Source organism: Martes martes (assembly GCF_963455335.1).
Source record: "Martes martes genome assembly, chromosome: 7".
NCBI lineage: Eukaryota > Metazoa > Chordata > Mammalia > Carnivora > Mustelidae > Martes > Martes martes.
In genome coordinates, this window is record NC_137894.1 from 30,417,746 (window position 1) to 30,488,356 (window position 70,611).

At 49.7% G+C, this 70,611-nt stretch overlaps 2 protein-coding genes across 7 annotated transcripts; both read right to left on the reverse strand.

Annotated features, from left to right (window-relative positions):
- Positions 1-8,113: 8,113 nt before the first annotated feature.
- PPCDC (phosphopantothenoylcysteine decarboxylase) lies at positions 8,114-33,410 on the reverse strand. Of its 6 annotated transcripts, none has more exons than XM_080807678.1 (7): positions 33,236-33,347; positions 29,991-30,141; positions 28,583-28,791; positions 14,320-14,415; positions 13,304-13,432; positions 9,148-9,316; positions 8,114-8,713 (listed from the first exon to the last, which is right to left on the reverse strand). In XM_080807678.1, the coding sequence occupies exons 3-7, from the start codon at positions 28,715-28,717 to the stop codon at positions 8,628-8,630; spliced, it is 615 nt and encodes a 204-aa protein (XP_080663804.1). In that variant the 5' UTR covers positions 28,718-28,791; positions 29,991-30,141; positions 33,236-33,347; the 3' UTR covers positions 8,114-8,627. The 6 variants fall into 6 exon arrangements, with proteins under 6 accessions (XP_080663804.1, XP_080663806.1, XP_080663805.1 ...); XM_080807680.1 differs by having other exon boundaries at positions 8,128-8,713; positions 33,330-33,410; XM_080807679.1 differs by having other exon boundaries at positions 8,128-8,713; positions 33,204-33,347.
- Positions 33,411-36,496: 3,086 nt separating this feature from the next.
- On the reverse strand, positions 36,497-55,298 carry SCAMP5 (secretory carrier membrane protein 5). Its single transcript, XM_080809374.1, has 7 exons — positions 55,222-55,298; positions 43,118-43,181; positions 42,231-42,359; positions 39,027-39,183; positions 37,805-37,906; positions 37,286-37,403; positions 36,497-37,020 (listed from the first exon to the last, which is right to left on the reverse strand). The coding sequence occupies exons 2-7, from the start codon at positions 43,122-43,124 to the stop codon at positions 36,826-36,828; spliced, it is 708 nt and encodes a 235-aa protein (XP_080665500.1). The 5' UTR covers positions 43,125-43,181; positions 55,222-55,298; the 3' UTR covers positions 36,497-36,825.
- Positions 55,299-70,611: the final 15,313 nt, after the last annotated feature.

Below are 70,611 nucleotides of genomic sequence, written 5' to 3' on the forward strand. Positions count from 1 at the left end.
TCTGCTAAGGAGGAAGCCTGCTTCCCTTCCTCTCTCTCTGCTTGCCTCTCTGCCTACATGTGATCTCTGTCTGTCAAATAAATAAAAATATTTTTAAAAAAAAATAAAAAAGAAAGGGGTTTTCCTTTTTCTCATGTCCCTTTCCTAGAACCACCACCAGGGATAAATAAATGGAGAAACACTGACATGAAACAGACTTGTGCCTGGCGGGTCTTAGCTGCCTCTCTGTGAGATGAGACTGTTGGCCAAGGCTATTTCTGGGTGGAAGGGAAGGGGGGCACTGGCCCGTGGGCCATCAGAAAAATGACTCTGTCCTCAAGGGGCTTGCACTTGAGGCATCAGTGGGAACGCTCGAAGCATCTTCAGGACACATTTAAAGCCATAAGTTGCACAACCCGGTAGCTGAGTTTTCACAGACTCTTCCAAGGGCCGTACCGGTAAGCCCCTGCAGCCTGCTCCAGCCGGCCTGGATCCTTCCTTCTCAAACTAAACCCCTTCGCTTTAGGCTCTGCAGGATGGGATTCCTCCTGCCTCCACCCACCACATCCAATCTCGAAGTCAGATCCAGAGTCGGGGTCAGATGGGCCAGCCAGCCCCAGGCCTCTGCACATACTCTGCACCCTGCTCCTGCCACTTTGCTAATGCCTACCCTACTCTTAGAATCCGGCTCTGGAAAGCCTCCTTATAGAGCTCCTCACTCATCAGAGCGCCCCAGCAGGCTGGGCAGGTGGTCCAGTAAGAGCCCCCTTCGCACCCCAGGATAACTTGCTCCCCCCCCTTACCCCTGCCCTGGGCTAGTCTATCTGCTCTTCTGTCTACTTCACTGAACTGGAAGTGTCTTGAGGTCAGGGCTGGGCCTTGGGCCAGGACAGTGTCTGGACACAAAGTTGGAAAGATGCATGAATGGGAGGAAGCTGGGCATGTGTCGGGGTTCAGGTACCTGGGAACTCACTATACTTTCCACTCAACTTTGCTGTGAATCTAAAAAGTAAAGTCTATATTTTTGGGTTTTTTTTTGTGTGTGTGTGTGTTTTTTTAATTTTTAAATGAATGAAGAAATGTGTCCTTTGAGGACACAACATTGGCTTGCAGAGGCCTCAGACTGCTGCACTTGTGTGAGCCACCCCAGACAGACTGGTCCTCACTAAGGGAAAGGACTGCCCTTCCTGGGTCAGCCCTGCCAGCCTGCAATCCCACGCAGGCACTACCAGACCGTGTGGTCGGTGCGGCCGGTGACCGGAGGCCAGCCCTGCCCATCCACCTGTGATGCAACATACCCAGGGGTCTGCAAAGGCCGTCTGACCTTTGCCCTGGGCTCTCCATGTCCGCTGCTAACCCACTCCTGGGAGACCAGCCAGGTTGGTGGATATAGGAGGAACCAACCGCAAGGCTCATAAACCCTCCCCCCATGCATGATCGGACCCACCCTCTGCCCCATGACCTAAGTATTCCTGCATCCCAGACGACCTCAGTCTCTCTGGGAGTCCTAGAAGGACAGAGCTGGAGCCCGTAGCCTGGAGGGGCCAGTCCTGGCTCCAGGAGACACACTAGGAGAGTCCTCAGCATTCCTGTTCACTAATGGTAGAAATGGGGCGACTCAGTGAAGACTTTTTCCCCCTCAGAAATTCCCTGTCTCGGCCACCGTCTCCCTGGAGCTCCAGGACGACCAGGGAATGCTACAGAAACCTTTGGGGCCTCCACCCTGTCCCAGCCCCCCACCACACCCTCACTCACCTGCTGTTTCTCCAGCGGGTCTCGACGTCTGGTGGTCCTCCAAGGGCTCTACGCCTGAGAGTCAGCAAGGGCTTAGAGCCGACCCATACTCTCCTGCTTCAAAGCCGTGGATCCCTGAGGAAGTCAAGCCTCAGTGTGTTCATCTGCCAATTGACGCTAACAGCCACCTTAGGGATGGCCTTGAGGATTACAGTAAAAATGGTGGCAGTCACTTCTGAGCAGTACCTCCTGCAGCTCTGCGTGGAAGGCAACCACGTGCCCTGGTTTACCCTGGTCAGCCCCTGTTGATGCCTGTGCTCCTGATGTGTTCATTGTCCCCTTTTACTCTCTCGGAAGAGCTCACTCTAGATGACAAAGTGAGCTTACCGGCCCCTCTTCCCATTTCCAACAGAGGCCCAGCCCATGCACACAGCGCCCACTTGGCTCTCCCCTCTGGGAGGCCTTATCTTGGTTTGTAGTTCCCTCTGAGCCTCAGATTCTTGATTTTAATGGGAGAGCAATGCCTATCCCGAAGGATGGTGAGAAGGACGAAATAAGGAAGGCAAAGCACACGCCAGGGGCCAGATAGAAGCATGAGTTGCCTCCAAGGGCCTTCTCTCCCCAGTTCCCGTCATGCCAATTTCCCAAGAGCAGAGCTCCAGAGCTGGACTTCTCCTCTGCCGAGAGAGTGATTTGTAGAAGTTACAGGTGACATATGAACTACCAAGCTGTGCTCTTTCCGAGAGAGCAAGAAATGATCTTCACCCCCACCCCCAAGTTCCCCCGCAGGCTCTGGGGGGCACCCCAGCCTCTCCTCCCTGGGTGCATGCCTGAGCTGGCTGCTTCCGAGCCCTCACCCACAGGGAGTAAAGGCGCCTTTGAACTCTCCCCACTTTTTCAGGAATCCAGAGGCCCGAAAGGGAGTTTGTTGGGCCTCCAATCCCTGGGGACCTGCTATCTGGGTCAGCAGGCAAAGGGTAACTGTGTAACTTCAGCAGATAAAGCCACCATGAGACCAGCCAGTTGCAACAAGGGAATAACACGGTCTCAGATCATAGCTGGATTAGCAGCACATCCTCCAAAGACCCCGAAGCCCCAGTCTCCCGTGCCTCTTGCCCTCACACCCACCCACTCCTGACATTCCTTTGCTGTTAGACCACTGGCAGCTCCGGCCCGATCCTTGCCTTGCCCCAGGTAGTACCAAACCCGCCTTGACGACTGTAGAAGATTTGGTTCCACCAGGAAGCTTCTGGTGTAAACAACCTGTCAGTCACTGGGATCTGATTCCAGGCCTCTTTGTTCTGAGGCATCTGCGTGACATTTCAGATTTTTGTGCTGCCCCAGAAACCGCAATGTATGTCTGAAGGAAGCTATGGGAGGAAAAAGGTAATGAGGCAGCTGCTAAATTGGAACTTAAAAAAACTAAAAAACAAACAAACAAACAAACAAACAAAACCAGGTATCTGGTGGTAATCGTGGTGTGTGGTAGACGGAGCGTTTCAAGGAACCCCGGCGCCGTACACGCTCACAAAGAGGGGAGTGCTGGTTCTGTGGCAACGGCCTCCACGGAGGTGGCTCCTGGGCAGAGAGAAACTGGCTGGGGGGACACTCACTGTCCCATCTGTGAGGTGGGTTAGACTAGCTAGCTCCATCACGAAGCTGGGGTGTGAGGACGGTGGGACGAGATCAAGCAAATGTAACGGGACAGGGAACACGTAACCCACGTATGTAACCCGAATAGAATGAGGGCTCCAGGTGGTTGGGTCCCGCACAGTCACACTCAGAATGCACACACGGGCCAAGGAATTTAAAAGGAACCTCAATCCTTATTCGGGTCTCTTGAAGAACTTTGACGCATGTCCAACTCACCATCCTCAGCAACATTCCTCAAACACCTCCATCTTCTTGAACACTCCCCAGCAGCTCAAAGACTGTGAAGCCAACTCCCAAACTGTACCCCAACTCCCGGGCTCTGCTGCCGCCCCCTCCACTCAGGCCTCTCTCCGCTCTTCCTTACGGAGTTCATTGAGTCTCTGCTCCGGGCTTCAATTTCTCCCCCCTTCGCCCAATACCAGAATTTACCACACAAAGGAGACACAACACAAAAAGCAAGACTCCCTGCCCCTCTCTTCCCACCTCCTCGGTTCTGTTGGCTCCCTCTGTTTTTCCTACTTCCACACCACAGAATGCCCAGGAACCATGAGGGCAGACTAAACAATCCTGAGGGAAAAAAAAATGTGGTAAGCAAAGCAAAATTCTTTTTAGTGGGTGGCACGGGGGACTGGTAATAAATCTTGCGGCAACACACACACAGTTGTCATTAAGTGCCCCCCCCAACCCAGCCCCACACCCTCCAGCCACAGGACAGTGGTTCTTACGCTTTCTAATCCTGCTGGATTTTTGTCACATCGTCACTTTTGTACCCCCTTCCTCCCCAGAACCACAGGTCTGGCCAAGGCCTTCAGCACAGCCTCACCTCCCCTGCTTAGTGTCTGGCTTCCTCTCCAGCTCCAGCGTCTCAGTCCTCCAGTCCGTCCTGGGAACCACGCAGTTGACCTCTGTCACACTCCACATTCTCCTCGCTCCCCTTCTGAACCTCCCCAGGTCCCTAGCCCCTGGAGCCCAAGCTCCTATCCAGGTGTCCCACATCAAGCACAGGGCAGCACATCGCCAGCCTTCCTGTCCTCTTGTCCCTTCACCCGTCCTCTAGGAAGCATGGGCGTGAGCTCTGCACCCTCCAACAGGCCCACTCTTCCTACTTCTCAATTCTGAGCCACACACTGAGTCTGTACCACACAGTCTCACGTTCAGTTCTCATGGTAATTTCATTGTTTTAAGGCCTTGGGTCTTCTTCCCATAAGACCATAAGCTGCTTGAAATCAGGGGTCTCAGAGGATCCTAAGGAGTACCCAGGGTCCTCTATGAGCTCATGACAGGAAAAACAGACCCATTCCTACTCCAGAGGCCTTGATGGAAATCTCCAGATGCCCCTGCCAAGCCTTTTGCATTAACTCTCTGCCAAGTCATTTTTAGGAACTTCTGGATGAAGGACAGAAGGAACCCTTTTTAAAATGTGTGTATTTACTGCCTCTGTGGTTGATAATAGACTCATCTGCCTCACAACTTAAGATGAAGTTGGTCTCCCACCTCTCTCAACCTCCCACCTTTCTCCACCATTTGCTGCCAAGCGCCAAACAATGGACTGACTGGTTTCTTGTTTATTTTTCCATAGGTGTTCGATGCACCTGCAAGCCAGTGGGAACACAGCCTCCTTTCCGCCCCTCACTTGTTTTGCACACAAGCTAGCGTGCAACAGACATTGTTCTGCGTCTCACATTTTCTGTTTAGCAATGTTGCCTTGGACGGCATCCCACAGGGCACCTAGAGGGCTTCCTCACTCTCATCTTGTGGCTGCGTGGCGTCCCTGTGTGGGGGCAACTGTAACTGATGCAACCGGTCTCCAGTTGTGAGATAGCGAGGGTGTTCCGAACCTTTTACCAGCTTGTACGATGCTGCAATAAATAGCCTTATTCAGACATAATGTCCTATATGCAAGCCTATCTGTGGGACGAATCCCTGGAAGTAGAATTGCTGGGTGAAAGAGCAAAGGACATATATGATTTTGATGGATATTTCCAGATTGTTCTCCAGTGAGGTTGTAGCAAACCTGCAGACCTGCTATTGAGGTAGCAGGTGCCTGTCCCCTCGCCCTCACCAATCTAACAGACGGAAACCTCCGCGGGGGTGCTGTCTGCTTTGCGTCACTCTACCCGTGAATGTGGTTGAGTAGCTTTTCACGTTTAAAAGCCTTGTGGGGGGTGTGCGTTTGTGTGTGTGCGTGCGGATAAACACGTGGACTTGATCTTTTTATCCTCTGCTCACTTTTCTTTTGTATTCTTGGTCTTTTGGGAATCAACGTATAGCTCTTTATATCTTAGGGGAATTAGTCCTTTGTTATATGAGCTGCGGATAATTTCCCACTTATGTTTGTCTTTTGACCTTGCCTTTGGGCTATTGCTAGGTGGAATTGTTTATTTTTCTGTAGGCAAATTTATCAGTCTTTGCTTTTATGGCTCCTAGGTTGTGTGTCTTGCTCAGAAAGGAGGACTGCCCCTCCTCCCCCCACCACACACACACTTTTTTTTTTTTTTTGTCAGTACAAGCTTGGAATGACATACCAGGCTTTGTGAGGAACAGGCCAACTCCTGCCCTCCAGGTGATCCCTGTTTACAAAGTAAATAGGCCATTGAAATTCCGTGTTATAATAAAGAAGAGGGGGCACCATGGGAACCTGGGCAAGGACCACTCAATCTAGCCTGAGCCAGCCAGGGAAGGCTTTCCAAAAGAGGCGGCACCCAGGTATATCCGAGGCATGAGCGTATCACCTGGAGTCAGCCAGGTGAAGAACAGGGGCCGGCCAGGCCAAGTGGCAGCAGGTGCAAAGGTAAGAAGCAACAGGGCTCTGTCAAGGCTGCCCAGTCCAGCAAGAAGATGGGGAGCCTTGCATGTTGGCATGTAATAGGGGTGGGGCAGGGGACGGTTCACGGAGGGCCAAGTTGAGTATGGCCCAGGAGTCAGGGCTTTACCCTGAGGCAGTGGGGAGAAATCACAGGATCACAGAAGAGCTAGACGCAGCCCAGTGTGGGGCCAGGCCCTGGCTTGGAGACTTGCGCCTCTCACCCCGCAGTAGCCACAGCAGCCCAGAGAGGCTGCAGGCTGCCGAACTAGAGTGTGAGTTTCAGACCCAAATGTTCGGTTCTGTCAAACTTGCAGAAATCGATAAAAGTAATGAGAGAAACTAGCATCTTCTCTGAGAAATACTTCTAACTTCTACGCTGACCACTTTGAGAGCTCTGACTCTTGGTGGGGCGAGCTGTGCCCCTCATTCCTCGGCCCCTAGGGCCAGGCGGGAGCAGCCTGACGCTGTTCTCTCAACTCCAGTGTCAGGGGCTCAGGGGACACCCGGGCTCTTCAGCCCCAGCCCCAGCCCATTCATCCAGACCCCAGTTCAAAATGCACAAGGGGGATACAGGATTGCCATGACAGAATGGCACACCCCAGGGATGGAGCCTCCAGCTGGCCCACGTCCACAGGGGACATCTCTCCTCAGTCCCGCTCTGAGAAGCCACAGCTGCCTGCAGACGTGCCAGCGAGAGGCCTATCAGCCTCTCTGCTCCTGCGGCCCTTGAGAACCGGCATCGTGTAGCAGGTCTGCTGGGCAGCCGTCTTCCCTAAAGTGCCCGGCACAAGGTTTTACATACAGTAAGCACTCAGTAAATGGTAGCAGTTTGTTAAACCTGGAGAGCCTCAGTACTCATTAATAGGTTGCTGAGGGAAAGAAAGAGCAAGGTGGACACGAGGGACGCTGGGAACCACTATAAGAACGACTTTGGGATTGTCTCTGGATTTCAGTTATCCAGGCCCTCCCCATCCCCCAACTTCAAGCCTGCCAAAGAGGTTGGTGTGCGATGCTACGCTTTGAAGTGGATTTTCTTTCTTGCCCTTGAATAATTTTATCCCAAAGGGTCACTTGATTAAGTCAAGATAAAGGCTCGTGGAGGTCTGGAAGTCCTGGTCCCAGCCGGCAGGCTTACTGGTGCCCCTCAAAGTTAACCTCTACTCTCAGGGGTCCAGGGGCATGCATGGAGTGCCCACACACACCCCCCCCAGGCCTGGCAGACAGGAAGCCAGCCCCAACCTCAGCTCCAAATAGGCACACAAGCCCCTCCCCGATGTAGCCACCGGGCAGCCGTGAGGTCAGAGACAGGGTGGTAGGGTTTTCTAGGGCAGAACACGTTCTCTCTGGAGTCTCCTTTCCACACTCGTGTGCCACGGGGTGGGATTGAAGGGGAGGCACAAGACACCCAGGTCCCAGTCTCAGGTGCAACAAAGCTGATGAGGACATCGGGAAACAAGGGGCCTGGGTTCCAGGGCAGGTTCCAACCCTGCCTGCGGTGTGGCTGTCATTTGCATAAAGGCCCCGTCAGCTTAGGGCTGGGGATTTTACTTCTCCCAAAATGAGAGGATCTGTTTCAGTAAATGTTGGCAAAGCTCACTAGTATGATACGTATTTGGCTTTAACTTCCCTTTAGTTGACATTTACTATGTAAGAGGCAGGGAGGTGGGTATCTTGTACACATAACCTCATTTAATCCTCTCAACTCCATGAGGGCAGGATAACCGAGATGCGGAAAGCCACAGTCAGAAAGGCTGAGCCCTGAGCCACGGTCCCACTGCTAGCACATGGCAGAGCTGGGATTTCAGCTAGAGTCTGTCGGGCTTATGAGCCCTCAACCGCCATATGAGATTGGCAGGAAGACATGCCAGTCAGTTGTCAGCCCTGACCCTTCCCCAGCCACACCAAGCAATGCCCCTGATCTCCGAGACCACAGACAGAGGTAAAGGAAGGACACAGACTCCTAAAGGTCACTCTTTATTCCCCAGTCGACAATCCCCTCGCCCCACCGATCTCACCACATGGTTTATGGAGAATCTCAGTGTCTTGCCAATCACAGGCTGCCCTGACTGCACGGTGCCCGGGCAGCCCACCAAGGAGCTGAAGCGGCTCCCAGGCACCAGGGAGAATCACGGTTTCTCCGTCATCCCTCAGTCCCCCTCCCAGAGCACAGGGACGTGGGGTACTGCATAGGGCCTGCTGTGCCAATCCCAGGGAAAGGTAAGGAGGGTTCTGGAACGCAGGCATCTCTCAGCTGGAAAGAAGTTGGGGCCTGGGCCTTTGGTCTCATTGAACCTGAGGCCAGTCAGGCCCCAGGGAGGCTCTGGAGCAGGCCCAGACCAGACCCCCCAGTAAACACAGGAGTCTTCACCGTATTATGCCAACGTCCACCTTCTTCATAAACTTGGCCTGAAAACACGCTGAGTGCAGAGGGATACACATGACAGAAGTCCTGGGTTCAGCTCTGCTGAGAGCCACCGTGCTGGAAGAGGACTTCTTTCACTTTGTCCACAATGGTGCCCACCTCGGCCATGGCCCCCAGACCTAGGGAGTAAGGTTCTGCTATGGCCTGCAGACTGAGGCAGGGGCCCAGCCCCCAGCCACCCTGCTCAATGCTCCCCTGAGTGCTCCACCTAAAGCCCAATGATTGAAGGCCAGGACCATGTCTGCAGGAGCCAGACCCATCTAATCCCTTCTGAGGCACCCCCAGGTCAGGCCCCGGGAAGAGTCGCAGTAGCCGTCCGGAACTGCACACGGGTGGTGTGCCAGGGACACCAGGCACCTGACATCTCATTTAATCCTCCCAAGTCTGAGAGGAATTATGAATTCCATTTCCCAGACAAGAAAACTGAGCCCAGAGAACAGTTCTGCCCGAGGTCACAACAGACTGAGATGCCGACCTAGATCTGACCCCGGAGCTGAGCCCTTCTGCGACCCGGGGCTACAGGGAGGGCCTATGAGCCTGGCCAGGTGCGCACCTTGGTCTCCGCACACCAACTTCTTGGCCACACAAGGTATCTCAACATAGCCGAAGGCCTTGAGCTGGCCCAGTTGCTGAGCAGTGATGGGATGCTCCCACATGATGGTGTTCATCGCCGGGCAGAAGAGCAGGGGTTTGCGGCAGTCCCAGGCTCGGATGACGCAGGTCTGTGGAGAAGGGCCAGGGTGTGGCAGGCGGGTGCCTGCTGCTCTGCCTGCCACCCCTCCCCAGCACTCCCAATCCCACCCACCGTCCTCTGGGTAACAGCCAGCCGTGGGCCGGGGATGACTGGGTGAGACTCGTCCGTGTCCCCCAATCTCATGTCTCCTCAGCCTCTCCTCCTCCCCATGCGTGCTGGCATGGGGCCTGACGCAGAGAAGGTCCTCCACCAACCCTCGCAGCAGCCCAGCCACCTCCAAGCAGACCCCCACTCCTGTGCAGAACGCTCTCTCCGAGCCAAAGCACAAGGCTTCTCCACTGTGGGACACACCTCCCAGACAGAAGCCAGCCCGGGGAGCAGTTACCCCCAAAGCAAAGGCCCAGACTACTCACTGGCTGGGGCCCATCCACCCCAACACCAGCTCTACTTCGAGGCCAACTAAAGCTGGGTAGTGAGAACACCTTCATGTGACAAAAATCCTCTCCTATGCAGTACCCCGCGCACCTCACCATGACCCTGTAAGGAAGCTGCTCCGGGTCCCGGACGGGAAAGCTGCACTCCCCAAGGTCCCATGGAGACGATCCAGGGCATGGAGCTCTGCACGCTGCCCCGTGGGATCTGCCACCATCCCACACAGCCTCACTACCTCCTGAGTTCCAGGCCACCCCACCAAGTCACACACCAGAGGAGCTGTGAGAGAGACCCGCCCGCTCAGTGGGTTGCCAAATCACATAGACCTGGGTTCGAATCCCGATTGTGCTATCTACTCTCACTTCAAGCCATGAGAACCTGGAGGAGTAATTTAAGGTCGGGAATCTTAGCCTTCTCTCTGCAAAAGCCCCCCTCACTGCATGGTTGTGAGAACAGAGGCTGGAAATGCTTAAAGCTCTTCATGTAGGGCCTGGCATCAAGGACAGGCTCCCAAGACAGTAGCTCCTATTACTACTATAGGCACAGGCTCCCTGGGCCAGGGGCTGCCTGGGGGAGAAATAAGCCCTGGGCGCCCCAGGAGGGTGCTCCCCTGTGCCCTCACTGCTCTGGTACTCCCTCCCCAGCTGTTGGCCCCTTGGGGAGACAATGGTCAGCACACCCCTTCCCTGAAGTGCAGCCCATGTGGGAAGGGGCAGGGGGAGTTCAGAAAACAATGCCATGAGCAGGACCGAGCCGATGCCTGCCCCTCTCGGTGCCCTGGCCCTCTCCTAGGGACAGGAAGGAAGTGGGACGGCCCAGAGCCTCAGGACCTGGCTGCTTGTGCAGTCCCAGATACCAGCGTCTGTTTCCCACCAAGTCCTCTCAATGTGGCAACCAGGCTGAGTGGACAGTTTCAGTCCCACTTCCTCTTGGCCCTGTGCCACCTGCCGCTTCTATAAAACGAACTTACCTAGAGGAGCCCCTCTGCGTGTGGAGTGTGGTCAGGGCTGGCTTGGGGTTTCTAAGCATCTCCAAAAGCAAAGCACACCAACAACCAGAGGACAAACCCAATACCTCCATGCCTCTCTAGCTCTTCCACCTCACCTCACAGCTCAGCCCTTCCCGGACAAACCACAGCTTGTCTGAACCTCTGGCAGCAGGAGGGATGAGAGGAGGCAACAGTTCCCAAGGTCACATATGTTTGGTCAGTGCTCTGCTCAGTCAGTACCTCAAGCTCTGCCCCTGGGCGGAGAGAAGGCCTAGATCCCGATTGAGACAAGCGCCCAGCTAGACTGGTGACCCAGGGAAGTCACTCCTCTTTCTGGTTCTGCTTGGCTATTTTTTTTTTTTTTTTTTTTTTTTTTAGTAATCTCCACACCCAATGTGGGGCTCAAACTCATGACTCTATCAGGAGCTGCACACTCCACCAGCTGAGCCAGCCAGGAAGCCCTCTGCTTGGCTATTTAGCACAAAGATGGGGTCAGGACCCGAGTAGGCCAGAGGGCTGGCTGGAGAGACATCTCACCCAGGCCAAGGGCCCAGAGGCCTGGTGCACATGTTCACACCTAGCACGCTGCTCTACTGGTACCCTGGGTTCTAGACACTGGAAAGGGGATCTGATGGAAGAGGGCAGCAGGGCGATGTTTTCAGGGATAAAAGGACAAAACATCTTTGATTGAGGACAGAGCCATTGAGCAAGGATGACAGTTTAAACTTTACGAGAGGGGCGTCTAGGTGGCTCAGTCGGTTAAGTGTCTGCCTTCAGCTCAGGTCACGATCCTATGGTCCCGGGATCGAGCTCCACATTGGGCTCCCGTTCAGGGAGGAATCTGCTTCTCCCTCACTCTCTGCCCCTCCCCTAACTCCTGTTCTCTCTCACTCACTCTCTCTCAAATACATAAAATTTTTAAAAAATAAAATAAAATAAACCATGGGATTTGTAATTCCTTGAAATATGTGTGCCTTCAAGTGAAACCTTTTGAGGCAAATGGCCTGGGGACTGGTCCTAGGAACATATAACACTGCTCAGCCAACTCAGGAAGAGGGAACCCTGAAGATTTCATGGAGCAGGGGGCAGCTTTGAAGGAAAAAGGGAAGCGCAGCTTTGAAGGAAAAAGGGAAGCAAAGCTTTGCAGGGGAAGAAAAGAGCCCTCCAAGAGCCAGTCCAGCCTGGGGCACACCTCCTAGAGGTCAGTGTACTTCATCACATCAGCCGCTGCTGACCGGCCGGTGGGAAGCTTGCAGACCTGCTGAGATGGTGCAGGGCACACACCACTCAGGCCTGCAAAGAAGAAAGTGGCCAGGAGCCTCCCTGCTCCAACGGCCTGGTCAGCCATGCATCAGCCCCACTGGGAAGCCTTTTTGAATAATACTGACCCCAGACTCGCCCTTCTCTGTACTCCCCTACCCCTGCTCCTGGCTGCAGAATCTGTGTGTCACTCTTCTTCTGGTCACCCTGGGCTCTTATTCAAATGACACTTCAATCACTAGTGGATTCTTCGAGAAGTGCCTTATGCACTCATCAATAAGCATTCAAGTAGACTAACCTCCTATCGGACCCCCCAACATTTTGACCCAGCTTCACCATTCACTTCTTTATTCTACTGAACTCTGAAAATCTCCTTGCTCTTTGACAAAGCAGAGTGACTGACGACCTCCTATATACAGTAAATATTTACTGAACACTTACTATATGCCCAGCCGTGTCCACTGTCAAAGCACCACCTGGGGTCACTGAAGACTGTACCACACACCAGAGCATACTCCCTTCTCACCTGCGTGCGTAACCAAAAGCCTTCTCCTTCCAAACTGGGAGCCCCGTGTCCTGTGTGTCCCCCCTCATGGGGCCTGGTTCATGTTAGGGAACCGCTCAATGCATGAGGGAAGTGGGGTAATAATGGAGAGGAGGGAGGAGAGAGATCACACACCTAGTTCTTCCCAGGAGGATCATATAAACAGGCCTTTTAGGACAACGGCTTCCTGGAGGTTCCTCAGGCCGATGACAATCCCCACTTTGCACAGCTGGACTTCTGTTCCTCTCCACCACCAGCCATCAGCTGGCTCCTCTCATCCAGCCTTTCTGCTCCCTTCCCCTCTAAGCTTTCCCTAACACACAGGAAAACCACATTTCTGCCTTGTGGCCAATGCTACAGGAGAGATAAGTGTGCACAAGAGATCCATGAGGAAGTAAACACTCTTATCAGATTCCCCATGTGGATATCCAGATCCTGGGGAGAAGACAGGGCCAAGTGGGACAGGCAGCAGGGCTGGGCAGGGAGACCAATGGAAGAGCACATCGAGGGTAGCCCGTGAATGAGGAACAAAGGGAGAAGAGCTGAGCACCAAGGGGCAGGTGAGAGGTAGACGACCTCAGAGAACACACACAAGCTGAGGCCATCCATCTGCCCACTGGCCGGAACACAGCTGACACCAGGTGGAGGGGAGAGAGTCCAGGGGGACAGTGTTCCGGGCAAATCAGCCAACCATAAAAAGAATTCCAAGGCAAGAACCCCATACAAAGGCAGTCTACAGCTCAGCAAACCAGCAGTGAGGCCCAGGGAGGGAGGAAGGCAGAGTCACTCACAAGCAAGTTGTCACATATGCCACTGGCCACCTTCCCCAGGGTGTTGGCATCAAGAGGAGCCACCAGCATGAGGTCGGCCCACCTCCGCAGGTCAATGTGGAGAACAGGGTCAGATCGGCACTTCCACATCTGGCAGAGGGAAGGAAACGGGGTCATTAAGCTGGCTACTCTCTCGGCGCAGAGGGAGAAAGATTGGGGGGGGGGGGTGGACAACGAGGCCAGGTAGAAACTTGAATGGGAAACCAAGGGAGACCACCTGGGCAAGCCCTGCCCAAGTCTACTGCTATTCCCTCTCACAGCTATTCTGGGGAGCACTGGCTGTGGAGCCAACAGCCTGAGAGAAACCAGGCCCGAAGAAACAAACGCCCCTTGTCTCTCCAAGCTATTCCCTTTATGGTTTGGTTTTCAAGAGAACTGACATCTGGCAGGGAACTCCTGGCCTGTCTGCTTGAGGCGGATGCTTGGGTTGTCCAAGCCAGGGGAAGGGCTCTGGGGCGGCGAGAATGAAGGGGGTGGGGTGGAGAAGACAGGCCAGCCAGAAATGTTCTAGACTGAGAATGTTTAAAAATGCCTGGCAAGGCACCCCTATGAGGCCCACACTTGATGTCTGGTGAGCCAGCGGTGCCTGGCCCTCTGCGGGAGAGCAGAGACAGAACCCTGCGGCCGTGGGAAGCAAGGCACTCTCCACAGCCCTGACACTGGGAGCCACGTGGACAAGGGTGGTGGGAACAGAGCTCCTCTGTGGTTTCATCAGCCCAGATAAGTACAAGGACACTCAACCTGAGGCCCAGGGCCAGGGCTGAACTCGGCCTGGGGTGGGAGGAGACGTCGGGCCTCCCGCAGGCCAGAAGCTAGACAGATGTTTTCCTCATCGCCTCTGCCCAGAGGGCCCTGACCACTGACGTGAGCCTGACCTGTCTGCTCTGGCCTCCGGGACCACAGGCTGTGGGGAGGACCCTCCTGCCCTGTTAGTAGAAACACGAGGGAACTCGGCCCTGGGGCCCCCAAGCACTGACCTCCCATTCATCAGCGTCGCTGTAGAGAGGGACAGGAATGTCCTGGGGACTGTAGAAATGTTTGGCTCTCTCAGTTGTGACCACTGCTACTTCCAGCTGTCACCGAGAGAAAAATGGAGGCGGGGAGGGAGAGGGAAAGGAAACTGTTACCAGAGCCACCGGCCTGGAGGCCACACGGGACCAGGCCAGGCAAGCACTGTGGAAAAGACTTCTCCCTCCTCGGCAGTGAGCCCCATGTTTGCATAGCTACTTCCGATGTCACCCAAAGGTCAGACCCAACCAGATGTGGCCGTTTCACTTCCCTATCTGAGGGGCTGCTGAGGAATGAGTCACCAACTGCCCAGTGCATATAAAACTGCAGGCTCCTGCCACTCAGCACTAGAGGCAGAGGCAGACAGGAAGGAATGCAGGGCAAAGAGGGGCCACCCACCAAAAGGCTCACAGGTCCTGAGTTCTAATCCACATGGCAACCCTGCCCTCTGCAGGCCAAGGCACTGGGCAGCTGGGGCCTGGCACATGGTCTCTGCCTCCATGCCCCAGCGAGAACACAAGGCAGAGTCCCTTCTCAGACTTCTAGGAACAAGGCCTCGTGGGCTCTAGTTGCAGACAGACTCAAGGAAAACCAAACCTGTCCACCCTACATTCGTGGGGCAAGAATGACGTTTACTTTCACACTCCTCGGTCACAAGTAATTCATAATGCAAACACGGGAATGATTAAGGCGCCTGGCAGACTAGACAGCTGTGAGAAACAGCACATCATAGTGCGGACGGCACTAACCAGTTGCCATCATTTGTAAAGTGCCGTGTTAATCCAACACGCTGGCAGAGTAAAGAGCTCCGAAGAAGTGGCTGGGAGGGGAAGGGCGCAGAAAATCACATCTCTAGGGGACATTTATCCAGGAGATGGAAGAGTCAAGGATGACAAGGACAGACTCATCAGTTGGCTGGAACAGGAATCCCGTGTGGCACATAGGCCAGATCCAGCCTGCAGACATGCTGCGTGGCCTGTATGAGGTTATAAACATTTTTGAGCCAATATATACAGATCGGGAGATTTCACAAAGAAAATCCAATTTCCTGGTTTCTCTTGAAAAACTAAAACTCCGGCACTCTGAAGCCCGCATTCCTCCTTGATAATGGCAGTGTTGCATCATGGCTACCTCTTGGGATGGGGCATGCCCATGCCAACTCCCAGTAGCCCCATCCCTCCCTATCGTCTCACTGAGGCCCCTCTCCTCATCTGTGTCCTGCCTGTCCTGCAACAATGACAGCACTCCGCACAGCACGCAAGAGCGAAGCTGGGGCTCAGAAGCAGACATCTCGGAGCAGCAAAATGTGGTACTTCAGGTCTGCTATTCCTAGCTCCACTGGAGAGCTCTCAGGTCCCCTCTCCCTCACTCTCCCTTAGAATCTACCATGCCCAGAACTTACACAAAACCTCAGTGACCTTTTTAAAGGTCATTTAAACCAAACCCCCACTGAGTACTGGAGGCCCCTCCAGGACAGCTCTGAAGAAGATGGTGGATGAAGAGGGCTGCCTTCTCTCCACAGAACCCAGGCCTGGAGATGACACAGGACCAGCACAGGCAGGGAAAGCAGAAGGAGGCAGGGCAGTCCTGAGACTCTCAAGATACAAAACAGTGATAAGGTAAGACGGGAATGGTAAGTTAGAGGTAACCAGAAGAATAGGTAACTCTCAAACCAGCAGAAAACTCAAGCTACATAATAAAGGATCAGAAAGGGAAAAAAGGAGCAGAGAGAACACATGACAAGTATGTGAGATGGCACTAAGACAGCAGAAGCTAAGTCCTAACATAATAGTTATTACAGTAATATTAATGAGTTAAATTCCCTGATCAAAATTCAGACTCTCATACTGGATTTTTTAAAACCCTCAATCATATCAAAACGTGTCTAAAAAGACACATTTAAAACAAAAGGATATACTGGGGCACCTGGCTGGTCAGTCAGTGGAGCATGTGACTCTTGATCTTGGGGGTTATGAGTTCAAGCCCCACGTTGGATGTAGAGATTACTTAAAAATAAAATGTTAAGAAAAAACGGTGGGGCACCTGGGTGGCTCAGTGGGTTAAAGCTGCTGCCTTCAGCTCAGGTCATGATCCCAGGGTCCTGGGATCGAGCCCCGCATCGGGCTCTCTGCTCAGCGGGGAGCCTGCTTCCTCCCTTCTCTCTCTGCCTGCCTCTCTGCCTGCTTGTGATCTGTCTGTCAAATAAATAAATAAAATCTTTAAAAAAAAAAAATAAATAAAAATAAAATAAAATGTTAAGAAAAAACGGTGGGGCACCTGGGTGGCTCAGTCATTAAGTGCCTGCCTTCAGCTCAGGTCATGATCCCAGGGTCCTGGGATCCAGCCCTGCATCGGGCTCCCTGTTCAGCGGGAAGCCTGCTCTTCCCTCTCCCACTCCCCGTGCTTGTGTTCCCTCTCTCACTGTGTCTGTCAAATAAATACATAAAATCTTTTAAAAGAAAGAGAAGAAATGGAATGGAATCTCCCAGAAATGAAGTCAGAGACAGGAGCCATCTCTTCTGCCTCCCTAGTGCCATTTGGTCAGGATCAGGGGACCGGAGCGTCATGTCCCTGGTATCCACTGAGTCTCTGTCTGTGGAGCCTGGGCCCACAGCACCTCTTCTGGAGGCCACACCCTCCTGCTGACATATACGGGATCTGCAATCAGCAAGCTCGAAAGAGTTCCTCACCACATTGCTAAGCCGCAAACTCCAGCCTGTACCTGCACAGCTACTTTTCTGATCCCAACTGCAGGCTGTCACACTTCCCTGGTAAATTCCGCCTTCTAGACGTGGCCCACAGAGAGTTCCTAAGATCTCAGTCCCGCTCTTAGCCAGCACCACCATCAGGAGCACTCCGCCCCCACCCCGAGACATGAACCAAATCATGAACAGAACAAAGTCAAGAGCAGAGCTCTTCCCTAAGGTCCATGGGGGTGAGGGTGAGAGATGGGAAGGAATCAAGAACAAACCCTTCCAAAATGGGATCTTTCAGGGCTTAACAGGCTGACATCACCATCAGATGGTCCAGATCCTAAGACTCTATAAGGGCCTCACCTCAACCCCGAACTAGTTTTGTTTTTTTTGTTTTTTTTTTTTAAGATTTTTATCTATTTGACAGAGAAAGAAACAGCGAGAGAGGGAACAAGCAGGAGGGAGGAGAAGCAGAGGGAGAAGGAGGCTTCCCACTGAGCAGGGAGCCTGACTCAGGGCTCAATCCTAGGACCTTGGGATCATGACCTAGGCCGAAGGCAGATGCTTAACCAATTGAGTCACCCAGGCACCCCCCAGAAGTACTTTGATGTCTAAAAAAAGAAAAAACACACACAAAAAAAAACAAAAAAAACCCCTGAAATTGTTAGGCTTTGTTCCCAGTGAGCCTGATCAAGCCCCAGTGACTACCAATCTACCAGTCTACCACTTCTTTTTAGAAGAATTTTTTTTTTTTTAAAGATTTTATTTATTTATTTGTCAGAGAGAGAGAGAGAGTGAGCACAGGCAGACAGAGTGGCAGAGGGAGAAGCAGGCTCCCCGCAGAGCAAGGAGCCCGATGTGGGACTCGATCCCAGGACGCTGGGATCATGACCTGAGCCGAAGGCAGCCGCTTAACCAACTGAGCCACCCAGGCGTCCCCAGTCTACCACTTCTAAGAGGTTTTCTAAGTGTTCGCAGACCCTGTATATGGTAATTTGCCTTTTTGATAAATGGACATTTGTCATCTCTAGCTCCCAGGCCCTCTGCTGTTTCCCACCCATCCTGCAGGCCACCAACCAGACAGAAATTTGCCCAGGAGATGAGCCACCCAACTTGGGTTCAAGTCCCTTCTATCACCATTTGTCCTGCTTTTTCAGGCTCAAAAGACGGAAACAAAATGGGACATAACCCTTGTTCCTTTCCCAAATGTATATAACAGCCCTTGGTCATAATGAGTTTCAGGGCAAGCTTCCGCTCACTCTGGGTGGCCTCTGGGCCATGCTCTTACCTCCATTTTTAGCTACATGTCCTCCTTTCCATTTAACTGTTTTCCAATCTCCTTCAACAGAGAGCTTCCCAGGTAGACACATCGGTCTCTGGACACTGCTTTCTTTTCCTCATGGGAACCGCTATCTTTCGTCTCTAAGAGCTTCCCAACTACCCTGAACAAGAATATCTCAGTTCAGGGGCACCTGGGTGGTTCAGTAGGTTAAACGTCTGCCTTTGGCTCAGGTCATGATCCCAGGATCCTGGGATCAAGCCCCACATTGGGCTCCCTGCTCAGCAGGAAGCCTGCTTCTCCCTCTCCCACTTCTCCTGCTTGTGTTCCCTCTCTTGCTGTCAAATAAATTAAAAAAAAAAAAAGAATATCCTAGTTCAGGGGCGCTGGATGGCTCAGTTGGTTAAGCAACCACCTTTGGATCAGGTCATGATCCTGCAGTCCCAGGATCGAGCCCCGAATCGGGCTCCCTTCTCAGTGGGAAGTCTGCTTCTCCCTCTGACCCTCCCCCCTCTCAAGCTCTGTCTCTCTCTCTCTCTCTCTCTCTCTCTCTCTCTCAAATAAATAAATATATAATCTTAAAAAAAAAAAGACTATCCCAGTTCAGGGGTGCCTGGGTCGCTCAGTCAGTTAAGCGTCTGCTTCGGCTCCGGTCATGATTCCGGTCCTGAAATCGAGTTCCACATCAGGCTCCCTGCTCAGTGGGGAGCCTGCTTCTCCCTCTCCCTGCTACTCCCCCTGCTTGTACATGCTCTATCAAATAAATAAAATCTTTAAAAAAAAAAAAAAAGAATATTCCAGTTTGTCCTCTATTCTGAAATCTTGAAAGCTACTTCCTGAAGATATAGTTCCCCTGCTTTCCCTAATTCCAAACTGCCTGTCAGTTCTCCAAAGGACTGTGCCTAGGGCTAGTCAGAAATATTCCCAGTTTGGTAATGGCCCTCCTCCCTCTCACCTCTGCCTGCATCCCCCTCATGGCCTGAGTCTCCCCCAGCCCCTAGAGAGTTCAAACCACAGATCCAGGTGAGCCTCCCACCTGGGGCCCCTGCTTGAACTCTTCCCTCTGAGCTTTTCCCCTCAGACTCTTAAGTCCATCCTTCTCTGGCTACCCTCCCAGGTTACACAGTCATTGTCAGGGAGCTTCCTGGGGCCAGTGTCTTTACCTCAAGAGTAATGTGAAGAGTATGTGATGAGCCAATCCTTCCTGATGTCCGTCCCCTGACCCCACTGAAGCACCTACCTCTTCTTGGCAATGACTTGACCCTCGTGCTGTCCAGCAGGCCCAAGCCCGTTTTTCTGGTTTTAGAGGGATGTCACTTGATCTAATTCATCAGCCCTATGGGCTTTGTTCTTTCATTTTCATTCACTCTGCCAAATGTCCTGGGAGCCAAGGACTAGGCCCTAGGTTTGCACACACTTTAAAAAAAATTTAAAAAAAAAAAAAAGGAGTGCTCGCTTTGGCAGCACATACACTTAAAAAGAAAAAAAAAAAGGTCATGTTATATTACCTTCTGAAATACTAAATAATTCAGACTACTTATTCATTATCCTGACCCTTCCCCTAGCAAATGCCAAGGTGCCCTGTCAGGGCAGAAAACTCTAAGGGCAGGAGCCTGCCTTGGCTTTCTTATACCCCTCATGGGTCCTGATAGAAACCGGGCTGGGATTAAAACAAGCTCCCACACACTGGAGAGTTCCTGAAAGGTAGCTCTGTGCTTGGTCCCCCGGTGAGACCTCTGCCAAGAGTTTTTAATATCTAATATTTAAAACCTGAACTTCTTTGTGTGACATGACCAAGGCTTGGCCAGACCTTATCATATAAGCTGTCTACATTTGGCCTGGCATTTATAGACGATCCTTCCAGCAACCAGTTGGCAAGTCTCATTTCCTTTTCTCTGCTAAAGGTACAGTAGCAATCCCATCTGCGGTTCCTGGAGAGTCAGGGAGGGGGAAATGGAAACAGATTTGGGAGTGATACCTCCGCATCTACTGTCAGGCCTAGTCTGGCCCAGGCTGCTTCTGGGGCAGACAACCAAAGGGACTTGGGGAGAAGCACTTTCATAGCCATCAGATGAGACAAAGCCCATGGCCTGAACTTCCCCCTCCCACCCTATCTGTGGCCTCTAACTACTATCACCAGGACCCAGTAGCACCCCTGCCCAAGTTTGACAACCAAAAACGTCCCTGAACATAGTCCAATGTCCCCTGGGACACAAAACTGCCCGAGGTGAGAACCAGTTCTCTACAGGACTATCCACCAGAACTCTGCAGTGACAGAAACATGTCACATATGTGCCGCTCAGTACAGCAGCCACTTGCCACATGTGGCTACTGAACACCTGAGGTATGGCTAAGGGACTGAGGGACTGAAGTTTTGGTTTAATTTAATTTTAATAATTTAAATTTAAATGTGGCTAATGACTACTGTGTTAGCACAGTTCTAGCATATATAAGGAAAGGAGAGACACAGCTAGAACCTCCATCTGAGTGGCCCAAAAAGAGCAGGTGTTTCTAGTAGGGCAGGAGATGACAGCATCACAGGGGGCTTCCTCTTTCAAAGAGGAAGCACCTGCCATGCTCTGCACTGCCACAGGGCAAGGAACCTGGAGCTCTGGTGACTCAGGCCTCTGGGCTAGCATACACAGCAGAGGCCTCTGACACTCAGCTGACCAGTGTAGACCGTGGCTGTGCCCAGATCTTGGGAACCAGCCCAGACACTGGCACGAACCTGAGCTTGGGGTGGTGGGTATACTCTAGGAAAAAGGACTCTTGGTGCCCAGGGGAGTCAGCACATAGGATGGGGAGCTGTGGAGGAAGAGGCCTCATTAACGAATTCCTGAGGGGTTCTGGTTGACTGAGTGGGTGTTCCAGCTCATAATGTTTTTTAAATTTTATTTCTTTGTTTGAGAGAGAGAGACAGCACAAGGGGGGCACAGGGGGGAGTGGCAGAGGGAAGGGGAGAAGCAGACATCCTGCTGAGCAGGGAGCCCCACACAGGACTCAATCCCAGGACCCTGAGACCATGACCTCAGCCGAAGGCAGATGCTTAACTGACTAAGGCATCCAGATGCCCGATGTCTTGACTTGTCAAACATTTACTGAGCCTACATATACGTGGGGATCACAGCTGGTAAGATACGAGCGCTCCTCTCAGCAAGGACTCAGTCTGACAAGTAGGTGCGGTATATATGACCTTGACCGTGAAGCAAGGTGGACCAGGTAAGAGTCCACAGTGTCCTGGGAATTCTCATCCTCACAGCCATGGTGAGCTTGAGCACAGAATGCCTATGCTCCAGATCCCAGCTCCTCAAGGTCACTTCCTGACAGGAGTCAAGAAACCTGGCCCCAAGCACCCGTTCTGCCAGCTCACTGGCTAGGGGAGGGAGGGTGGCAGGTCTTGGGCAAATCCCTCTTCCTCTTTGGCCCTGGTTTCCTCGTCTGAGCCATGAGACATTTAAACCACAAGGCCTTCAAGGGGCCCATCCAGCTCACTATGCCGTCCCAGCCCTCTTGCCCTTTCCCACCAGGCTCTGTGGGGAAAACCATTCTCCATCAGCCTCCCAGTGGGCCTCCTGGGGGAGCTAGTGTTCTGGTCTCAACAGTCCTTCCTGCCATTCAAGCAGGACCGAGCTGCCAATCCCTCTGTGCCCTTCCCCAGCTAGAGAAAATTCTCAAGAATGGAACTCGAAAGGCAGAATACAGAGCCCACTCCCTGGAGGGGCTGGCCAGGGACCGGAGGGGCTGGCCAAACCAGCAGAAACCCAAGTAAAGGGGCGCCTGGGTGGCTCAGTGGGTTAAAGCCTCTGCCTTCAGCTCAGGTCATGATCTCAGGGTCCTGGGATCGAGCCCCGCATTGGGCTCTCTGCTCAGCAGGGGGCCTGCTTCCTCCTCTCTGCCTACTTGTGATCTCTGTCAAGTAAATAAATTAAGAAAAAAAAAGGAAAGAAAGAAACCCAAGTAAATGCCTCAGAGCAGCACTGCTAAACAGATCAGTTTCCACAAAAGGACCACAGGGCAGGCAGGTAGCCCCTGCCCAGAAAGAGAGGAAAACCTCAAACCAGGCCTTGTTTCTCCTGCTTCCTTTTCTCAGTGAGCATTAAAAAAAAGAAAAAAAAAAAAGGCATAAAGTTCCAAAGAATGTTCCATAATTTTCCCACCAAGAGTCCCACTGACTTTAAAAATAAATATACACAGAGGTTAAAAAATGAAGATTGAACAGAATGATACAAAATCCAAGTCTCCCTTCTCACCCTCCTTTCCCACGCAAAGGTGACTACCTCCAGAGGAAAATGTGCAGGCAGGAACTCAGATATGTGAACATATAAAAGGAACCATTCAATATGCTAGCGGTCAGCATACTTTTTTCTAAAGGACCAGACACTATTTTCAGTTTTGACACAACTACTCGACTCTGTAGTAGCGAGACCGCAGTCCTAGGCAATACTTAGATAAACATGGGGCCGTGTTCCAGCAAAAACATTATGGACACTGAAATTTGAATTTCACATAATTTTATGTGTCTCCAAACACTGTTTTTAATTTTTCAACCACTTAAAAATGTAAAAAGCATTCTTAGCTCACAGACCATACAAAAGCAGGTAACGAGACCAGAGTTGGCCTATGGGCCCCGGTTTGCCAACTCCTGTCCCGGGCCCATTTCATCTCTACCTTGAGGACTGTACCGCATCAACACCAAGATCCAGCCCTTCTGAATCGCTGCCTTAATCCTTCACAAGGCTGGACCCAAACTGCACCAGAGTGCTCTTCATCCTCGGACATTTTATTTCCAGTTTTGGTTTTGTTTTGAAACGCCAAGCAATGCTATCATGAACATCCCCATACACACGGTGAATCCCTGTGCCCTACAGGAGTCAAACCTGTGGGTGAATCAAGGGCTAGGAACACTTTCTCTCTCTCCAGACATTGCCAAATAGTCCTCCAGAGAAGCTGAATTTACTTCACACTGCACATGAGTGGGCCCTTCTTTCCCTCACCCTTGACCGCGGTGAATATCCTGGCAGGCATCCTAGAAATTAACCTTTGGGGCGCGTCAGTGGCTCGGTTGGTTAAGTGTCTGTCTTCAGCTCAGGTCATGATCTCAAGGTCCTGGGATCGACCACCCCACCACCACCTGCTCATCAGGGAATCTGCTTCTCCTTCTCCCTCTGTTCCTCCCCCTGCTCCTGCTCTCTCTCCCTATCTCTAACAAATAAACAAAATCTTTTAAAAAAAGAAAGAAGGAAAGAAAGAAGAAAGAAACTTAACCTTGTCCTGCCAGCTCCCCAGATGGGAGACTCTCTCCACCTTTAGAAATCCCCACTGGCTGTACCCCTGCCGACCCCAGCCGGGGCAAAAGCTGGCAAGGTGTCTTCTCCCCCAAAGTGAGAGGTTTCCCAGACGGAACTGCCTCCAGTGCCATGACAACTGTGGAACTGCAAACGCCCTGACGCTCCTGCATCCCAGGATCTTCTCTCAGGATGCCTTCAGGATCTATTCCTTTTGGCCTCGCATCTAGGATCTTCAACCCCTAGTGCCAGAATAGGTCTTGGAGAAGGGTTATTTTAGTGCCCTCCCCACCCCACCCCCACTTCCCTGCAGGGATAAGACGACCAAGGCCATAAAGACGACCTGAGCCACCCAGAATCCCCGCATGAGAAATCCTCTATGCTCGGATGCCTCTCTTGAGGTACAGCGGGCCCCCACTAGCAAACTCCCCCCACTTCAGAAAGCTTTCCAGGATTCTTGGCAATGGCCACTCTGCCCACCTGCTGGCATGTGAGTCCCGAGGACACATCCACCCCTCTCCTGCACCCCTCCACAGTCTTCCCGGCCTGGCTCCAGCCAGCGGCTGTCCTGGGATGCCTGGACACACCGGTGAGTGAGGAACAGAGGCCTACCTTGGGACATTGCGAGTCTGGTTCCAGACCACTGCAATGAAACATATATCACAATAAAACTAGCCAAGTAAGTTCTTCGGTTTCCCAGCACATATAAAAGTCATACCGTACCATACTGCACCATACTGTAGTCTCTCACATGTGCAAGAGCATTCTGTCTGAAGAAAGCAGCGTACCTAGAGGGGTGCCGACAACACCAACCCCATACCGGACTCTCCACCGTGTTCGTGCCCGAGCAGTGCCCTCCCTCCAGACGGCATGTTTCAGGCCCTGTGGTGGGTAACGTCTGCCTCACCAGAATGCAGGAACGTTTGTTCTGACCTTCCCTGAAGGGGTGCACAGACGGCGCCACACTAGAGAAGGACTGGTTGACCCCCCCATGCCCTTCACTCCATAAAAGCTGTAGACTGAGGTCCCGACTTGGTAGAGAAGAGCCGCACGGCGCCTGCACCGCCAACCAGTCATCCAGCCAGCCCGCCTGCCCTCCCGCTCCTCAGCAAGCTCCCCTGAATAACTCCCTGTAACGGTATGGAGCGGCTCACTTTTCAGTCTCAAAGTGCCTTCTCAGGCTGGAGAACTCCTCACTCTCCCTCCCCCACTTCTGACCATACCTTAATAATTAAAAGTGGTTTACTATGGGGCGCCTCAGTGCTGCAGTCGGTTAAACATCCCACTCTGGGTCGCAATCTCGGATCTCAGAGTTCTGAGATCCAGCCCCCAGGTCCTGAGATTCTCTCTACCTCTGCCCCTCCCCCACCTCCCTAAAATAAACAAAAATAAAAAAAAATAGTTTATTGCTAAAAAAAAAAAAGGGTAACCATCATCTGAACCTTCAGCATGTTGTAATCACTGATCACAGATCGCCATAACAAATAATCAAATAGTTTGAAATATTAGGAGAATAACCAAAAAATGACACAAAGAGAGCAAATGCTGTTGGAAAAATGGCACTAAGAGACTTGCTTGACGCAGGGTTGGCACAAATCTTCGATCTGTAAGAAACCTCAGTATCTGTAGAGCACGGTAAGATGAGGTACACCTGCAGTTATGGGCCAGATCTGTGGCATCACCCAGCTCCCCCGGGCCCAGCCTTCAGCTGCGCATCTGTGGGTCCAAATCTAGAAATGCCTCGGGAGCTCAGAAAAGCTCTGAGCATGTGATTCCATGATGGAGGCAAGCAGCTGAGAAGGACTGTTCCAAGGGGCAAAGACTGCTCCTGCGGGTGACCCAGAAAAAGAGGGCAATGGGGAGATCAGTAACATCAGGGAATGTGGGGAGGCCACGGCATCGGGCCAAGCAAGGACCCCCCTCTGGTTGCCAACACCTCACAAGGACTCTACCAAGCAAACCCAGGCTCCTTGGAGAACCATTCTACCTGCGGGATGAGCCAGCCAAGAAGTGAGAAGGCAGCGGGCCCCTCCACAGGAGCAGATGGACTGTGGCTCCCACAGCTCTCCCAACATGGGCTGTCTCGCCAACCCCAACAACCCCTTCCCCTCCCCAAGTGGCTGGCCCAAAGGACATGATAAGGGGAAAGGAGAGGGTGAAGGACAGGAAACAAACACTGGCCAGTGTTTCTGTGTGCCAGGAGCTGTGCCTAGCTACTGGCACAGGATGACAAACTTTGTGTCCCCTCCCCAAGCCTGGACAAGAGCCTGAAGGGATGGGTGGCAGTAATCATCTTTATTTTAATGAGAAAAGCAGGCTCCAAGTCCTCCCTCCTATGTCAGTGCCCTTCTTGCTGCCTGACTTTCAGCTTGACTCCAGCCAGAGAGGGAGAGCCAAGTTCCTGTTCCAGACAAGGCCTGTCCCCTCTCAGAAGGCCAGGGCCTGAGGTGGGCTGGAGAGCCTCCTCACACCCCAGTAAATGCTGGCTGCACCGGAGGCAGGAAATGGGGGAGTTGCCATTTCCCCCAGCTCTGAGGCTGCCCATCTGTTTCCTGGGATAGGACGCCCTGCCCCCACCCGACCCCAGTCCGGAAATTCACTTGCTCTGGGGCTATGGGAAAAGGGAACTGCATGGCTCCCTCCCTCCCAAGGGGGCAGAGGCTGTCACTGCTGCAACAAGCCCTTCCAGGCCTCCAGGCCTCCTGCTCTCATGGGTCTAGGGAGCCAGCTCCTACCAACAGTTCTGGGCCTGCGGGGGAGAAGAACCAGGCCACAGGGGGTGCTGCCCAGCAGCACGAAACTCACCTCCTTCCCCCCTTCTGGCCTGGTGGCATCCCTGGCTGCCTGCTTCATTGCTTGTGGCATATGAGGGGTAGGGTGAAGGGCTGACTTTCTCACTAGAAGTTTGGGGAAAGTAAGAGGGGGGAAAAAAAAACATTGCTCACTCCTGCCTTCAGCACCCACATGGTCATCTGCAAGGGAGCACTGCCCCCTGCTGGACACACTGGGTACAAGCACCTGCGCAACCACATAAGGTGGTGCACAGATAACAAGGAAAATTGCAGCCTGGGCCTCAGCAGTGCACTCCAGGAAAGTAATGTGCAACAGCACGAGCAATGTCAAAGCCAACCTAAGATTCCCCACACCCTGTTCAGGATTCTCTCCCAGACCAAACTCTATTCAGGCTCCTCTGCACCATTTTTTTGACTAGGCTCATCCTGGGGCCTGATCCTTAAGAGCAAGATTCCTGTTAAGCAGGTTTGGCCAGAATCCCCCACTCTCACAATCTGATCAGCCTGGGTATCTCATGGGGCTCCTCAACCCTCAACAACCCCCACGTGATGACGGGTCACCTTGGCCTGCCTGCACCAAGAATCCTGTCAGGACAGTTAGCCAGAACCCTCCTTACTCCTGATACTTCCTCTTAGTAACTTTCCATCCACTGCTCTCCACCTGCTCCTTGCCTATAAACCCCCACTTTTCCCTGTTGTATTTGGAATCAAGCCCAGTTCTCTGCTGAGGTCTCTTTCCCTTATTGTGATAGTTTTTCTGAATAAATCCTGTTTTAACCACCTTACGGCCCATCTCAGGTTTTTCTTTAATACATCAAATGAGGGTGACTGGGTGGCGAGGTGGGTTAAGCCTCTGCCGTTGGCTCAGGTCATGATCTCAGCATCCTGGGAGTCTTGGGATTGAGCCCTAATTCGGCCTCTCTGCTCAGCAGAGAGCCTGCTTCTCTTTCTCACTCTCTCTCACAAATACATAAAATCTTTAAAAAAAAAAATCAAATGAGTTGGGTTTTTTTTTTAAGTATTTTATTTATTTAAGTAAATTCTATGTGCAATGTGGGGCTCAAACTCACAACCTGGAGCTCAAGAGTCGCATGCTCTACCGAGACAGTCAGGTGCCCTTCATCAAATGAGTTTTAAAAGGATGGGAACAATGCCACATGGGCTGAAGCAAGCCAGGAAGGTTTTCCTGTAAAGTGTGCAGAATTTAGAGGCAGAGGAATAGGACAACAGCACAGCCTGGCAGGGGCCAGGCTAAAGCAAGGGCCATTAGAGTGGAGTGTAGGCAGTGGGAGTTCAACAGACCTTGGAGACCAGACAAGGAAACGAGGTCAGTACCTGCTGGCTTTCACATTGTTTAAAGCCTTGAACTTTTCCCAAAGAAAAATCTGCCCCAGGACCTCAATATATAAAAATATATATAGGGGCACCTGGGTGGCTCAGTGGGTTGGGCCTCTGCCTTCAGCTCAGGTCAGAATCCCAGTGTCCTGGGATCGAGCCCCGCATCGGGCTCTTCTCAGCGGGGAGCCTGCTTCCCCCTCTCTCTCTGCCTGCCGCTCTGCCTGCTCATGATCTCTGTCAAATAAATAAAAATCTTTTAAAAAAATATATATATACATATAAATATATAAAACTGATCAAAATGGAGGTTTCCCTCACCCCCAATACACTGTGGTGCCTCCTAGCATCTGTGAACACCTGAAGGAGCAGTCTGAAACTAGAGCTGCAGGCAACAGGGTACCCCTGACATTCCAGTGCATCTAGGCAGACAGGACAGCCACCGTATCTAACAAGGAGGGAGAACAGAGCCACAGTGTTCAAGATGAAGTGGGGGTGGGGCACCCAAGGCAACAAGGGGACACTGCAAATGTGTTCCATGTCTCCAGCCAGCCTCTTCCCACACCAGCATCTCAGGGAACCAGGGTCAGCATATGGGAACCCAAACCCTTCATTCAGCAAAGTGTTCCTTTCCCAGTCTCCCCTCACACTGTCCACACCCTCTCATCTAGCTCCCAGTTATACTGGACGGTCTCCTGCCTCCCCTACTACACACTAACATACATGGAGGGCTTCCAAAAACACCATCATTAACAAAAAAAACCCGTGCACTGCATAAAAATGGCCTGGCCCCAAGAGCAGAAGCTCTCCACCATCAGACTGCCATACTGGCTAATAAGCATACTCACGCCAGGAATGTCCAAAAGCCTAGACACCAGAAGAGGCAATTTCAGGGCTGCAACGCTCCCAGTGACACCCACGAGAACACGGAACTGTTTCTTCACCAAGGGTGCAGCAGCTGGACACAAGGCACTGGATTCCATGTGGGGTCTAACGGCTTCGAATCCCAGGAGCCTGCCAGGACGGGCTTCCACAAGGCTCTGTCAGGACTTAAAATCTAAAAGCAGAGTAAGGGGCACCCACTTCACTCATACGTTCAACCAAACTGTCTTGAGGACCCTGGGCCAGATGCTGGGGTTACTGAGGGGTGAGCAGCCCCAGGGGCTGGGAGCACACGATTTGATGAGGTCAGGTACCGTGTAATTCAGCCCAGTGTTGTGAGGAAGGTCTTTACTGGGGGCTGTGGCTGCCCAGGATTAACCGTCTGAGGAAGTCAGAGACCCGAACAAGGACAGCTTGGGTCCTGAAGGATCAGTACATTTCCCAGAGAAAGAAGGAAATAACCATGCAAGAAGGAAAAATCTCACAAAAGTGAAGAGGCCTAAGGAGGGTGGAAAGTTTGGGGAACAAGGAACGGCTTAGGAGTGAGGCTAAAGTTTGATGGGAGGTAGGGGGTGGCAGGAGGTAAGGTTGCAATCAGGTCAAGGGCAGTGTGAAGGATGGTGAAGGCCAAGGTGAGTTTTCATTTTAGAAAGGTAGTGCTGGTGCCAAGTGTGGAGGGGGCTCTAAGGTGGAGATGGGAGGATGGATGCTGGACTGACTGAAGGGAGTAGCACAATGGCACGGGTTCAGGGACCTGAGAGGTGGGAAACCCGAAGCAACAGGAAGACTCGGATGAGCCGGGGAGTGGAGACATTTGCCTCTTTGTCCCCATCCCTGGAGATCAAACTGGACACCACTCTACAAATCTAAGCCCAGGACGAAACAAGCATAAAGGGGGTGTTGGCCACTCCAGTGGGACCAGCTGCTTGTTTTTTTTTTTCCCTCTGGCCCTCAGATGTTGCTAGGAGTGAGTGCCCCAGATAATACAGCTGATGGACACACCAAAACCTACACTCTGCAAGCTGGGCCAGCAAAACGTGCCCACTCCATCAGCAACAATCACTGAGGGCCAATGACATCTAGCACTGGGCAAAGGAATTGTTAAAGACACACCACTGCCTTTGGGAAATCTGTAGATGAGCTGAGAAGACAGGAGTCACACCCGAAATCACTTGAACACAGGCTTTTCTCTGGGATGCACCTGCCTGGTAATAGTGATTCCATTTTTTCCGTGTTTCCTTGCCTCTCCCTCTTCACTTCCCCACCACCACCACTGCCACCAGCAAGCTCCCTGAATGTGTGACCAGGTCTAATCACCAACAGCCAGGCACCTGGTAGGTACTGAACCACTGCTGGAGGAATAATGAACTGTACCTTCTGAAGCAGGGTAGGCGTGGGGCACAGGACACTGGCACAGAAGCCCAGCTGGTACATCAGGAGCCCTGGACCCCGTCCATCGTTGTGCTCCTGAGCTGGTGTGTGACCTTGGCCCACGGTACTTCCCTCCCTGGACCTGTCTCTTCATCTGAAAAATACAGAGGTAAGACCAGGTGATCTCTGAAGCTCCTTCCAGTAGAAACTTCTGAGTCAATGTATGAAAGACAGAGGTAAGGGCTCTCTGTACAAGAGTCCTGCGAGATGACTCAAAATGGGCAGAATCAGCAGTAGGAGGGGAAACCAAGGCAAACGTCAAGGAGGAAGTTATCTCAATCACCCAGTGGCTACCTCTGCACACCCACAGGGGCTTCCTCTTCACTCCAGAGGCTCCTTGGTTCCTGAGGGCCTCTTTGCCCAGTATCTGCCTTCAAGCCTCAGGCACACACCTACATGAGCCCTTGCCCACAAAGATCTCCCAAAGGCCCAGACCCAGGGATTAATCAGCAGGAGTTAAGCACAGACCAGTTCCCTAGAGCAAGACTCCCCCGAAGTTCCATTTGCTAGCTCTGTTTTAGTCTCTGCTCTAAATCAGGGCCTCAGCCAGGGCCTTGCTTGCCCAAACCAGAAACAAGTCTACTCCAGGGCTTGGGGAGCCTGTTTCAGCACATGGCAAGGTCTAGAGGGCCTATCAGCCAGCCCCTTCCCAGATCAGCATGCTGATGAGCACCCTCAGTAGGCGATGGAGGCATTCTTGACTCTCTGGGGAAGCCTACCTGCTGAAGCTCAAACCCCGACCCCGTCCCACCCCAGCTATCTGGTGCCAGGACAGGGAGACTCCTGCCAAACCAGAGGCTGAACTTCATCTCTGCAGCCCATAAACCTCCTCTACATCAAGCTGGTATCATTCCTAAGAAACAGGTTACTGAAAGCCATCAGTTAAATTGAGGGAACAGGGTGCCTGGGTGGCTCAGTTGGTTCAGCGGCCAATTCTTGATTTCAGCTCAGGGCATGATCTCAGGGTCCTGGGACTGAGCCCTCAGTAGGGGCTCCACACTCAGCAGGGAGTCTGCCTGAGGATTCTCTCTCTTCCTCTCCCTCTACTCCTCCCCGTTTATACTCTAATAAATCAATCTTAAAAAAAAAAAATTATGGCATCAAGCCATGTTGGGAATTTCAATTACTTCCCCACACACTAGGTGGTATAGCCCAAGATTTACAACTTAGCCTGCTGAGCAAGACTTGCTAAGGACCAATAAGGACCAAAGCCTACCTACCTTCAGAGAAAAGTGTATGTGGGTTGGGTGTTGGGAGTAGGGGAAGAAGTACTTGAGTACCAGAAAGTGGATAATTTAACCAAAGCAAGGTCAAATTGGTTCAACCTAACAGTCTTGTGAAGTGTGATAGCTAGCAGTCTTTATGTTCATTCTCAAAAAAGATCAAATCCCAAACCAGTAAGTCTGTTACTCTAGCCAGTTCCTGTTAGAACCACCTACTTGCACAGCCAAGGTAGCTGTAGACAATGCCTGACTTTTCTGGGCTTTGCTAGACTCCTAGGAACTCCTGAGCACAAAGAGTTATCACAGAGAGGTTATAAGGGCTGAAGGCTATGATTACTGAGCCTCAAGCTCCCAGGACATCAGTCATGCTGGTAAGCCACAACCAGAAAAATGGCAGGTTCTCTATCCCTTAGAAAGACAGGACCAGACAGTGGTACCTGGGTGGCTCAGAAGGTTAAGTGTGGGACTCTTGGTTTCACTTCAGGTCACGATCCCAGGGTCATGAGATCGAGCCCCACGTCGAGCCCTGCATCAGGCTACACGCAGAGCGTGAAGTCTCCTTAAGATTCTCTCTATGCCCCCTCCCCCTGCTGCTCATGCACACTGTCTTGCTCTCTTTCTCAAAAAAAAAAAAAAAAAAAAAAAAGGCAGAGCCAGAGCTTACTTATGGCAAGCTTGTGATGTGTAAGTCTCCTCTGCTGAGTTTAATTAGGGCAGGCAGAGTTAAGTAAAGGTTTCAGGAATACCTGCCAGTCACAACAGGGGAATATGTGGAGCCTCACAGAACTACAGCTAAAAAACAGCCAGACAGTACAAACACTGCCCAACACAGGGACAGTGAGGGTCTGAGGCCTAGAACAAAGCAGAACCAAACATGGAAGACTGGGGGAACAGGGATCCCGGATCCATTAAGAGATTATAATCGTCAACTTAATGTCAAAACCCCTCACTCCTGGCCCCAGGCTTTTGCTCTGGCCCTATCTCCCAACAGTCAACGCACTCTACTCTGCCCCCCTAATAGTGAGCAACTTCTAGTTCCCCAAAATGTCACACTGCTCCCCCATCCAAAGATATTAAAAGGCCACAGAGCACTTTAAATCCCTGTCCCCAAGGTAAGGCAACGAACTCAGGAGAGCTCAAGCCCTTGGAATTCTGCTAAAACTGCTCTTCTCTGTCACTAGAGGCAGGCCTGTTTGACTGCAGCTTCTGTAATTCCATTTAGGCACTCCTCAAGTCCACATGTTGAGGACATATACATATACTATAGGGTATATGATATATTTTTATTATATATAGTATATATTATATATTTCTGTATCACATTTATATATGTTGTATATAACATATTATATAGTAATATATTGTTATATTGCTATATATCATATATTAACTAAGTATCATAATCACACACACAGCCTACTAGCAAGCTAGTTACAGCCACTGCCAGAGATGTGGGGGGAAAACCCTGCTCCCAAGACATTCGCCAGTTCCCCAACTATAGCAATCTCTCCTGCTTATCATCTGGTACAGGGCTTTAAAGGACAGTAGGAAGTTTTTCTTTGGCAAAACTAAGCCTCATTCTAATTTTAAAAACCATCAGCACTTTCAGGCGGACCTAGGGAATATAATTCCAACATACCAAGGCTTTCCTTTTTCTATTTTACCAATTTTAAAAATAAGGGGAACTGATGGGGCCACCTTTTAAACTAGTTTAAACGGCACTGAACAGAACACAGGTACAAATCCCCCACTCCAAACTCGAGCCAGGAAGAGGTCCCGAATGCGCCGGCATGTAGGTAAGTACAGTCCCAAAGGCTCGACACTCCCCACACAGACACAGCCGCCAACCCACAGTGGCGAGCTGAGCTTCACGGGCAGAGATAGGAAACTGAGGTCATACACCCCCGCGGACCCACGGCCTCCACACACATACACGCGCGCGCGGGCCAAAGGAAGGTCACGCACAAACAGTCGCGGACCGACAGTCAGCGAAGTTCCCAGCGTCTCCCTACCGCCGGGCGGAAAGGACACAGCCTCCGAGTGCCCTTAGAGTCCTCACCCACGCCTGACGCGTCTCGGGCGGCCCCAAACATCGCGATATCTCAGCTGCCCTTCCCACTGTTTCCGCCTACCGCGTAGTTTCGCGAGGGCGCCCGATTGCCTACGTGTCGCGCAGCCTTCTGGGAGCTGTAGTCTATTTCTCTGCCTCTGGTCGTTGTAGTCCAGTCGAGAGAATCCTGCCGCGAACATCCGGTTGCTGTTCTTAGCAGTGCTGGTGCCCTCTTCTGGGTCTGGCCTAATTGCCTGACCTCCTCACCCCACACCCTCATCCCACACAGACACACTGCTCATCATTGGGGCACTTTATACTGAACATTTGTGGAACCTCTCCTGTTTTAAATGCACAGAATACGGAGCTAAATCAGTGTCCCTGCTGTTCAGACAAGCAGGGGGACAGGAAATCACAGAATAAGATCCTCCATGAACAATCAGAAGGACCAAAAAACTAGAGGCAGGGAAGCCCTCTCAGAGGAGTCAACCAAGGTGAATCTTGAAGTATGGCCATAAGCTTAGCTGAAGTGTCTCCAAATGGAGGGCACAGCATTGGCAAAGGAAAAGCAGCAGGAGAAAGCACACTGGGTGCACCTCACTGCCTTCTCCATTATCCAGCATCAAGACCCCCAACAAGCTCTGTGTGCTGAGGCTGCTCAATCCGCTGCCATTCTCCATCTGTGAGAGCTGAGGAGGCGGCCCTCTGTGTTCTGCCCTTGCCCTTGTCTGCATCTGGACCAAACCACCTCTCCCCTATTAATCCAGCCTTCTACTTCCTCCTCAGGCAACTCAGAACTCCTTCCAACAGGCAGGAGGCCTTTGTGGCAATTTCAAGGCCTACTCAAGGCTGCCTCAGAATCACACAGAAGTGTGTGACTTTTGGCCCCCGGGAATGACAGGCCACAGACCCATTTGACCCACCCTACCTCCATGCCCCACAGCCCACAGTGAGGCTCCACACAGGCCCACATGAAGACACATGACGCAGCAGGACACACAGGGCCAAATGTTCCCCTTTATTATGGTTCACTCAATTACCATAGACAGACAGCTCAGGCAGGTCAACTGCCAGGTGGACAATGGTCTGTGTCTCCCAGAAACGAGGAGGAGCAGTAGGCACCAGCAAAATGCAAAAGCAGGTCACTGGCTGGCCAGACCTGAGGAATCCCAGAAGTGACCTGGGCCTTCCTCCATCACACCCCCAAGACAGACCATCCAGCGGAGATGAATTCATGCCCAGCCCCCAATTATCATACTGGTTCCCTCCCTAGGAAAGTGCATAGTTGCCTAGAGATGCAGCATCCCAGGGCCTGGACAAGCTGGGTCACACACAGGTAGCAGGCCTTCCCAAGAGCAGAGCCAGGGCATGGCCATATAGGTCTGGGCCAGGAAAGAAGAGAGGCAAGGAGGACAGGAAATTGACTGCAGGTGGCATCCAACAGGAATGAGCACTACCACAGACCTCCTGGAGCTACCAGATACACTAAGAGAAAGGGGGCCAGAGGTCTAGGGTAGGGGAAAGGAAAAGGGAAGAAAACCTAAACCTAGAGTCTCTTTTTAGGTATAGAGGCTGGGACAACTGCTTTCTGGAGAGAAAATGGTAGAGCAGAGAGTCAATCATACTCTGGCCCAAGCATCAGGGACCATTAGGAAGAGAACTTTTCAGAAGACTTGGCTCCCCTTTTAGGAAAAATGAAAGTGCCTGGAGCTCAAAGCTCAGGATGGCACTTGGAAGCACAGGTGTTGGGTTCCCAGCTGGAGCCAACCCAGAGTGACCAAGCTGGGCAGGCCAAAATTTTCAGGCCAAATAGCCCAGACAGGAGAAGGGTGGATGGAAAACAGGCAGCTGCTCTTTGGGTAAAAAAGTGCACTCCCTCTAGGCCTCAGAAAGAGCTAGGACCTCTACCAGCAACATTTTCACAATGCTTGGAACAGAACAGCCCCAAGTAGCCCCAGATAGCCTTAAATCACTACCCTGCAAGGGAAAGCGGGTTCTGACGGGGTGAGAAAGGTCCAAACACCAAGTCTAATAGGCAGAAGGGGGTAGGTGATCTTGATTTGGAAAAAAAAAAAAAAAAAAAGAGGGCGTCCCCTCCCACCCCGCCTAATCTGAAACCCCATTCCAGCCACTGTGCTCAGGGATAGGACTGAGCATGCGCTTCTTCCTGGGCCCTGAGTTCAAGTGTCCAGAACTGCTCTGTGACCAAAAGCAAGCTGGGGTGGGAGGAGGCAGGCTCTCCTCTCCCTGGGTCCTGCCTGCCTTCTCCTCCAATCTTCCCTCCAGGCCCAGCCCTCTGAGCCCGCCCCTCTACCAGACCCAAGCAGAACAGCTATTTGCTCCCAGAAATCCAATGGTCATTCAGAGATACCTCGTACCTGCCCAGTGGGCTTGGGCCAGTCAGAACTCACTCAGGGACCAAAAATTATTTACATACCCTCTGCTCCAGCTGTACCTTTACACCTGAAAATTACTTGGATACCACCCAGCTCTTCAGAGAAGGCAATGGAATTGGCCCTCACAGATGACAGATGCCACCTAGCATGGGATGGGGGTAGGCTAGCAGCTGGGGACATGGGAAGGGACACAGGCAGAGGGGCTCAAGGGGGCTCTGGGAAGAGGAGGGGAAGCAGGGCAGAGAAGAGAGGAGCCCCCCACCCCTTGCAGGCCAAGCTCTGAGATGACCCAGCATTTCCACTCCCTGGGAGTGAGGTACCCAGGTGGGCTGTGCATCTCCAGCCGTGTGCCCTCCCACATCACGCCTAAGGCTCACTCCTGTCTTTTTTCCTTGATCTGGGAATGGGCTCAGTCTCAGGAGCATATACCACTGGGACACCTAGCCTTGGGAAAGACAAAGAAAAGCCACATGGGGATGGGAGAGACCCTGGGCAAGAAAAAGAAGCCACAGGGAATCTGACACCAGGAGGAGGGAAGGGAGGGGGAGGAGACCAGATCCGCAGGAGCAAAGGAAGATCCCTGGCCTGTCCCCACCCTACTACCTACCCACCCCCATAAGTGCTAAATACTGTTGCTTCCCAGTGAGACCAAAAGTGGAAACAGTTTTAGCTCACAACCCTGGGGAGGGGGCCAGGCTTTCTGCTATGCCTCCCCCTGGTCCATAAGGGGTCCCCAGGGCAAGGTCAGAGGGGGCAGCCTGGTGGAGGGTGGGGGCTGGTTTAGTTCTAAACGTACATCTAGCACCACAACAACAGAGACCTCCACTGCATACTACTTCACAAGGGGACATGGACATAGCTACCACCGCACGGGACAGCTCCACGTGCAGCCCACAGCTCTCAGAGTACTGAGAACAGAATCCAAAGGAGCAGGGAAAGGGGGAGACATATACATATATATATATATATATATAACTCTGATTCTTTGTACAAAGTTGGGGAGGAGAAAAGGGAGGGGGGAACCCTGCTTGGTCACCACAACCGACAATGTGGCTTGAGTCCCCGTCCCACAGACCCCCAGCCCTGCCCTCCTGGTTGGCTTGGCTGGCTCACATCTCATTGGAGTACGTGTAGTTGGGGGTGGCGGAATACTGAGTCTGCGGCTGATTCATGGCACCCTGGGCCGCCCCCATGGCTGCATTCTGGGCCGCCTGCTGCACGTGTGGGTTCTTCCATGCCCCTGTGGTCCACTCCTCCTGAGCTTTGCTGAAACTCCCCCCACTGCCCCGGTAGAATTTATGAACCTGTAGGAGGAGGAGCACAAGGAAGGATTAATCAAAGGGAAGGGGCAGCCCATCCAGGAAAAACCTGGAAGCCAGAGACAAGTCCCTGTAAGAGCCAATCCTCCCTCCCACACCCGTCCTGTGTACGAGGAGCAAAGTCCACCGAGCCATTCTAGAGTGAGTCCCTTGGAAGACCTCCAGGTCCTCCTGTAATTTGGAGGAGGGTTTGTCCCAGATCACAGCCCCTTTCCGAAGCCGCCCTCTCAACCCTGAGGTGACCACGTACCATGCTGAGGGCAATGAAGGAAAACACAGCCACAACCGTGAACATGATGGTGGGAATGAGCATCACCACTGCTGAGCCAACATTTGTTCCGAAGAAGGAGATGGTAGCGATCCAGCCACTGCAGGAAGAGGCCAGCTGTGGGGCTGCCGGCATGTGAGGGGTAACCGGGAGCCCCACCACCACAGCCAGGAGCTATCTCGTTGTCACGGGGAGGGGCCGTATCATCAGATGCTAAGAGACCAGCCACAGGGCCTGTGGCAGTGTTTCAAAAGAATCTTTCCCATGGCTCAGGAGACAAACTCCTCAGACATAAGGCTTCCTTCCCTTGGGTTCTCCCATGATGCCTAATACCCCTGGGAACTCCCAAAAACCACTCCTCTGCTGCTGTGCCTGTGTCTACTATACTACACTGAATCCTCTCGCAGGCCAAGCAGCTAACACACAGGCATAAACAAAGGACACACGCAAGGTGCCACCCATGCCAGCCCTGGGGCCATCCCAGCCATCCCAATCTCTTACCAGACGCCCCAGCCTGGGATGCCCACGGCTTGGATGATGCTGATGACCAGCTGGGCCATGAAGGTGAAGAAGAACGCCATGAAGCTGAAGGAGCTGTCAGTCCTGCGGCAGAGAAGATGACTCTCATCACCTGGGCAGAGGGCGAAGCCTTCCCCTGTCTTCAAGAGCCCCCAGAACTTCCAAGTTTAAATGAGTACGCAATGGACAGAAGACACTTAAAGGCCTTGAGAGCCAAAAATGGAACAGTGTTTACATGAATCTTTGCGAGTTTCCATGTGTTAGTCTTGTGTGAGCAACATTACATAGGGAGAGATCTCCTCATAAATGGACCACTCATATGGACGGTACATGGATAGATGGCCCCACTGGCATAGAAGTAGATGGGTCAATTAGGGCAAGAATAAATGACCCTGTTGTCAAGGTGATAGACAGCCTTACTGGCACCAATATATCTAGGTCCACCGGTACATGGATGGATAAGCTCAGAGACAGGAAGCCCCATTGGTATAAGAATAGAACCCCACCAGCTCCAAACAGTAGCCTAATTGGCATACAGATGGATTGGCAAAGATATCTGAGGCCCCGTTAGCACTGAGATGGATTCTCCATTGGCACCAAGACAGATAGCCTTGTTGGTACCTGGATGAACACAGTCCCATTGGCACGAAGATTGAAAATCCCTTTTATACAAGGTAGAAACCCATTGGCACCAAGACAGTTAGCCCCACTTGTACATGGATGAATGGTCCCTTTAGCACAGAGTTGGATGACATCATTAGCACATAGTGTCCGTAGTACATGGATGACTAGTTTCGTTAGCACATGGATAGATGTCCACTTGGTACCAAATCAGCTAGCCCCACAGATGCCAAGATAGGCAGCTCCAGGGACACAGGTGGCCCCATTGGCAAATCTGACATACAGCTGCCTGGGGAAGTCAAAGCTAAGAGAGGCCTAACTTCTATGTGATGCCCACCCAAGGAAGTGAGAAAGGAAGTGAGGAATGAGGAAAGAGGGAACCAAGGCTTTGACTCCCAGCTCCCTCATCCCCAGCACTGAATTCTCAGGAAGCCCACATCCTACTGGGCAGTCTGAGCTGAGGGTGAACAAGTGAAAGTGAGTTTGGGGGGGCTGTCAAACAAAAGTGAGAAAATATACAGAGAAGAAACAGGGGAGACAGGCAAACTAAGGTTAGGAGCTGGGGTCAGTACCAACCACTTACTTGAAGGCCTTGTAAATGGGCCGAAACCAGCAGACGTAGGAGCAGGGTGTGAAGAGGATGAGCCAGAGAAAGGCGAGGCCAAAGTTGGTGGCTCCCCCGCCTCCGATCAGCCACGCGAGACAGCCCACCAGGTTCACGGCCAGCGTGACGCTGTTCACTGCAGACCCAGGAGCACATGCATGCACACAGACAAACACCAGACATACACACAGACACCCCGGCACATGCAGAGACACGTGAGCACCCAGACATGGACACACACACACACCCATAATTCAACAGACCCACAATCAAATACGTGGAAACAGCATAATGCACAGAGAGGGAGATACACACAAACATACATGAAAACCATATTTACAGAGATTCGTACCCACAACCCACATCAGTGAATACACACGCACACACATACACACACACACACACAGATACATGAGACACACATACATACACACACAGAAAGAGTACAGATTGTAAGAAAGAAAGCTGGGAGCTTAGACCAATTCCCCTCCCCAAACCCATTCCTAGGGAGCTGAGAAATCCAAAGAACAGAGTCTCCAGAGCAGGAACCCAGAACCTCAGTCCAACAAGCCCCACTGAAGAGCCCCAAAGACTCCAGGTGGTAGAAATGTTCTTCTCCTTATAAGAATGGCCTCAGCCCCTGGCCCTCCCAGACTCACAGCAATCACCAAGCCCAAGGCACAGGAAACCTTAACATCTTCTCTTGCAAAGGGCACAAAAAGTGGAAAGTTAAAGGCCTTGTAGAAACATCTCTTCAAGCCATTTTACCATTTTCCCTGCTCTTAAACGGGGCAGGCAGCAGTGGCTGGGATCTTAGTCTTTATCTAATTCATCTCTCAGACCATGCCACCTCCTCCACAGAGCCTCCCTTAATTACTGCAGCCTTATTCATGTCCCATCCCTCTGACCTCTTGCAGACCTGGGCTGCTCTCATGCACAGTTCCCCAAATACAAATTCCAGCCCATCAACCACACCAGAAGCTCCCCAGGGGCAGAACCCAGGCTTCCACCCCTCTGTGCCCACATACTCTAGTTGAACTCAGAATCACAGGATCACCGAGTCACAGTCCGCAGAAACCTCAAAGACCTGTGCTGGCACTACCACACACCCAGGGCTTCGGATATCAGGATGCTCCCTTCCTCAAACATTAGGCTGAGTCCCTTTAAGGCTCCACAAAGACCTGCTGAATAAACAAAGGCTGGGGGGGCCTCCATCTTGGCCTCCAACAACCAGGCATCCGGTAGTGGCTTCTGAATAGAGCCCTTAAGCATCTCAAGGGTCATCTGCATTTCCTTGGGAGCAAAGCACCCGGCAGGTGCCTAGTGAGGACTTAGGAAGATATTTATAGCCCTTAAATCCAGCTCCTGGATGAGATCTTCTCAGGCGCAGAGTTCCCAGATCCCAGGGCCAAGTGGGGTGCTCCCCAAGTCTGGCGAGACAATGCTGTCACCTGTGTAGGTACACACGCCTCAGGGTCCCTCACGACAAGGGTGAGCATTTCTTCTTCTGCACTTCAGCTGCATTTCCTCCATCTCTGTTCATTGCACCCCAATTTCCCAGAACTCCGGAACTCCCGGAACTGATTTTATTTGCTCTTTACATAGAACAGACATTAACCTGTTTCTATATTGGTTAACACCTCTCTTCCCAGTCCCATCCTTCTCTCTCTAGCTCACTGGTTCTAGTTCCTCTATTGTAATTACTGTATCCCCTGTTTGGAACAGACATCCATTAACGTGGCCACTCAGCTTTTTCCATCTCTATTTCTCTCCCTGTCCCGCTTAAATTCCATAGTTCATTACATGTTTCCTAATGCTCTCCCCTGCCTTATCTTTTGGTCACCCTCCCCCCTGACGAACACAACTCCCATCTGTACCAGAGCTGAACGTTGCTAGGAAAGGAGCCTACAGAGAAGCCTGGTGGGACTATAAATTCACGTCAGCCAACCTCAAATGAACTCTGTTCATGGCCCAGAAATCTTAGGGGTCATGTGTCTTTGGATAGGGTCCTCACCTTCTGTCCACAAAGGTGCTCTCATTCTAATCCCACTTTCCTCAAAGTTCCCATCCCCACTTCTACATCACATTTGATGGGAAAAAATAGAAGCCATCAGAGGAGACCTCTTCATTCTCTTCCCAACATCTACAGACCTACCTCCACCTGCCCCCATCTCTTCCTTCCCTCACGTTACACAGAGAAAGATGCCTTCTCCACTAAAGGCCAAGCCAGGACTTGAAACATAGTCTATCTCCGCACTCCTTCTACCACCCCATGAAGAACCTGCAAAGATAGCATTCTTTACCTCTTCTGGGCACAAGCAATCACTTCCTCAGGTTGGCAGCTAAGTGCGAGCTGACTCAAGGCAACATCACATGTGACAGACCTTGACTGTGGTCACACTGCAGGTCTAAGCTTCCCTGAGGCCAGTACCCAGCACGGGAAAGTCAGCCTGCCTTCCCTGTACACGCCTAGAGGTACCTTTGACTAGCCTGGGCACAGCCAAGTGCCATCCCTCTAAGATGACAGTTTCCCACCAACCTGCCACCAACCATCAGCAACGAGGACTTTGACACTTTGGACCTCAACACTGTAGAACATTAGAACTCTACATTCTTAGAAAAGTATAGACCACACAACGCAGAGCTCCTTGGAACCACAGTGATCACTAAGCCAACACCCTCTTTCTATAAGTGAGGAACCTGCTACTTGGGGGGGTAGGACAACCAGCCCAGTTGAATCCTGTATCTCCCAACTCCCAGTTAATGCTATTTTCTCTGAGCAGTTTTCCAAAAAAAGCAAGACAAATGTGGCTTCAAGACAAGGATTCCTCTCCACATCCAGAACCCGAGGTCCTGGCAGCCACCACTGGCTCCCTGGAAAACCACCCCGGTGGGAAAGGGAATGGAGAAAAAGAAAAGAGAAATGATCCTGTGGACAGAGACCCTCATCCAGATGCTCTGTGAATGGGAAGTGGAGGGTGGGGGGATGAGGGAAACTGGGGTCCATATAGGGGTTGGCCCACGCAAGGAGGCTGCTGGGAGATGGCCCATGCAGATACTGCAAGTGAGGCTTACGGACAGTGGGGCCTGCAGCACCCCACCCCACCTGGTGCCCAGCACCCTCCAGCCTCCCTCCCTCCTCCCCCCGCCCTCCACAGCCCACCCCCATCCCACAGCACTCACACATCCAGAGGTAGTAGAGGCGCTTGGTCATGCTGAGATGCTGAGGAGGAATGTCTGCCTCAAAGTCTTGGTAGAAACATGGCTTCAGGGGGATGAATTTGGGCAATGGTGGGAAGTTGTTCACTTTTTCTGTGGGTGAAGCATATGGCACAGCATCACCTTGAATGGTCCCCTCCCCGATAACCCAATATGAGCCTCCTGCACTAGTTTCAGCGGTCCCCCACCCCTGGCCCCTGAGGTCCCAGGCTACACTGCTAACCCCTCCCAGCCATCCCTGCTTCCTCTGCTAGGAGGTTCCCAAAGTAACCAAAGGCCCTGAGCCAGTACTGCTGTCTCTCAGAAGGAAAACAATAAATGCTGTCCAGATCCAGGCAGATGAAGCAGGATGTGAGAGCCTGGAGAAGGGGTTCCCATGTCCATTCCAATATCCATGTTCTCGTTTTATCCAGGGGGGTGGGCGGGGCTTGAGCCAGATCGTCTCTAAAGGTCCCTCCAGCTCACGCATTCTGTACCTGAGCCTTTGGAAGCCAACAATTCAGAAATCTGAAGGAAAGGACCTCAGAGTATTAAAGAGCAGTGATGACAGAGGGGACAGGGACTGAGCCACCTCTGCTGCTTATCAGTCAGATGGCTGGCAGGACCAGAGCCTCAGGGTTTTCAGTCTCGGGTTCCCACGGTCAGAGAGCTAGACATTGTCAGGCTGATGGTGTTGGACAGACACGCCTCAGAGGGGAGAGACATGCCTCAGAGGGGAGCCAGGGAGAGCCCAGGGATGGGAGGACAGAAAGAACGTGACCTCCAAAAACTAAAGGGGATAAGGAGACGAGGAAGGGGGCCACCCACCCTATGCTCACTTGCATGTCCTGTCTACATGACCCTGTCCTTACCTGCCATGATGGCAAGGATGGCACCAGCCGGCCCAGGGGCCTGCCCACGCCTCTTTGTCTTGACCTGGAAGGAAAGAAAAACCAGAGCAGGATGAGGCCCTACATCACCCAGACCCTGTCTCAGCCCCTGCAGGGCTGGAAGCTCCCTGGGGCAGAACGGGGGCTCTCACGTCCCACAGGAGCCCAGCAGGGGCAGCTCCACCAGATACCTCCTTCCAGGCACTCCTGCCCTTGCCTCAAGGCATTGGGTTTATCTTCAGAAAACCCTATCCAAGGGTAGGAAAGGAACCTGGGAAGGGACCCCATGAGGCAAAGGCAAGTGACAGAGAAGGCCTGAGGAGACTAGAGACCTCTGAAAGAGAATTTTACTCCTTGACCCTGAACATGACACACCTGGCAAGAGTCACAGGCTGGCCTCCCCTCTCTCCAGCCTTTGCCTTCAGTCATTTGTTGGGGATGGGTAGTGTGGCCGGCACTGGGAAGGCAGCGAAATTAAGACAGATGGGGTTTCTGCCCTCTGCAGGAGATAATCAATAACCTGTGTGATGCAGCCTCTAAAAGGGAAGGATGGCTACCAAGAAAATATGCATAACATAGAGCAAGGCATTAAAAATCAAGGCGGGGGGGGGGGGGGCAAAAAAAAAAAAATTGAAGTCAAGATAGTGTTAACCTTGAGGAAGGGAGCATAAGCTGAGGTACTGGGACTGGTCTGTCCCTGGGTCTGGAAGAAGGTTACACAGTGTCAATTTGGTGCAAATTCATCCAGTATGAGATTACAATTTGTGCACTTTCTTGTGTGTTATACTTCAATTAAAAATTTGCTTTAGGGATGCCTGGGTGGCTCAGTTGGTTGAGCGGCTGCCTTCAGCTCAGGTCATGATCCCAGGGTCCTGGGATAGAGTCCCACATTGGGCTCCTTGCTCAGCGGGGAGCCTGCTTCTCCCTCTGCCTCTGCCTGCCTCTCTGTCTGCCTGTGCTCACTCTCTCTGACAAATAAATAAATAAAATCTTTAAAAAAAAAATTTTTTTTGCTTTAAAGGGCACCTGCGTGGCTCACCTGCTCTCTCTCTTTCTCTCCCTTACACCACAAAATAAATAAAATCTTTGTTTTTTTAAAGTTAGCATTTAAAAAAATAAATAAATAAATAAAACCTCCTAGAGCTCCAGTCAAATTTCCCTGGATCCAACTAAAGAAACAGGCAGTTGTAATCTTTTATGGCCCCTTTGTGATATGAAATCAAATACAGATTAAAAAACAACAACAACACTGGGGCACCTGGGTGGCTCAGTCGGTTGAACGACTGTGTTCAGCTCAGGTCGTGATTCTGGAGTTCGGGGATGATTCCCACATCAGGCTCCCTTCTCAGCAGGGGGTGTGGGGGGTGCTTCTCCCTCTGACCTTCCCCCTCTCATGCTCACTCTCTAAATAAAATCTTAAAAAAAAAAGAAAAAACCAACAACAACTACCACAAAAGGGAAAAAGGCAGGGTAGAAACCTGCATGAAATGATCCCCTGGCACAGCTGCATTAATTGTAGCATTGTTTGTAACACCAAAAGACTGGAAAGAATCTACACAGCAATAGGGGATAAGGAAATAAACAGTACACTCAGACAATGGGCTGTTCTGCCGTTTTTTTTAAATGCTCTGCAGCTCTTTAAAAGAACATACTGCTATGAAAAGATCGCCACAATTACTAGTCATTGAAAAAAACGACATAGATATAGAATAGTCTAGACAATGGGAAACAAAAGACACAAAACAGCCAAAACAATATGCTTTCATAATGAAAAAAAAAAAAGGAGGGGAGAAGAGAATAAAAATTTTTTCCTTTTGACCCAACAATTCTACTTCTGCTTTTTTACCCACAAATAAGAAACAATAAATACATGTCATTCAACATGACACTATTTTGCAATAGGAAAATGTTGGAAGTGACCTAAATGCAATTGTTTGAATAAACTATGGTATATCATTCAGTGGAGTACTATATTATGGAGGGCATGTATTGCATAGAGCACTGGGTGCGGTGCATAAAAAATGAAGTTTGGGGGCGCCTGGGTGGCTCAGTGGGTTAAAGCCTCTGCCTTCAGCTCAGGTCATGGTCCCAGGGTCCTGGGATGGAGCCCCACATCCTGCTCTCTGCTCAGCAGGGGGCCTGCTTCCCCGGCTCTCTACCTGTCTCTCTACCGACTTGTGATCTCTTTCTGTCAAATAAATAAATAAAATCTTTAAAAAAAATAAATTTTGAAACACTGAAAAAAATTTTAATTTAATTTAAAAAAAGAATGAAGAGGATCTCTATTAATTGTTGTGGAATGATTAAATGAAAAAAAAAAGCAAAGCACAGACAAGTATATATAGTATGCTACTTTTTACGTAAAAGGGGGGGATAAGAACATACATACAAATTTGCTTATTTTTGCAAAACAAACACAGGAAAAGTAAACCACGCACTATAAAAATGGTCACCTACAGAATGGAAGGGCTAGGATGACTAGTGAGATTTCATTGGGTAAAGATTTACACATACTTTTTGTATATATAATCTCTTTCATACTCAAGAACTTACACCAGAAAGAAAAGCAAACCCTAAAATTGAAATAAACAAAAGCAAATGACGCTAACTGTACAGGAAATTGATAACACGACCACACAGAAAAAAGAACTGGCCAAGTAACTTGGTCAGAGCACTCCGTGTTCTCTTAAAAGGATATATCTCCAGGATAAAAATAACTGGAAAGAAAGCTTCAGTATAAGCAGGTTTATATAGTGTGGTGATGCTGAAACTCTGTCATGTGTCCCATAGGAGAGGACATACGAGTGTACGGGTTGTTGCAGGACCTGGGTTCTCACGGTTAAAATACGGAGAGAGAATATGCAATGTGGGACAGTAAGAGGCCTGTGCTACTGGATTTGAAATGAGGAATCAGTATGAACTCATGGCTTAAAAAACATATGGCTGGTCTCAAGCCAGGACAAGGAAATACCACGATAGCCTAGAATATCATGAGGTACCAGAGACAAGCAGGTATTCAACAAATGGACACAGGTCAAAAGGACACAATTTTAGGGGCACTTGGGTGGCTCAGTGGGTTAAGCCTCTGCCTTCGGCTCAGGTCATGATCTCAGGGTCCTGGGATCGAGCTCAGCGGGGAGCCTGCTTCCCCCCTACCCCACCGCCTGCTGCTCTGTCTGCTTGTGATCTCTCTAGGTCAAATAAATAAATAAATAAAAAGATTTAAAAAAAAAAAAAAAAAAGGACACAAGTTTAAAAGAGCTACCAGCACCCAAATCTGAGACAATCAAGAGTCTCAAAAATAAGAATGACAGTGACATATGACATCCTGAACGTTAAACAATAAGCCATGATACACCAAAATGCTCTCAGGAATTTTCATCTGATGGTGGGGATCACAGGTGATTTTAATCTTTTCCTTTATTCCCCTATGTATTCCAAATTCTCTACAACGAATATACACAACTTTCTTAATAAGATGAATAATAAGTGCTATTTTAGATGTAAAAGTCACGGACCCCTGGGTGGCTCAGTCATTAAAGCCTCTGCCTTCGCCTCAAGTCATGATCCCAGGGTCCTGGAATCGGAGCCCCACATTGGGCTCCCTGCTCGGCGGGAGACCTGCTTTTCCCTCTGTCACTCCCCTGCTTGTGTTCCTTCTCTCGCTGTGCCTCTCTCTGTCAAATAAATAAATAAAAATCTTTAGAAAAAATAAAATATAAAAGTCAAAAATAAGTACCACCACTTTGTGAAAAAAAATAATAATCCATGAGTCCAAAGGGACACTCTTATTTTTTAAAAAGAGAGGGAAGAGCTCTTCTTCGTAGAAGAAGATAGCCATAAATATAGAAGTGGCAGAATTAGAAGATCTCCCAGTGCCACAATCACTATAATTGCTGATTTGAACGACAGCTGTCAAAACCACTGGACCAAAGACTGGGGGGAGGACAGTCACAGTCTCCAAGTACCAGCCCAAAGATGATGTGCTACTTACAAAGGGGAATTGGCACTTTTAGCGTGAAGAAGACTGGCAGATACAACCGAGTGATCAAACTTAATGTCACCAATAACAGGACAGACAGACATTACGGCCTCCCAGTATGATGCACCAATAAGGACACAACATCGCCTACCTAGTATTCCTGCCCCAAAATGTTTAACTTGAATCCAATCATGAGAAATAAGCAGACAAATGCAAGTTGTGGAGCATTCTAAAAACTAAACTGGCCTGGGAGTGCTTGGGGGCTCAGTCAATTAAGCCTCCAACTCTTGATTTCAGCTGGAGTCATGCTCTCAGGGTCCTGTGAGAAGGCTCTGTGACAGGCTCCCCACTCAGCAGGGCGTCTGCCTGTCTTCCTCTCCCTGTCCCTCCCCCTGCTCATGTGTGCACCTGCTCTAAAACAAATAAATAAATCTATAAATAAATAAAATGAGTGCCTATTAAAATATAATAATAATTTTTAAAAAATAAATAAAATATAATAATAAAAACTAATAAAAATTAGTTTTTTTATTAGTTTTTATTAGGCCTGGACTGTTAAAAAATGCCATCATCTAGAGGCACCTAGCAGGCTCAGTTGGTGGAGCAACTCTTGATTTTGGGATTGTGAGTTCGAGCCCCACATTGGGGATAGAGACGACTTAAAAATAAATCTTAAAATATAAATAAATAAATCTTTAAAATATATATATATGTATATTTTAAAGATATATATATAAGCAAATAAATAAAATCTTTTTAAAAATGCCAACATCCTAAACTATTTTTAAAAGTACAAAATAAAATAAGGGATTATCTAAACCAATGGAGACTAGAGATGTATGGCAACCAGAGCCAATGTGTAAGCCTTCACTGGATTATTCATGGGGGAAACACCACAAGGGTCATCACTAGGATAACAAAGGAAACTAGATAATACGATTGTGTAGATGTTACATCTCTTGGGTGTGATAATGGAATTGAGGTTTCATAGGAGAATGCCCTTGTTCTTAGAAAATGTGTTCAAGGGCTTAGGAGTAATGTGTCTTATGTCTACAACTTGCTTCAAATAGCTCAGAAAATTAAAAATGATGGATGGATAGATACAGAATCAAAGCAAATGTGGCAAATGTGAACAAGGTAGGAATCCGGGTGAAGCAATATAAATGTCCCTTCAACTTTAGTTTGGGGTAAAAGTTTTCCAAATACAAAGCTGGAGCAGAATATGAATAATGTCAGTAATGGATTACAACACAATAAAAATGAAAAGAACGCAGTCCATGGAGACACACAAAAGAAAAGGAAGGAGAGGGAATGTTCTTCTAATAAATATAAACAAAATGACAATTTTTAAAAGTCACTATCTGATATAGGCTGGGGTCATCGATGGCTGTGCTAAAAACACGGTGGGGGGGGTGGGGGGGGCTGGGGAGGAGAAGCATCTCTCCTTTCATCGCCCCTCCCATTACTTATCAATCACAATAGAGGAAAGGTACTTCTACAAAAGAGAGCAACTGGCAGAACAAGTGAGCCAACTTAGCATTTGTGACACTGGGACAAAAGGGCATGTTGCCTCTGGATGTGATACACCTAGAAGCACACAAGATCATGGATATAGTATTATTGCCCAAATGTTTAATTTGAAATTAGGAAAAAAGCAATCTGACAAAACCAGACTGTGGGAAATTCTTTAAGACAAATATTAATGTCAGAAAGGACAAAAATTGGTAGGGGAGCATCTAAATTAAAGGAGACTAAAGACACATGAGAGATCCCATAGTGGATCCTAGGTTTTTAAATCACAGCTCTCAAGAACATTTTTAGGAGATACATGCTAGGGGCACCTGGGTGGCTCAGTGGGTTAAAGCCTCTGCCTTCAGCTCAGGTCATGATCCCAGAGTCCTGGGATAAGCCCCGCATCGGGCTCTCTGCTCAGCAGGGAGCCTGCTTCCCCCTCTCTCTGCCTGCCTCTCTGCCTATTTGTGATCTCTCTCTCTGTCAAATAAATAAATAAAATAAAATAAAATAAAATAAAGGAGATACATGCTGAAGTATTTAAAGGTCAGCGTCTTGTCTACAACTTACTTTCAAAGGGTCCTGCAAAAAAATTAGATAGTTCAATAGATGACAGATAAAGCAAATGTTGCAAAATATTAGCAATTGGCGGGATGCCTGGGCGGCTCAGTTGGTTGGGCATCTGCCTTCGGCTCAGATCATGATCCCGGGGTCCTGGAATCAGGGCCCACATCGGACTCCCTGCTCAGCAGGGAGCCTGCTTCTCCCTCTGCCTGACGCTCCCCCTGCTTGTGCTCTTTATCTCTCTGACAAATAAATAAATAAAATCTTAAAAAAACATATTAGCAATGAGTGAATCTAGGTGAAATATCCTAGTACAGATGTTCTTTGCATTGTTCTTTTTTTAAGATTTTATTTATTTATTTGACAGACAGAGAGCAAGCACAAGCAAGAGGGAGCAGCAGAGGGAGAGGGAGAAGCAGGCTCCCCACTGAGAAGGGGGTCCAATGTGGGGCTCAAACCTGGGGCCCTGGGATCATGACCTGAGCCAAAGGCAGATGCTCAACCAACTGAGCCACCCAGGCACCCCTTTGCACTGTTCTTTAAATTTCTCTGTAGCTTTGAAATTTTCCAAAATAAAAAGTGGGGGGGGAAATATATTTTTATTTGGTAATAGATACTCAGATTGTCTAATAGGATACTTAAGAAACAGTAATTGTGGGGGCACCTGGGTGGCTCAGTGGGTTAAGCCTCTGCCTTCGGCTCAGGTCATGATCTCGGGGTCATGGGATCGAGCCCCACATTGGGCTCTCTGCTCTGCGGAGAGCCTGCTTCCTCCTCTCTCTCTCTGCCTGCCTCTCTGCCTACTCATGATCTCTATCAAGTGAATAAATAATAAAAATCTAAAAAAAAAAAAAAAGAAAAAAAGAAACAGTAATTGTGGCTCCCCAAGGGATATGGAGCAGGAGGAAGGAATAATTTTTACTTTGTATCTTTGTACCAACTAATCCAAGACACCATCAATTTTAAGATAAATCATTATTTTACTTACAAAAAGAAAGAAAATACACTGCCAACTTGTAATTGTTCAGATGCCGAAAATGTTTAAGATACAGATGTTAAAATGTTTTCAGAAATATCAAAATGGTGATCTTAGAACTCATGAAACTTGGAACATCTTTCTGAATTAAAAATCATGTAAATGTATTACCTGTTCAAAAATACAAAAACAAACAAACAGAAACAAAAAAACAGGCTGAAGAGGATGAGCTGGCAAAGGATGAGAAGGAGCAGCCAATGAGGCAGGAGGAAAACCTGGAGAGCGTGAAGTCTCCAAAGCCAGGCGTGGACAGAGGACAAATGAAGCTCACGGTGAAGGAAGGGAAGCAAAGTCAGAAATAGTGTTGAAAGGTAGAAGGGGCTGGGTCATCTTAGTCTTGAAGGCCCTGGGCAGAATTTGGGCTTTATCCTCAAGAGTCTTACAAGCCACTGAAATATTCCATTCCTCTTCTTCTTCTTTTTTTTTTTTTTTAATATATAGCCTCATGAGGCACTTGGGTGCTTCAGTGGGTTAAGCATCCAATTCTTGATTTTGGCTCAGGTCATGATCTCGGGGTTGTGTGACCTCAAGCCCCAAGTTGGGCTCTAAATTGGGTGTGGAGCCTGCTTAAAATTCTCTCTCTCCGGGCCGCCTGGGTGGCTCAGTGGGTTAAGCCTCTGCCTTCAGCTCAGGTCATGATCCCAGGGTCCTGGGATGGAGCCCTGTGTCCTTGTCCCTTGTAGGGCTCTCTGCTCAGTGGGGAGCCTGCTTCACCCCCTTGCCTGCCTCTCTGCCTATTTGTGATCTGTGTCAAATAAATAAATAAAATCTTAAAAAAAAAAAAAGATTCTCTCTCTCCCTCTGCCTCTCCCCCTTCTAAGACAATAAAAACAAACAAAAAAAGAGAAAGAGTGCCTTGTATGTTAACTGTAATTTAAGTAAAAACTAAATATATATATATATCCTCATATATAGTTTTTATAGTTTTTTCATAAAATGAAAATGTGTTGCTTTTTAGCTTTATATAAAAATATTTACAAGGTTTAAAAAAAGTACATAAAGTTGAAAATAAAAGTTCTGCTAAATGACCTTCTCAGAGGCCACCTCTTTAACAGATTGACCTCTAGGTTTTGTTTTTAATGTATATATTAGCATATATGACAAAAGCGAGATCATTTTTTTTTAAAGATTTATTTATTTATTTATTTATTTGAGAAAGACAGAGAGAGCATAAGCAGGGGGAGCGGCAGAGGGAGAGGGAGAAGCAGACTCCCCACCAAGCAGGGAACCCGATGTAGCACTCGATCCCACGACGCAGGGACCTGAGCCGAAGGCAGATGCTTAAAACTGACTGAGCCACCCAGGTGCCCCCAAAACAAGATCATTTTATACATGCTCTTTTATAACCTGTTTTTTTCCACTCAACAATGTCTCTCGAAAATTTTTCATGTCAGTGATTCAGATTATCTCTATATTTTTAATGACTGATTAACTGGATCAACACATCGTGGCCATGAAGCAGTCAGGTGTGTCACGGGCTGATCGGGCAATTCGAAGGTCACAGCTTCAGGAAGTGGTGGGGTAAAGGCCAGCTGCCAAGAAACGAAAACAGGAGGGAGAGGAAGAAGGGACCAGTCTAGCAGACGCCTCTTTCAAAAAAATTGGCTTAAATTTTAATCCACACACACACACAGAGTATCAGTGACAACACTGAGAGACCTTGTACCGAAGGATGAATAGTAGTCATCTCTGGATAATGAGATTATAAGTTATTTGTTTCCTTTCCTTTTTTCTTTATTTTCTAAAATTTCTACAATGGTCTCATACCACTTTTGCGTTAAGACAAAGCAATAGGTTTAAAACACCAGCAGGTGGAGGAGGACATAGGGTTAGAAAAGTTTATCGAGATAGAATATTTGAATATATATATTTAGAAGCAGGAGGAAGGCGTTACAGAAAACTGTGGAGAGTGAAGATACAATAGGGGGAAAACAGCTGATGGACACCGAGACCCCAGGAGATAGGAAGGGCCAGCATCCATACCACAGAGCAGGCACATTAGACTAGAGCCCTCCTTCCACTGGGATTCGAGAAATCAAATTCAAGAAATGGGGAAACATGGGTGCAATTCCACCTCCCATACACCCACCCAACCCCCTTCCCTGGGGGCTTTGGGAGAGTAGGCCAGCTTGGGATACTTCTCCCACAAAATGGAATGGGGAGCTGATGGGAAGAGGGGAAGGGTTTCTACAAGTGATAGAGAAATCAGCTGGGGCTAGAGACTGGGCATAGAACCAGACTGCCCTAGTATGTGATAGCCCCCAGAAACTTCTGCATTCTGAGTATAGAATCCAAAAATGAGGAGGAGTCTGTTGCTGGAGTAGGACACACAGGCAAAATGATGTGGTTGTTGAGGGCACGAGCCAGAGAATGGTTAAAGTCCTGGACCATGAGGTCCAGGAAGGACATGGAAAGTGTCACACTCATGGGACAGAGGAAATGGAGGTACCAGAGAACTAGAGGTCTCCCTGAGGTCACAAAGCATATAAAACAGAAGCTGGACTGTGCTCAGAGGATACTGGAGTTTAAGAGTTTAGAGGTAGTAACATGCCAAGTAGCTGGGAGAAAGGGTGGTAGAGGGAGGCAATGGAGTCAAAGACTGGTCCAGCACTAACACCCTACATGAAAATAAGGAGGGGGTGCAGATAATAACTTAGATTGTGTAAGACTCAAAGGAGGAGACTCTAACCCTGCTCCAGCCTGACCCCCATCTTGCTCCCATTCTGTTTCCATGTGTCCATGGCTCTAAAGTCAGTGTAGGAAAGTCTGGATGACTCAGTGCAAGAGAAGCCAGAGTACAGAGCAAGGCTGCTAAGAGGGAAGTTCCCTACTCTTGCTCTACCTCTGGTCCCCTTATCCCAACCCAAGCTGCACATCCCCAGCCCTGAAGTCCCAGAACTATGAATCATCCTCAGAAAACAGCACTCTCCTGGCATTGCTATCACTGTCCTATGATGACTCTTCATGACCACAGCTGATCCTGAGCCTGGCATTCAAGGCCTTGTGTCAATCAACTACAAACATCCCAAACCACTACCTTTGCTTCTCTACCACAGGCTGATCTGCTTCCCCCACAACCCACTTTCATGCAGGAGATCATGTCTAGCTACCCCCTCGATTTCCAGTGCCTCTAGACCCTGTTAACTCTATTTTCTCACATCCCACCTCTTCTGGGAAGCCTTTCCAGATAACCCTACCACACATCCCACCGCTTAAATTCTGAACCAGTTGTTGGGCAGCAAGTGTGCACTCATTCTCATCCAATCTTCTCCTCACTCCCTGATGGATGAGACTTCCAGGAGGGACCCAGCACACACCCAGGGGACAGAGCACAGTCAACCTCTGTTCTTCCTTAGACTTGAAAACCCTCCCAAAGGGATGGGAGTGGAACACCTGCTGCCCTTTCCAGTCAGGCTAAGCCCACCACTTCTGTCAACCCTGTGTGTATGCTACTTCCTCCGGGCAGCCTTCAGAGATTCCAGGCTATCAGCAGGGAAGGAAGGGCAGCCTGTAGAGGAAATGCTAAAGGGAGGAGGCAGGGACTGGGAGGGAGGCAGAGGAAGGAGAGAGAAAAGGAAAACGGAGAACTGGGAGGGACACTCTATAAACTAGATCAAGCAGCTTCCTCAAGGGAGGACAGTACTTAGTTCTATTATTTCGTCCCCAGAGAAAGGTGCTGGCAAAGAGCGGCCCAAGAGGGGAATCTACTTGTTCAGAGGCAGCTAGTCAGCCAGGGAAAGAGTTAAAGAAACAGCCCCAGACCCCAGGGCCCCTATCCAGAGCTTTCCTCCCAGGACCCCACTAACTCTCCACAGAGTTTGCTACACCTAAGACACTCTTTCCGTGACACATTCACCAGAGACATCCTCTCTCAGCTCTAGGGACTTTGCCTTCAGGCTCACCAAGTAAGCCCAGGTCAGATCTAAGCTAGCAAGATTTGTGTAGCCCCAAGCAAAATCTCCCAGCAGTCCCTGCGCCTGTACAAGTAGAACAGGAAAAGCACAGGCTGCAAAATTCTCCAGACTTCCCCTACCCCATGGGCACAGTCACATGGCTGGGGTCACAGGCGGGCATCCCCAACAGCTGTGTTTAATTCCCTCCTCTTTGCCCATACCACTCGCAGGGAATGCCCTCTCTTGCCTCTACCCCATCCAAATCTCCCCTCCCCCAGCAAGTCTATTCACTGGCTCTTGCCTCGGTTTCTCCTTTTCTCTGTAGGAAAGTCTGCCAGGCCCTAGCTGATTTCCCCATCCCGCAGTTGGGGCATTACCGGTCTGAACCGCCAAAGATGGTGAATTCTCAGTAGGAGTCTCTACTTGATTTCCCCAACCCCCAGGCCAGGAGCTACCCGAAGCGGAGACAGGAATGGATTCCCAAACACTTCACCCCCATCCTCATAGTCAACTCCTGCCAATATCGGAATGAGCTACATCCGGCACTCCCAACTCACCACCCCAAAACCCTAGTGGAGCCTAGGCTCCGTCAAGCCACTACGCCCATCCCCCGCCGACTAAAGGTCGGCAAACCAAAGGAAGCGACGGGGGACACAGCCTGGGTCCACTTACAGTCACCTCTTGTGAGGAAGGACCCAAAGGAGGCCACTGTCACCCCGCCACCAGTCGCGTGCGCCATCCCCTGGAAGAGGAGGAGGCTGGTTTCCAGGGAACACCAGGTGGGGCTGGGGCGAAGGAGGGCCCAAGGCCCAGGCTCCAGAATCCAGGGGTCTGACGTCACCCGAGACCCGGGTTCCCTCTGCGGGAGCCGGGAATGGGGACGGTGGGGGTTGGGGGCCTAGGGGCACCTGCGACGATCTTCTCCTGCCCCAAACAGGGAAGGTCACCTCGACTCCCCACCTCTCCAGCAGCTTGGCCTGCCCCTGCATGCAAAGGTGAAGCGTAGGGGGCACAAAGCTGGAGAGTAGGTGACCACATCTCGCCCTGCGCCCAGCTTCCCTGGAAAGCCCCTCTCCCGGCCTTCAGACCCGGGACTCACCTGCCGCTGCCGCTCGGTTGCGGAGAGGCCGCCGCGCTGCGCTGCGATGCGCTTCACCCAACGATGCGGCGCGGAGCCTGCCGCGAGCCGCTCCGGGGCTGGGGGCGGGGAGCGCGCGCGCGCTCCTCTGGCCGACTCCTCACGCGCCCGCGCCCGCGCCACCCGCGCCCGCAGCAGCAGCCGCTCTCGCGAGACTCCCGCGCCACCTCTAGGGCCGCTCCTCCTACTCTCGCGAGAAGCAAGGCCTTGGCCACCCCCCTCACCTTGCAGGAACTGTCCGAGGTGCTAAGTTCCCGGGCACGCCCGGATCAGGTGGTTGGTGGGCACGGACAGGACAAGAGTGCACAGAGAACTAGAACGTGGAGAAAGAGACCCAGAGATGGAAGCCAGGTACCAGTAGCCAGAGCCTCAGCTTCCAAATCTGTAAACTGGGGAGAATAACTTCCATGCCGATCCTAGGGACTGCTGGGACCATACCAGAAAGGAGGAGAGAAAGAGCTTTGTGAGCAGGGTACCTGATAAAGGTCCTTAAGACCCACAGGCCCGAACTGACAGATAGAGGATGCAGGATGGAATATCATAGATGAAACAGAGGCAGGATGTAGGAGAATGGACACATAGATCCATGGAAAGATGGACATAGAAAGATGAGAGGAAAGCCACAAACAATGAACACAGAGACATAGAAACATGGAGAGACAGAGAAACATGGAGAGACGCGGAGTGATCATGATTTGGAAAGAAAAAAAGACATGGGAAGATAGGTGAGACAGAGAAAACATGATGAAGTGAGAAAGAGACCAGAAATAGTGACAGGCAAGCTACACAAAGGAATAGAAAGACAAGTTTAGAGAGACACAGAAAAAGGAATGAAAGAGACTGTGATTGGCAGAGATGAACATGTAAAGAGAGTAGAGACCAGGGTAAATATTTAAAAACCCAGAACTAATGACAGTTAAGAGACCCACTTGGGGAGATGGGGCTGGGAGTGAAAGACAAGCTTTTATTGTGAACAGTGTTTACGTTGCAAACCTCCTATGGGATCTCGACAGCCAAGGCCACCCTCTGTCCTCCCAGCCAATGGCTCCTGCCCTTCACAGTGCCCTCCACTCACACCATCCTGCGCCTGGAAGGGGGCCTCCATGGGTGGGAGACACTGAGGGGATTCTTTGCCCAGAATAAGGGCCCATTGTCTGGCTCTAGCCTGCTGGGAGTGGGACCACACTCCCACAGCTGGGATGGAAAGAGGGTGGGAGGGAAGAAAGGCGGACAAGAAATAGCGAGGGAGAGGGAAGAGAAGGGAGGGAGTTTAAGGGGCTATGGAGGGTTGAGTAGGAAGCACAGTCTGGCTACCAGGCCAATCAGGAGGGGAGAATCATGTGCTACAGGGCAGGACACTGGGTTCTGCTGTTAGTCCTGTCCCTGGTTCATTCACATAGTCACTGTTCTCTGTCCCTGCTATAATACAAGCTTTAGCTGATTTACAGAGCTATGGGGAGGACTCAATAAGATGAGGAATGGGAACCTGAGGACATTGTCAAACATGGCTCCTGGGGTGCCTGGGTGGCTCAGTGGGTTAAAGCCTTTGCCTTCGGCTCAGGTCATGATCTCAGGGTCCTGCGATTGAGCCCCGCATCAGCTCTCTGCTCAGCAGGGAGCCTGCTTCCCCCTCTCTCTCTGCCTGCCTCTCTGCCTACTTGTGATCTCTCTCTCTCTGTGTCAAATAAATAAATAGAATCTTAAAAAAAAAAAAAAACATGGCTCCTAACAGGAGAGATGTGGGGAGTCCATGTGAGCCTAGGGAAAGATATAGGGGTTTACATAAGCCTTTAGGAGAGGGGCCTGAGGTCCACATTGAAGTTTACAGGTTATCTGTCTGGGATCCACACAGAATTCATAGGAGATATCTTGTGGTTCATGTGGGTCCTACCGGAGAAATGTCTGGGTTCCCATCTGATGACCTCAAAGGATTTTTTCCTAGTCAGGAGAATCAGAAGGACCTCTTAGTTGTCCAACAAATAAGACAGGAAAATATCCAGGTCCAAAGTCATAAGCCCATCTTTGTCCCAATGGATTACATCTTCAGAGTGTGGGTAAATACAAAGGAACAATGTTGTCATGATGACAATCATTTAAACAAACTTTTAGTCAACAAACATGCTGATCACCTACAATGAGAAAGAGCACAATGCAGTGGTTAAGAATATGGACCTAGAAAGCAGACTGCCTGCCTTTCCCCAGCTTGGTGGTTTGATCAAGGTACTCGTTCTTACTGAACCTTAGTTTTCCACATATATAAAACAAGGGTGGTGAGAACAGGACCTGTATCTAGGTTTTCTGTGACAATGAAATGCATTAACACATGTAGACACATGTAACACAAGGACTGTTACACAGTTAGTAACTGTTTGTTTATACTGTGTGCTGGGAACATGTGGGGAACATGTCTTTCTTGTGGTTGAGGGCAGCCAAATCATGCAAATCATTTAAAGCTTCTTCTCACATGTGGCAAATGTCTCATGCCACTCACCAAAGCATGTCATATGGCTAATGCATGAGAGACAGAAGACATGCTCTCTCTAGAGGATGCAAGGCATAACAAACAGTGGGGATGTCAATTGCAGGGAGGGAGTAAGTAACTGGGAGCAAGAATCCAGTCACTCATAGGGCCAGCTCCAGGCCACTTGTCTTCTCTTGCCTCACTATGGTTGAACAAGGCATGTCCACCAAAGGGTGTCTGGGATAGTATCTATGTTATAGGCCAGTAAGCAACTGAAAATAAAAGAGGATTTGTCTAGCATTTGCTAAACCCTTAATATGTCTGAGTGAGATGCTAAGCCTCATGACTATTCCGTGAAGTTGTGCTATTATCCCCAATTTGTGTATGAGGAAAGTGAGGCTTAAAGAGGTGAAGTGATCTGACCAACGAGATAAAATGGATTTCTAAGAAATGGAAGAACTAGTATTTTTTAGGTTGGTTTTCCCCCAGAAACAGATAGTGGGATAAGGATGTGAGTACAAATAACCTTTTTGAGAGATGATCCCCAAGAAGCACTGGTAGAGTTGTGGAGGAAGGAGAAACAAAGAAATGAATGGAAACCAATTCAGGATGCAATAATGAGCAGGTTACCATCATGGGCAATGTTTGGGTGGGGGGTGGTTGGCGGGCATCTTTATGGGGGACCTCTGGGACACGGTGCAGAGTGCAACACAGCTGTCCCACCAAACAAGTGAGGAAACTAAGGGTTGAGAGCTGCTCCTGGCATTTTCAGACTTTCCAGTGTGCCTTCTAAGTAGAAAGCCCTTGGGCAGAAAATCCCAGGGGCTTGCAGTAAGAAGTCATCAGAAATGGTTAAGGTAGAAGGGAGAGAGCACAATGTAGTAGCATCTACTACAACCAAGATCTAAACCCAAGTTCATCAGGCTCTCAAGTCACATCATGCTGCCTCCAAGGTAAACCAGTAGTCCTGTGGAAGATTGCAATATGGAATCTCCTTTCTTAAGAAAGACCCTCCTGCCCCACCCCACCCCCATCTCACTCCATGCTCCTGGTCTTGTGAGATGTCAGGTCCCTACACTAAGCATATATGTCTGATCCCATGGCACTGTGTATACAATGACCCACCTTCTTACCTGCAGAACCACGGCAATGTCAGAGCAGCTCATTCAGTCCACTAACTAGTCAGGTGGTCGACCCTGCAACTCATTCATCCTAGGCCTCCCCATACAGTTCCTCTCCCCTCCACAACTTCTCCCTACCACCCAGTCCCTGTGTATGTCTTCTCTCCCCAACCAGACTGGAAACTCCACCAAGGAAACCCACAGAATGGGAGAAAGTATCGACAAACCGCATATCTGATAGAAGACTTGCAGGTAGAATATATGAAGAATTCACAAAGCTCAATAATACAATGAAAAATAACTCACTTTTTAAATGGGCAAAGGAGGAACACCTGGGTGGCTCAGTTGGTTAAGCAACTGCCTCCGGCTCTGGTCATGATCCTGAGGTCCTGGGATCCAGTCCGCATCGGGCTCCCTGCTCAGCAGGGAACCTGCTTCTCCCTCTGCCTGCTCTGCCTGCAGCTCTCCCTGCTTCTGCTCTCTCTCTCTGACAAATAAATAAGTAAAATCTTTTTTTAATTAATTAATTAATTAATGAAAATGGGCAAAGGAACTGAATAGAAATTTCTCCAAAGAAGGGGTGCCTGGTTGGCTCAGTCGGTAAAGCATACAACTCTTGATCTTGGGGTGGTGAGTTAAAGCCCCACATTGGGCCTAGAGTTTACCTGGAAAGAAGGAAGGAAGGAAGGAAAATTTCTCCTAAAAAGATATACAGATGGCTGATAATCACATGAAAACATGCTCACCATCATTAGTCATCAGAGAAATGCAAATCAAATCCACAATTAAACACCATTACACAAGCACTAGAATGGTTATAGTCAAGAAGACAGATACTAAGTATTGACAGGAAAAACTGGAACCCTCATACTCTGCTGGTAGGATTGTAAAATAGTGTAGCCACTTTGGAAAACAGCCTGGCAGTTCTTCAAAAAGTTAAACATAGAGTTACTGTTTGACCTAGCAAGGTCCAAACCCAAGAGAAATAAAAACATAGGTTCACCAAAGAGCAAATTTATTCCCACTTTATTTGTAGTAGCTAAAAACTGGAAATAGCCATCAATAATAGAAAGGATAAACACATTATTATATATTCATACAATGTAATATGACTCAAGGAGTAAAATGAATGAGCAATGACTACATCCAACAATATGGGTGAATCTAAAATATATTAAGCAAAATAGGCCAGACCAAACAAAACCAAAAAACACTCCATACTACATGATTTCACTTATATGAAGTTTAACAACAGGAAAATTAATGTGATACAAACGAGGATAGGGGTTGCTGACTGTGGGGGCGGGCACGGGAGGGTGGGTAGACTCAGTTCAAAGAGACAGAATAAAACATTTCTGGGGTCTCAGAAATATTCTAGATCTTGTTTTGGGTGATAGTTACAAGTTATATAAAATTATCAAAACGTATTAAACTGAAAACTTCAGATCTGTGTCCTCTATTGTTTACAAATTATAACTCAGTATTGTTAGCTTAAAAAGATGGGGATCACTGGAACAGCCTGAGTCTGGGAAACAAATATGATTCCCAACCCCCACCTCTTGCCTGTGTAACAAGCTCTAGTCGACGGCCACTCCACATTGCTTCCTTTCTATCAGCAGTGCCTCCAATAAACCACTTGGGGGCAGCCACGCCTGCAGTGACTAATACCAGCAAGTGCTAGTATTCCACCAACTAGGCTGTTCCGACGGCTGCTGGAAGAGCTGGGCGCTGCCCTGTAGCCTGTCGGCCTATGCAGCTCAAGTCCTCATCGCCACCACCCCTTATAGCCTAGCCAGCGGCTCCAAACATGCAACACCCACCGCTTACTTGTCGAGTCAGAACAGAAGTATCCATCCAAACCTGCTCCCACTAACTGCAGGCACAGTACACCCTGGGCCCCTCAACTTCCCATCTTCTGTTCCTACTGTTCCTATCAACAGCTGGATATTGCTCATGGTATTCCTTTGGCTAGCTGATTCCCACTCATACTTCGAGTGCCCACAGGAGTCTCAGATCCTCTGGCCAGGTCCATGGACCAGATGCCTCAACCCCTTCCTTTCCTGCCACACTGTGTTGTGCTGTGTTGTTAACTAGGTATTGGACTCCCCATCAGACTGAGTTCGGGGCCGGCCAAGGGTGATGGAGCAGGCCCACATCTGTGTTGCACACCATCACCCCACTGCCAGTCACAGGGACAAGGAACCTTGGTTGAATAGTGTGTTTGGTGAATGTTAAACAACCAGCTCTTCACAAGAAAAATGTATGTATATGTACATGTATATGTATATGTATATATATATATACTTATTGCAAGAGTTACTGATAGAAAGGATGTGTAACACACAATGTATACATAATAAAATACACAATACAGTTTATTATCAATTCCTTATAGCCAACTGATTCTCATTTCATCAGTTTTTCCTTTACACTTGCCTCCATAGCCTACAGTTACAACTGATGAATGAGCGTAGACAAATAAAAAATAAATAACAATAAATCAAGTTCTGTATCTGTAGTGTTTGCTAATTTCTGTGATGAAAGTACTTCTATTGTGGCTGATTTCAAGCTACCAATATGATGTTCCTGAATACTGTGTCAGGTAAAGATGTCCCACAGCACACCGTTACACAGTATTACCACCGCACAGACACAAGAAGCCTAAATTAATTCAAGAGCATGAATAGTAAAATGTCCTAAAGTTACTAGAATGTGGTAACTTTTGAATGATGAGTTGAATATTTATTACTTTTCTTTTCTTGTAATGCAGCTACTTAATTATAAGCTGATATAATTGAACTTTTTTTTAAAAGATTTTATTTATTTATTTGACAGAGAGATCACAAGTAGGCAGAGCAGCAGGCAGAGAGAGAGGGAGAGAGAGAAAGGGAAGCAGGCTCCCCGCTGAGCAGAGAGCCCAATGCAGGGCTCCATCCCAGGACCCTGAGATCATGACCTGAGCCGAAGGCAGAGGCTTAACCCACTGAGCCACCCAGGCACCATGTATGATATTTTTTGTTGTTGTTAAATATTTTATTTATGTATTGAGAGGGAGAGAGAATGCAAATGGGGGGAGAGGCAGAGGGCGAGGGAGACAGGATCTCAACAGACTCTACACTGAGCACGGAGCCCAGCGCAGAACTGGATCTCACGGCCTTGAGATCATGACCTGAGCTAAAATCAAGAGTCCAGGCACCCCTAATTAAACTGTTTTTTAAAGATTTTATTTATTTATTTGAGAAAGAGACAGTGAGAGAGAGCATGAGAGGGGAGAAGGTCAGAGGGAGAAGGAGACTCCCCATGGAGCAGGGAGCCGGATGCAGGACTCAATCCCAGGATTCCGGGATCATGACCTGAGCTGAAGGCAGTCACTTAACCAACTGAGCCACCCAGGCACCCATGATATAATTCAACTTTTTTTTTTAATCTTTTTTATTTTTTATTTTTTTTTAAGATTTTATTTATTTATTTGACAGACAGAGACCACAAGTAGGCAGAGGCAGGCAGAGAGAGAGGAGGAAGCAGGCTCCCCGCTGAGCAGAGAGCCCAATGTGGGGCTTGATCCCAGGACCCTGGGACCATGACCTGAGCCGAAGGCAGAGGCTTTAACCCACTGAGCCACCCAGGTGCCCCTATAATTCAACTTTTAATAGTGGTTGTAGTTTAACAACCAGACTACAAAATGAAAAACTTAACATTTGGCTCTCATGGGCTAGTATGAGCTGCTTCTAGCATTAGTATTATGCCTTTCACTTTTGACTTCAAGGATCTAGATGCTTTATTCTTTTTCTTTTTCTTTTTTTTTTTTTTGGATTTTATTTATTTATTTGACAGAGAGAGGCACAGCGAGAGTGGGAACACAAGCAGGGGGAGTGGGAGGGAGAGAAGCAAGCTTCCTGCTGAGCAGGGAGCTGGATGTGGGCTCCCTTGATCCCAGGACACTGGGATCATGACCTGAGCCAAAGGCAGATGCTTAACGACTGAGCCACCCAGGTGCCCTATTCTTTTGTTTTTATATGCAACTTACTGTGAAAATAAAAACATGGTTATGCGTAACCATAAAAAAATAAATTTCTGGACCAATTAAAACAATAAGTTGTTAATATCATACATGACTGTCCCAGGGCACCTGGATGGCTCTGTTGGTTAAGTGTCCACTCTTGATTTTGGCTCAGGTCATGATCTCAAGGCCGTAAGATCCAGTTCTGCACTGGGCTCCGTGCTCAGTGTAGAGTCTGTTGAGATCCTGTCTCCCTTGCCCTCTGCCTCTCCCCCCATTTGCACTCTCTCTCCCTCTCAATACATAAATAAAATATTTAACAACAACAAAAAATATCATACATGGTGCCTGGGTGGCTCAGTGGGTTAAACCTCTGCCTTCGGCTCAGGTCATGATCTCAGGGTCTGGGATCGAACCCTGCATCAGGCTCTCTGCTCAGCGGGGAGCCTGCTTCCCTTTCTCTCTCCCTCTCTCTCTGCCTGCTGCTTTGCCTACTTGTGATCTCTCTCTGTCAAATAAATAAAATCTTTAAAAAATAAAATAATAAAATGAAAAGTATCATACATGACTGTCTCTAGAACATTTTTGGTTATCACCAAACTTAGAGACTTACCGCCCTGGCCTTGTCTTCCAGCAGCACATGGGCCACTGTGATGCTGGGCTCCTCTGCATACTTCAACTCTTCCCTGGGTCCTTGCCTCTTCCCAACCCTCATCTCTCTCTGGAACTGCTGATGATCAGCTCCAAGACCCCCAGTTCCGTAGCAGGAAGGTTGGTTTAGCCTCCATCTTTTTTTTTTTTTTTTTTTTAAGATTCTATTTATTTGACAGAGAGAGAGACAGGGAGGGAACACACGCAGGGGGAGCGGGAGAGAGAGAACCAGGCTCCTTGCCGAGCAGAAGTCTGATGTGGGGCTCATCCCAGGACCCTAGGATCATGATCTGAGCCGAAGGCAGATGCTTAACCAACTGAGCTACCCAGACGCCCCAGCCATGACATTTTAAGGTGACTTATTACCCAGTAGTAGGGACCTGAAACAGGCTGACAACATTTTAAAACATGAAACTGTCAAGTATAACCATGAAATGTTTTAGCTTGTTTTCTTGAAAACACTTGTACTTCAGGGCAGATTCTGGAAGGTGTGCACCCTCCACCCACAGGGAAGATATGTGGACACAAAAGACAACTCCTGGGGCACCGTGGTGGCTCGGTTGGTTGGGTGTCTGCCTCCGGCTCAGATCATGATCCCAGGATCCTGGGATCTTGGCCCCCATCTGGCTCCCTGCTCAGCGGAGAGTCGGCTTCTCCCTCTGCCCGCTGCTTCCCCTGCTTGTGCTCTCTCTCTCTCTTTCGCTCTGTCAAATAAATAAAATCTAAAAAATTTAAAAAAGAAGAAGAAGGGGTGCCTGGGTGGCTCAGTGGGTTAAGCTGCTGCCTTCGGCTCGGGTCATGGTCTCAGGGTCCTGGGATCGAGCCCCGCATCGCATCGGGCTCCTTGCTCAGCGGGGAGCCTGCTTCTCTCTCTGCCTCTGCCTGCCTCTCTGCCTGCTTGTGCTCTCTGTCTCTCCCTCTGTCAAATAAATAAATAAAATCTTAAAAAAAAAAAAAAAAGAAGAAGAAGAAGAAGAAAAGACAACAACTTCAGAGATCTGCCTGTCTCCATGACTTCTCCTGGAGGCGGGAATGATGAGGCTTGGTGACATCCACTCTTAACTCTATTATCTCTTCCAAGGCAGGTTCCCCAGCAAACACACATAATTTCTAGGCAGAGAGAGTTCTCCCAGAAATTCTGCAAACAACATACGTTCTTTCCCTTGTTGAAATATATACAATTTATCTTCCGGGACAGTACGTACTGGGCACCTTGTTACTTACTTTGGAACAATAGATGGCAGGCAGACTTGATTAACTTCATCTTTTGCTGGAGAGAAGGAAGGACATAATTAATTAGCTGGTAGTAACAGGGAATCCTCACGACTTTAAAGAGGATTTGACCAAGTAACAACCTTGAACTGGAAGGAGCCCCAATTCATCCAGCTTGATTTGGGGGCTCTGCTCTGGACTGGCAGGGAAAGGGATAGGGTGGCAGGGGTGTCATGTGAAAAGTCATGTTTCTATTCTCACCACCATAGAGAGGCATGGAAGGGGCAACTGCCAGGAAGAGAGGTGACCCAGGGAACACAGAACTGTTTCCTGGCTTCTTCCCAGTGCTCCAGACCCTATGCCTCTACAGCAACAAAATGACACACTTCTCCATAAGCCTGACTCTGACAGGATGCGATGGGAGAAGGGCTCTCTATATATGCAGCATTCGGGAAGGCTGATACAGCCATTCCCCACTGAAATGAAGCCAAAAGTGTTAAATCACAGACAAGCAAAATAAAACCACTGGGCCTGCATTCCTGCCTGTCCACAAACAGCTGGGGCCCAACAGCTCTGGCTGCCTCGTGGAGGTTAATATTCTGTTCCACCTTTTTTTTTTTTTTTTTACCCCACCCTCTGTTTGCCCACAAGCTTGACTGTTGGGTAGCTAAGTGGGCAAGGACAAGCTTGTCTCTGAAATGTGGGAGTGGTGATCCCATGGCGGTACTGGGGGGATAACCTGAGACGGTTCCAGGAGGTAAGCACTTACATCGTCATTTCCATTTAACAGGAGAGGAAACTCAGGCACAGAGAAGTTCCAAGGCTTGACCAAGGGCACAGTTAGCAAGGGGCAGAGCTAGGATGCAAACTCAGGCCATGGGCTCCAGAGTCCATATTCTTTTTTTTTTTTTAAGATTTTATTTATTTATTTGACAGAGAGACAGAGCAGGGGAACACAAGCTGGGGGAGTGAGAGAGGGAGAAGCAGGCTCCCCGCTGAGCAGGAAGCCCAATGCGGGGCTCGAACCCAGGACCCTGGGATCATGCCCTGAGCCGTAGGCAGATGCTTAACAACTGAGCCACCCAGGCACCCCCAGAGTCCATATTCTTAATCACCCTACTAGCTGCTTCTGGGTGTTGGATGGGCAAGCATTTTCTAACTTGTCAAAAAACTCAGTGCACCCCTAAAGGATAGTTTTAATTCTGGGAAGGCATAAACTAAGCACCCTAGCTCTGCCCCAAGTCAGAGCTGGAGAAGGAAGAGCAGCCCTGGTGCCCCTCATCCCAGGCAAGCCCTGGCAGAGCAGACGTCTACCCTGGAGTTCCAGGACATTTGTTCCGGATGACTACAGAGACCCATAGCTGATGGCTTTCACCCTGCTGCCTCTCCCTCCTCTAGGGGGTCTAGTTCCAGGATTAAGAACACATTTGGGGGGCACCTGGGTGGCTCATTTGCTTGAGCATCCAACTCTTGACTCAGCTCAGGTCATGATCTCAGAGTTGTGAGATGGAGCCCTACATCAGGCTCGTGCTGAGCATTGAACCTGCTTAAGATTCTCTTTTTCTCCCTCTGCATCTTCCATGCTTCCACGCTCTCTCTCTTAAAGGGGGAAAAAAAAAATGAATAGATGCTGGAGCCAGGCTATCTGACTTTGGATCTGGCTCTACCTTACTTACGAAATGGGTAGCAGCTCCTAAATAGTGTTTGTATGAGATGAGCTAGTACATGATGAGTGTAATGCCTGGCACACAGTAAATGCTCAGTAAATCTCAGCTGTAATTGGTAAATATTCCCTCACCTTATCAGCTCTATACTTTCCTCCCCCTCTCCCCCCCACCAAGGTTCTCAAACATCCTGTTTCTTTGGTTTTAGGTCAATCTCCACCATTAGATTTAGAAGTATAACCTTATCTTCTCAGGGAAAAGCTGATTCAAAGGTGGAAGCAATCGTGTGGAATTTCAGGCATCACAACAGGCTCTTGGGAAGTGTTTTGGGGCCCAGCACCCTCCTGGGAACTCTAACTGCGCCCAGGTGAGTACACTTGTCATTCCTTTACTTCCTCTTGGGACTCAGGTGACTTGGCCTGATGCTAGGAAAGCAATCGAATCTCAGGCAAGGCTGCTGGCTCTCTGGGTCTATACCGCAAACTCCTATTTTTCCATCTCTGAGGCCAGAGCCAGCAAAGGAGAACAAAGCAGCCTGAAGGCAGAGGCTTGGCGGGTGTTAGGACTCCTGGGTCCTGTCCTGGCTGGCCCATGGGCAAAAGCAATAACTGGAGCTGAGACATGGTGAGGAGACTGGGCTGGGGTGGGGACAGAGCTGAGGAGCTAGAATCAGACCCAGTCCCTAGGGCCTGGGACTCAGTCTGTGAGAAGAGGCCTGGGCAGGGACTTCTCCATGGCTGAGCTCTTGGTCTCTCCCAGACCAAGTTCCCCCTCCAGGCTTCATTGCCTAGCAGTGTTAAATTTACAAGAAGCCCTGATAGCTATAGTACCCCTCAGCCTTCAAGAAAGCCCTGTAGAGGCACCTGGGTGGCTCCGAGAGTTAAGCCTCTGCCTTGGCTCAGGTCATGATCTCAGGGTCCTGGGATCGAACCGGCATTGCATCGGGCTCTCTGCTCAGCGGGGAGCCTTCCCCCTCTCTCTCTGCCTGCCTCCCTGTCTACTTGTGATCTTTCTCTCTCTGTGTGTCAAACAAATAAATAAATAAAGTATTTTTTTTTAAAGATTTTATTTATTTATTTGACAGACAGAGATCACAAATAGGCAGAGAGGCAGGCAGAGAGGGAGGGAGGAAGCAGGCTCCCAGCTGAGCAGAGAGCCCGATGCAGGGCTCGATCCCAGGACCTGGGATCATGACCCGAGCTGGAGGCAGAGGCTTTAACCCACTGAGCCACCCAGGCGCCCCTAAAGTATTTTTAAAAAAGAGAGCCCTGTAAAGTGGTGAGTGAGCTTATGCCCAATGACCAAGGACTTGAAAACAATCTTGGAAAAGTTGTCACACTTGGGGCGCCTGGGTGGCTCAGATGGTTAAGTGTCTGCCTTCGGCTCAGGTTATGATCCTGGGGTCCTGGGATAGAGCCCGCATCGGGCTCCCTGCTCAGCGGGAAGCCTGCTTCTCCCTCTCCTCCTGATGCTTGTGTTCCCTCTCTTGCTGTGTCTCTCTCTGTCATATAAATAAATAAAATCTTTTAAAAAAGAAAAATAGTAAACACCAATGCTTTAAAAAAGAAAAGTTGTCACTCATGCAACTGTTTAGCAAACATTTATTGGTGCTCCTGGGTAGCTCAGTGGGTTAAGCATCTGACTCCAGGTTTCAGCTCGGGTCATGATCTCAGGGTCTTGAAATAGAGCTCTGCTTTGGGCCCTGTGCTCAGAGCAGAGTTGCCTTGGGATTCTCCCTCTCTGCCCCTCCCCTCTCCCCCAACCTCACACCCTAGCATACACTCTCTCTCAAATAAATAAATAATCTTAAAAAAAATTTATTAAGAGCTTTCCATACACCAGGAAATACATTTGGCTTTCCTGATTCAAAGGCTTTCCACATATTTGCTTCAATATGTTGATTCCCGATTGTCTCTCCTCCTAAGTTTGCCTCCCAAATACGCCCCTTCTGCTGTGGCTTTGCAATATCTACAGTTTTTTGACACTGCTCCTTCAAGAAGTAGAACCTAACTCCTCTTCAGAAGAACCTGGGCTACAAAATGTACTGTGGCTTCCTGCTCGTTTTTTTTGTTTTTGTTTTTGTTTTCGTTTTTTTGGTCTCTCTCTTTCTCATCACTTGCTCTGGGGAAGTCCACTGTTACGAACACATCTATGGAAAGATCCAGTGTGATAAGGAACTGAGGCCTGAAACCAACATGTGAGACCAATATGCAAGTAAGCAGGGGAGCAGATCTGCCAGACCCAGCCAACATCTTGCCTGCACCCTCAGGAAAGACCCTGACCTAGAACCACCCTTCGAAGCTGCTCTTGGGTCTGTAGCCCTCACCTAGAACCACCCTTCGAAGCTGCTCTTGGGTCTGTAGCCCTCAGAAACCTGCTGAGTTTTTGTTTTTATTTTTGTTTTTTGTTCCAACCTGCTGAGTTTTGGGGATAATTTTTTCTTTTTTTAAAAAAGATTTTATTTATTTATTTATTTGACAGACAAGAGACCACAAGTAGGCAGAGAGGCAGGCAGAGAGAGAGAGGAGGAAGCAGGCTCCCCACTGAGCAGAGAGCCCGATGCGGGCTCATCCCAGGACCCTGGGATCATGACCTGAGCTGAAGGCAGAGGCCCAACCCACTGAGCCACCACAGGTGCCCCTGGGGATAATTTTATATGCAGCAATAGATAAGCAATATATCTTCTCCATTGTAGAAACATCCGCTCTCCCCAAAGTCAACTCAGAGCTTTATTTTTTTTTAAGATTTTATTTATTTATTTGACAGAGATCACAAGTAGGCAGAGAGGCAGGCGGGTGGGGGGTGGGGGGGGAACAGGTCCCCCGCTGAGCAAAGAGCCTGATGTGGGGCTCCATCCCAGGACCCTGAGATCATGACCTGAGCCGAAGGCAGAGGCTTAACCCAATGAGCCACCCACGCGCCCCAACTCATACCTTTAATAGGCAGCTCAGATCATTTGAGTTTCCTTTTCTCTTATACTTACTCAGCTGAGGTAGTAAAGTGAGTCAGAGCACCTGCATTCAAACAGGTGTGATCGCTGCTTTCTAGCTGTGATGACTGGGCAAGTTACCTAACCTCTCTGTGCCTCAGTTTCCAAATGATGAAAAGGAAAATTATGAAAATTGAATTGGGGAATATATCTGTTAAGAGTACCTGACCCAGGGAAGCCTGGGTGGCTCAGTGGGTTAAAGCCTCTGCCTTCAGCTCAGGTCATGATCCCAGGATCCTGGGATCAAGCCCCACATCAGGCTATCTGCTCAGTGGGGAGCCTGCTTCCCCCCCTCTCTCTGCCTACCTCTCTGCCTACTTGTAATCTATCTGTCAAATAATAATAATAAATAAATCTTTAAAATTAAATCTTTAAAATTTTTTTAAAAAAAAGTACCTGACCCAATGCTGGGCACTGTATAGTGAGCTCCCTCGGGCCCCCTTCTAAATTTCTAATTCCTGACTCCTTTGGATGCTCCCAAGTCCTTGCCCAGAGGGGCTAGGACTAGGAGCAGCTTCTTCAGGATCATGTCCTCATGCTTGCTCTTCCTGACATTGGAGACAGAGGAGGAGGAGACCAGCTCTGTGCCTGGGGATTTCTCCCAGTTTGGGGGTGAGAAGAGACTTGTCCACAGAGGCAGGGTGCACTGCTGCTGGAAAGGTCCTCTTGCAGAGCAGGGAGCTGTCGCTGCAGCGGCTAAGCCCGGGCTCCAGTCTAGCCACCTAACCACCTCCTCTGAGGGTGAAAGGAGTTCAAGCGGCCACTAAGTAGTCCCTAATATATCAGGAAAACTGCTCTTGCTAAGGCTTTGCCCATTTTCCTTTCTCTCACCAGCTTTCTTTCCCCCTCACCTCCCTTTAAAATTTTTTAAAATTTATTTAAATCTTCAATCATATGTGAAAAATACTAGCCAACATTTCCCGAGAATCTACCAGCCAAGTTCCTAAGACTGCGATGTGTCTCTCACAGCCCGTTTAGGAGACCGGTTCCTATGTCAGCCCCGTTTCACAGCTGAGAAAAGCAAGGCACAGGAATTAAGTAAATTGCCCAAGGTCACATAGAGGCAAAAAGGAGGTAATGAAGCTCGGCTCCAAGGTCAGTACCTCCTGTACATAGGCTGTTTCAGGGCTCTGTGCTAAATTCTGTATCCAGTAGCTCTTTTCTTCAAGAGGCTCACAAAAACTGAATGCTGCCTCCGAGGTAACAGATGCAGTATGCTCTTTTCTTAAAGATATTTTAAAAATACATTTACA

What these genes read in the sequence shown, in the direction of transcription:
- SCAMP5 (XM_080809374.1), bottom strand. An exon ending in CCTCTACTACCTCTGGATGT is followed by an intron (nt 39,184 to 42,230) that starts GTGAGTGCTGTG and finishes CTGGGTCTGCAG; the next exon opens with TGAACAGCGTCACGCTGGCC. An exon ending in CCCATTTACAAGGCCTTCAA is followed by an intron (nt 37,907 to 39,026) that starts GTAAGTGGTTGG and finishes TCTCTGCCGCAG; the next exon opens with GACTGACAGCTCCTTCAGCT.
- PPCDC (XM_080807678.1), bottom strand. Translation starts at nt 28,717, where the DNA reads ATGGAATCCAGTGCCTTGTGTCCAGCTGCTGCACCCTTGGTGAAGAAA. An exon ending in GGCTTTTGGACATTCCTGGC is followed by an intron (nt 14,416 to 28,582) that starts GTGAGTATGCTT and finishes TCTCGGTGACAG; the next exon opens with CTGGAAGTAGCAGTGGTCAC. An exon ending in GCATATGTGACAACTTGCTT is followed by an intron (nt 9,317 to 13,303) that starts GTGAGTGACTCT and finishes CCTTCTCCACAG; the next exon opens with ACCTGCGTCATCCGAGCCTG.